The sequence below is a fragment of the Vicia villosa genome, linkage group LG2, assembly GCF_029867415.1.
Source record: "Vicia villosa cultivar HV-30 ecotype Madison, WI linkage group LG2, Vvil1.0, whole genome shotgun sequence".
NCBI lineage: Eukaryota > Viridiplantae > Streptophyta > Magnoliopsida > Fabales > Fabaceae > Vicia > Vicia villosa.
The window spans coordinates 201,065,721-201,126,668 of record NC_081181.1 but is presented as its reverse complement, the minus strand read 5'-3'; the positions used below and the strand labels follow the sequence as shown (position 1 = coordinate 201,126,668).

General features: G+C 34.5%; 2 protein-coding genes and 3 pseudogenes across 2 annotated transcripts; 4 read left to right on the top strand and 1 right to left on the bottom strand.

Annotated features, from left to right (window-relative positions):
• The first annotated feature begins 9,876 nt into the window (after positions 1–9,876).
• Positions 9,877–11,395, top strand: LOC131647944 (peroxidase P7-like). The gene is made up of 3 exons (XM_058917754.1): positions 9,877–10,142; positions 10,233–10,424; positions 10,509–11,395. Exons 1-3 carry the CDS (start codon positions 9,933–9,935, stop codon positions 11,058–11,060), a joined length of 954 nt encoding a protein of 317 aa, XP_058773737.1. The 5' UTR covers positions 9,877–9,932; the 3' UTR covers positions 11,061–11,395.
• Positions 11,396–16,146: 4,751 nt separating this feature from the next.
• Positions 16,147–24,783, top strand: LOC131651078 (peroxidase P7-like; annotated as a pseudogene).
• A 454-nt stretch (positions 24,784–25,237) lies between these two features.
• Positions 25,238–26,572, top strand: LOC131651077 (peroxidase-like; annotated as a pseudogene).
• A 285-nt stretch (positions 26,573–26,857) lies between these two features.
• Positions 26,858–28,040, top strand: LOC131651076 (peroxidase-like; annotated as a pseudogene).
• Positions 28,041–51,981: 23,941 nt separating this feature from the next.
• On the bottom strand, positions 51,982–54,383 carry LOC131647943 (probable serine/threonine-protein kinase PBL23). The gene is made up of 6 exons (XM_058917753.1): positions 54,079–54,383; positions 53,506–53,750; positions 53,274–53,415; positions 52,904–53,162; positions 52,680–52,812; positions 51,982–52,442 (listed from the first exon to the last, which is right to left on the bottom strand). The coding sequence occupies exons 1-6, from the start codon at positions 54,233–54,235 to the stop codon at positions 52,161–52,163; spliced, it is 1,218 nt and encodes a 405-aa protein (XP_058773736.1). The 5' UTR covers positions 54,236–54,383; the 3' UTR covers positions 51,982–52,160.
• Between the last annotated feature and the right edge of the window lie 6,565 nt (positions 54,384–60,948).

Here is a 60,948-nt window from a genome sequence, read left to right as displayed (position 1 = left end):
ATGAGACAACTGTAGTGAGTACCAACAGCACTAATGAACCTCAAAGGTGGTGGAAGTGGAGTGTAGCAATGGATTTGAGGGCCTTTTGGGTGAATGCTCTCACCCCCTTGATGTTACATGATTTGCTAGAATATTCGAGGGCTGATTAAAACTTCTAGGTGCCTTGAGGTTGGAGCTCACCTCAGAAAATTTAAGGTAACCTGTTTAGCTCTGTTGGAAACTTGTGTTAAAGTGAATAATAGTAGCCTAGTTAGGAAAAAGCTTGGTTATGATTGGGAGTTCATTGATAACTATGAACACCCCAATAATGGTAGAATTTGGCTTACTTGGAACCCTAGTGTTTGGAATGTGAAGGCCATTGAAAAAATTGACCAATTGATACACACTAAAGTTTACTCTAATACAAGAACTGTTTCTCACTACCTGACTATTATATATGCCCATAATCAGCTTGCTAATAGAAAGCAGCTCTGGGATGACCTTGATAGAATTAGTGGCTACACTAATGGGCCCTGGATTAGTGTAGGGGAATTTAACATTGTGCTGGAAGTTGGTGATATGATTGGTGGAAATGAGGTTCACCTTACTTAATATGTGAATATGGAGAGGATGATGAGTGATAGTATGCTTTTTGAACATGAGACATTAGGTCCATTTTTCACATGGTCAAATAGACAAACTACAAGTCTCATATGCTCAAAGATTGATATGGCTTTAATCAACCCTGCCTCATTTATAGCTTTCCCTAACACTGTTATTGAGGTGCTTAACCCCCACCTTTCTGACCATTCTCCTTTGAGAATCAAGACGGATAGTACTTAACGAATATGTAACAAAGACAAAGATTTAAATTTTTAAACTGTGTGATTGATCACCCTAAGTTTCTAGATATGCTGAGAGCCAACTGGATCCATTATGAAACAGGTGCTCCTATGTATCATTTGTGGAAGAATTTACAAAGACGGCAGTTTAGCCTTAAGGGTCTTAATTGGCAGATTACTAAGGGGGTCAAAAATCTAAAGTAAGGGTGTTCAAAACCAAACCAACCCAATAGAAAACCGTAAACAAACCAAACCAAACCGAAACCGCAAAAAACTGCATTTGGTTCGAATTAGTTTGGGTCATCTTTTAACAAAACCGCAAGGTTCGGTTCGTCTTGCAGTTTGTATTTTGTAAACCGAACCAAACCGAATCAAACCGCATTATGTTACAACCTAACTTTTACTTATCTCACATCCAACTCAAACTTAAATCTATAATACCTTAACCTTATGATTACGAACAATTTTCTCATTCTTACACATGATTTTAGTTCCGATATTCTCAAATCTCTAATAGCATTATCGCGTCTTCTTTGCCACATACATCTTCCTTCTTTTTCTATAATCTCTGCTCTCTTATATTCTTTCTTTTTCAGCTTCTCATTTTTATACAAATGTTCCCTATTTCAGTTTCGTTTTTATCGCGCATCTTCTCTAATCTCTCAACTCTTTTGTTTTTTCTTTTTCACCTTCACTAATATCTCGTCTCTTCTATTTTTTTGTTTCATTCTAATAATTTTTATAGTGTTCTATACTATTATTTTATGTTTATTATTCCACTTTTGTCTAATTTAATTTTTACAAATTAAATAGAAAGTTGTTGTCAAAATATGACGAGTTTTGTTGTTATTTGATAGTGTATGAATGTCTAAATACAAAGTTATGTTGTCATCTATTTGTATATGTATGGTTCAATAAAATATTTATAAAAAACCGAACCAACCGAACCGAACCGAACCAAACCGCATTAGTTTGGTTTGGTTTGGTTCGGATTTTTTTAAAAAGTCAACCGAACCAAACCAAACCGCACAATTTTTTCTCTTGCGGTTCAGATGATTTTTTTCGTCAAAACCGCCCAAACCGCACCGCGAACACCCCTAATCTAAAGTAAAGTAGGCTGCAGTTGGACAAGGCTCAAACGCTTTTAGCTACTGCTCATCTCAACCCTATTTTTTGTCAAACTGTCAAATACTGGATTGAGGAGGTGATTAAAAACAGTGAGCTTGAGGAAATAATTTTATAACAAAGGGCTAAGAAAGACTGCATTAATCTGGGAGATGGGAATAACGCCTATTTTTATGCAAAGCTCAAAGCAAAAAACAAACAAACTCAGATTAAAAGTTTGGAGAATGAACAAGGGCAAATTCTTATAGATCACAAGGACTTGGAACAGGAGGTGTTGTCTTTTCATACTTAGCTCATTGGTCAAACAACCTCTAGAAGAAGTCATGTGGATATCAATGTTCTTAGAAATGAAGCACAGTTGAGTAGAGAGCAACAAGACAGTCTTACCAACAATGTCACTGAAGAGGAAATCTGGCAGGCTGTGAAGAGCATGGGGGACAACAAAGCCCCTGGTGTAGATGGCTACAATGCCAAATTTTTTAAGGCTAGTTGGAGGTTAATAAAAGTTGATGTTATCAAGGAAGTTCAAGATTTCTTTGTTAACAATAGGTTACATAAAGCTGTTAACTGTGCAGTAGTGACTCTTATTCCCAAAACCAAAGATGCTAAGACCATGAAGGAGATGATACCTATAGCTTGTTGTACAACACTCTACAAAATTATTTCAAAGGTTCTCACTACAAGACTGAGTAAATTCATCAACCATGTTGTGGATGATAGTCAAACTGCTTTCCTACCTGGCAAGACTATTCAAGACAACATCATTTTGGCTTATGAGATATTGAGAGGCTATAATATAAAACATCTTTCCCCCAGGTGCACCTTGAAAATAGACCTCCAGAAGGCCTATGATACTGTGGAGTGGGATGCCTTGGAGAAAATCATGAATGAGATGAGCTTCCCTTCTTAGTTCACCAATTGGATTATGATAGAAGTTAGGAGTGTTCCATACAGATACATGATCAATGGTCAGATGAGTAAAATCTTACAATCCAAAAGGGGGTTGAGGCAAGGTCACCCAATCTCCCTCCTTTTGTTTGTCCTAATCATGGAATACTTGCATAGAAACCTTGAAGTCTTACGAAGAATTCATGAGTACCACTTTCACCCCAAGTGTGCTAAATTAGGGATAACAAACATTTGTTTTGCTGATGATCTGTTACTGTTTTCCAACTTTCTGAGCTATGCTGGAAGGCAACAATTGGTTAAAAGCACTCTTATGTCTATAGTTGGATATAGGATGCAGGTATTCCCTTTGCCTAAAAGCATTATTAAAAGAATTGACTCAATCTGCAAGAATTTCTTGTGGTCTGGAAAAGTGATCGCAACAAAGTGGGTATGTCTGTGATTATAACTGCAAGTGCACAGTCTATCGCGTAGTTTTAAAAGATATCAAACCCAAAGGACTAAGAATCGACCTAATGTAGTTAATCGTTACTACGTAAATCTAAGGCTAATATTTGGTTGATTAGGATCAGACGGGAAAAATAAGGAAATATAATTAAATTAAATCTAGAGGGAATTATACCGGTATGTAATGGTCGGACGTCGGGGGTCTAGTAAACCATTGACGAGAATCGTAATTTAAAATACTTTTCTGTAGAAATCATTAGTTTAAAAACCTTCCTCTCACACTCTCGTGTTTATTGATTATGATCTCATTATTAAACCTAAGTGAGCGCTCTCGCTGTATCAATTAAAGTTTAAAATAATTTTTGAAAATAAATGAAGACTAATTAACCATTTTTAATATGAAGACTCATTAATGGAGCCATAGCAATTATGATAATAGCAATAAAATCATACATTGCACAAACAAGATAAGAGAAAATAATTTGTTATGAATAAAATATTAAGAGTATATATCTTTATATAGCTTTTTTCTAAGCAATGTTTGACGTGAAAAATCATATAAAATAAGAGTGATTTGGCCTAGAAGGGATGGATTTTCAAAACTTTTCAAAAACAAGCTTTCTAGTCGATTAATACCTTAGTGAATTAGATCTTATAATAAAAATTTGAATTTTCAGCATTTCTAATTGATGATTTAATTTGATTCAGAATTGGAGAAGATATGATTCTCGGCATGATTGACCTCGTCTTAATTTGTTGAACCGTTGAGAGGAAAAGTAATATTTAATCGAGTAGACCTCGAGGGTTAATATATCATGTGACGCGAATTTTATATTTCATTTGCACATACTCAATTAGCTATTTAGGGTTAATCGATTATAATCATATTTCTAACCTCTTTTGGTCTGTTTGGGCCTTTGGGTGACTTTGAGCTTTGATCGTTCTTCTTTTTGGCTTGACATATTTCATTTAATTTATATTTATCTCCAACCAAAATGTTAGTAATAATAAATTGAATTTTCCTAAGCACATAAATATCACTTGCAAGAGAATTTAATCAGAGTTTTGATTTTCGTTCTTTATCAAGTGTTTTACGTCCAATTCTCAACCATTTTTTGAGGTCTTTCCCATGAAAAGAGAATGATATCACGTTGTCGAATCACTTGACACAAGGGTTGGCTCAAATTTTTCATGAGTGATAAGACCATCAAAGATATTTCACCTCAAACTTCTAAGAAGAGCCAGGTCTGTTAGGATCAAGGCCATTATTTTGATCAAAAACCATCAAGACCACCAAACATCGTCTTGATCAAAAACATCAAGTCCATTTTTATTTGGTATACACAAAATATCATAATGTTTACATCTTTAAATTTGAAATTAACTCCTTTAAAAATGCAAAATATTCCTGCAAAATTAATTAATTTTCACCTTTGGTACTATTGGTGTGTTAGTGACCTTATGAGGTCTAGATTTATTTTCTTAAGACAGTCTTAATTCATTTAATTTTTCATAACACTAAGATTCCAAATGAAAGAGGTTATTACAGAAATTACATTTGAAAGCGGGACCATTATATTTCCTCCTAACATGAAAGATATTACTAATTAAATCTTTATTAGGTTTATAACCTAAGCTATTTTTATTTTTTTTGGCTTTATACCACCGGTTTAGTCCGGTTCGGGGGCGAGTTCTGGCATCAAGTGGTTCCACCCCCCTCCCGATCGCAGTTGCGGGGGTTCTCCCTACCAAGTCCATCGCCAATCACCACTGGACCAACTAACGATTGGTTAACCTAAGCTATTTTTAATGTAAGCTCTTTGACTAGATAGGATCAAATCTAAGTTCTCTTTACTCTTATTAAGTTTTCCTAGGATTTCATGCAAATCATCTACTTCTTTCTTTAGCGACACACGTGTTTCGCACTTATCCCATTTTAAAAATTGATTTCAAATATCACTTATTTCTTCCCCAAAGATTTTATAAATATTTTCAAGAAAATCAATATAGACTTTAAACTCTAAGAAGCTTCTTTCTAATTTATCATTCCCTTTAATGAACTTGGCACTTAACTTAAACATTTAGTTAAATAGGTTAGAGTTGTTATCTTAGTGTCGTCATCTTCTTTTATGATTTTGAAAAAAAAAAACATGTTCGTCTTTGTCAGGATAAAAAATTGGATAAGAAATTGCTTAAGACTCGATATAAGACTCTCACACTCTCGCGCTCAATATTCTACATTTAAAGTGTGACACAATAATAATAATATAATAGTAAGTTGTGAGATATTGGATCGAACTCTAGTATGGTCAAAGGGTAGCTTCTTGATTCGACAGGATTAAGCATGAAGTCGAAAATTGTTCACATGCTTGTGTCGAAGATGCTAGGGTTGTTAGCATGTTAAATTAAGTTTTAGTGTTTAAACTCTAATTTGTTAAGTTAGCTTGTTTATTAAGTTGGCTTGTGTAATGGGCCTTGTGGAAAAAAACCCATTAGTTAGTATGTTAGGTTTTATTATAAATAGCATACTAGTCTCTCATCATTGAAGCTGAAAATCCTAATTTAGGGTGAGAGAGGTTATTTGTTATTCTTGTAAACTTGTAATCTTTTTTAAGAGAAAGTAAAAGAATAGCAGTTATAGTCAATTCTTATGTTTTTCTTATCTTCTTCTTATCTTCCCTAATTTCTATTATATTTTATTTTTGACATCGTTTTTCACAACATAAGTGATTAAACAAATTTACAAATAAATTCTAATCAGATCTTAAAATTTAGATTGGATCAATATCTAACTCTTATAATTTGATTTGTAAGTTAAAGATAACTCTAACTTATTTATAGAAAATTTCTTCACCCACCTCCTAACCTTCTTGCCCACCCCTGGTGAATTTACCACAATACCCCTTGTTTCGGAAGTTCATTTCCGAAACTGTACTTTTTTTCTTAAAAAAGGTGTTTTCGGAAATGCATCTCCGAAAACGTGTTTTTTTTAATATAAAATATTGATTTCGGAGATGCATCTCTGAAATAAAGTTACTTTTTCAGAAAATGTGGTGTTTCGGAAGTTCATCTCCGAACGCACCCCCCTTGGGGAATTCGGAAATGAACTTCCGAAAATATGTCTGGACAGAAGAAAATGAAAAACAACAACAATTCGCTTTATTTAATCGGGTGAAGATCACAACGATAATATTACATATAATTAAAGTTACATATTGTTGATCACAGGTAGGTGGGGATGAGAGAGTGGTGGGGAGAAAAAAAGGCTTCCAAATTTCAAAAGGTTTTTTTATTCTTTTAATAAAAATACGTACTACTATAAGTAACAAATGACGGAGGAGGTGTAACCGGGGCCGGAACATATGACGGAGGAGGTGGATGTCCGGAGGAAGAAGAACCGGAGGTACGTCCACCGCGAGACAAAGGAGCCAATCAATGTAAGCTATAGTTTATCATTATCATCAGGGGACGTCATTACAAAAAATTGGGAAAAAAATCTTATTATTTTTAATCTTGATTTTTTAGAAATGACGTCCCCAAATGATAATGATAAACTATAGCTTACATTGATTGGCTCCTTTGTCTCGCGGTGGACGTACCTCTGGTTCTTCTTCCTTCGAACATCCACCTCCTCCGTCATATGTTCCGACCCCGGTTACCACTTCCAAAAACTAACATGATAAATCCAATACAAAAACACTGTGCGATACAATCCGAAATCAGAACAAAACAAAACAAAACACGTCAAACAAAACAAAAACATGTTATTCTGCCCGACGAGCGTTACAAAATACACATCAAACAAAATAAAAACACGTTATTCTTCCCGACGAGCGAACTCCTCCGAATGAAGATAATTATACCAATCCTCATCCCACTCAGTATCAGAACCATCAGCGTTGATCACGCCTGAAGGCTGAGCCTGCACGTCCGAGCCATGGACCCCCAGGGGACGAGAAGCAGAACCAGTCAAAAGCTTCTTCTTCTCCTTCACCTCCTTCACCTCCTTCACCTCCTTCACCTCTTTCACCTCCTTCTTTGAAGAACCCTTTCTTCCCTTAGCGCCCTCTTTAAAAGACGCAGTCCTGCGTGCTGGTTGGTTGCCTGACATGTTCCTGTAAACAATTGAAAACGATTAATATGCATAGACAAAATAAAAAACAAAAAAATTTGAACTTCTGATACATTTCGGAAGTTCATTTCCGAAAACTAGGATGGACGTGTTTTCGGAAATGAACTTCCGAAACACCCCTGCGATGGAGTTTTCTGCAACTTCCATGACAGACCCCTAAACCAAACTTCAAACCAAATTAAAATGCTTCTAAACAACCTAAATACTACTAACAACCTAACCATATATCATTTATGCAATTAAAACCCTAAATAACATGCATTTCAATAATAGATCTAAAAATTTCAAAACTTACAAAGTGTTAGGATTGAGGGCTTTTGAATGTTGTTTAGCAGTGTGATTGGAGCCTTGATGCAGCTTTGGAATTCTGTTTGCACAAATTTTCGCCTTTGCCACTTTTTGTTTTGATTTAGGGTAAATGATTGGGGGAGGGGGAGTGTTTTGATAAATCTGCAGAAATCGCAGTATTTCGGGAATAAACTTCCGAAATAAGTCAATTTTTTCAAAAAAAAGATGCTTTCGGAAATGAACTTCCGAAGCAGGGGTATTTTGGAATTTTCGCTGGGGGTGACCCCCATAGGGAGGTGGCCAAAGAAATTTTCTATTTATAAACTCTTTTTCGAACTGTGATTTTTTTTAGTTTTATTTATAATTGGTTGAGCATTTGAACTAAATATCTTGATATTTTGGTTTCTTGCTAATGGGAAAATGGATGTTGATTGTGTTGTTAGTGATGAGCATATCCTTTGGAGATGTGTTGACTAATTAACCCAACTTCAATCAAGTTGCTTTCTAATGCATACAACTAGAGTGATAAACTGGTCAAACTAATAAAATAAAAGACATGATACAATAAAAAATGATATAATATTATCAAATGATTAGTATAGACCTACTTATGTTGAATGGATGATTGGAGCTTTTGCATGCCACGCTCTTTTGCAATACATACATAAATATATATATATATATATATATATATATATATATATATATATATATATATATATATATATATATATATATATATATATATATATATATATATATATATATATATATATATATATATATATATATATATATATATATTATTATTTAATGGAAAGTAAGATATAGAATAATTAGATGGCATAACAAATTCTCAAGCCAACCTATTGGCTACTAGTACCATTATTCAAAATAAGAATAAGGGTCCATCGAACCTCTGACTTGTGTCCACAAAGAGATAATGACGCAATGTGTTGTGGTAAAGAAAAAGTTGAAGAAGAAAATTATAATTAAAGGGCATACTAAATAAGACTTAATGGTTTGAAGCTTATTTAACTGCTCTAGCTCTAGTGATTACTCTTTAAGTCATAACCCAACACAACATCGACCCACTTCACGAAAGAATAAAATGTACACGTGATCAAATTTCGATAAATATTTGTTCTTTTATTTATAAGATCTTTAATTATTTTTTAATTTATTTGACTTTTTTCTGTAATAAATAATTAGAGATAATTTTTAATAAAAGTGTAATTAATACAATTTTAAACTTTAAAATGATAATTAAGAGATAAATTTTTTTCTATCCTTATAAAATTTAAGATAATTTACTCCAAATGACGAGCTCCAACGAAATCTTATCACATAAAATGAAATTTTAAAATCACATATTAATTTAAAATTTTAAGAAATTAAAATTATATAAAAGAAAAAATATATGATTTAATTTTTTGTATATTAAGAATATAGGTATGTCAAGTGTGAGTAAAATATTGGTTATCCCTTTGGAATGATGGTCTCCCTACTAAAATTGGAACTTTAGAAAAATCTATCCTAGAAAGCAATTGTGCCAAAAATTGGAACATAAGACATATCTATAAATTTTACCTTTATCCTTAACAAATAACCTAAAACCCCCATTAACTTAATCTTGCATATGAAAAAAAAACTCCCAATATGTGTATGATGACATGTTTTTTCAATAGATACTAGACACGGTTAAATGGTAGTAAAAAGTTTTGTATTATAAAATGATAATTAAGTAAATAAATAAAACATATTGAATATACCATGAAATACTATTTTTCCCACTTTTAAACATGCATGTCGACCCAGCAACGACTACTTCATATACTTTAATCTTTTTTTAACTTTGGTTAATGTTTCACAAGCTTCCATTTTTTGCAGCTTTTTCCTTTGTTTTATTATTGTATAAGTCAATAAATCAACTCCTATTGGGCAACCATCTTGTTCTTATATATCAAATTTTCTCCACCATTTGTTTCCAAAAATTTAAGCGCGTAATGAGCAGTCAAATTTGAAAATTGTGACAAATTATTATTTTCATATCCTCTATGTCTGACTCTTATCAACTTCTTTTGTATGCATGCAGCATGCACCATCACAATTCCTCTATATATAGCTTAATCTTTCATATGCTTCTTCACAACACCTCCTTAGCTTCTCTCCTTTGTTAGCTTAAAGCTATAAAGATTTGTAGATTTAACTCTATGGCTACATTTACTAAATTATGTGTCACACTCTCTATTATTTCTCTTCTAGCTTGTTGCACCAATGCACAACTTATTAATAACTTCTATGCAACAACTTGCCCTAGCCTCCAAACTACTGTACGCAATACAATGACCAGTGCAATCAGAAATGAATCAAGAATTGGTGCTTCTATACTTCGCTTGTTCTTCCATGATTGCTTTGTAAATGTAAGTCCACTTTATTAAGATTCTACTACTTAGGTTATGTTTTTTTAAATTTAAAAACTATGTTAACATGTGAGGTATTTTTTTTTTTAGGGATGCGATGGATCAATTTTATTAGATGATACTGCGACTTTTACTGGTGAGAAAAATGCAGCACCTAACAAAAATACAGTTAGGGGTTTCGAAGTGATTGATGCCATTAAAACCAGCGTTGAAGCTTCTTGTAATGCCACTGTTTCTTGTGCTGATATTCTAGCTCTTGCAGCAAGAGATGGAGTTTTTCTGGTATGCTTATTTTTTTTACTTCCAGTTTTGATTGATCATCACTTTCTGAATCTCAATAACTCATTGGAATAAATTTATTTTTAGCTTGGAGGACCCTCATGGATAGTACCACTTGGAAGAAGAGATGCTAGAACAGCAAGCCAAAGTGATGCTAACAGTCAAATCCCTGGACCGACATCTGACCTATCAACCCTCACTACAATGTTTCAAAACAAAGGTCTAACATTAAATGATCTTACTGTCCTTTCTGGTGCACACACCATAGGCCAAGGAGAGTGTAGATTTTTCAGAACTCGCATATACAATGAAACCAACATTGACCCAAACTTTGCCACCTTAAGAAAAACAACTTGTCCAGTTTCTGGTGGTGACACCAATTTGGCACCTCTTGATACTCTCACTCCAACTACTTTTGACAACAATTACTATAAAGATCTTGTTGCTAAGAAAGGACTATTTCATTCTGATCAAGTTCTTTTCAATAATGGATCTCAAGATAGTTTGGTTACACGTTATAGTACTAATAGTGCTACTTTTTTCAATGACTTTGCTGCTGCTATGATAAAGTTGAGTAGAATCAGTCCTCTCACTGGGACTAATGGGGAGATCAGAAAGAATTGTAGACTTGTTAATTGATTTTGGATTGGAGGGCATATTAGCAATTGAATAAATAATGGGTAAAGTCATAAAAATTGACAATATCTTGGACACATTTGCACTTATAGTATTGGTGTTTTATTTTATAAGATCATATAGTATTTTGAAAATAACCACACATTTTAGTGTGGAGAAGTACAAAGTTGCAAGGTCAAAATTACATATTAATACATCAGCTATGTTTTTGGATACAATTATCAACTGAAGTGTATTTATTAACTGAACTGTAACATTGTTGTATTGTAATGTACTTATGTTACATATATGTTGTTTGTCTTCCTAATATTAATGAATGAATCAAAGTACTTCTATGCTGGAATCAAATGGTGCATTGTTCCTTTTCTCTCTCTTTTACATCTTTTATAATGTATTTATGTTACATATATATGTTGTTTTAATATATTGTAGCCTGTTATAAATGATTAATGATTTAGGTAATTCAATTAGAAAAAAACATTTTATTCGATTATTTCATTTATATACTCACTTCTTTGTATACTACTATAACTACAAATAGTTGATGACTATTTTATAGTTCATATAACCTAATATTTCAATAAATTCAAATTCAAGCTCATCACAAATGAGTACTATGATTAAGAAACAAAATACTTTTTTGTCAAACTACCATATATTAAGAATGATTATGTCAAGCACATATCCTTTTTTGACATAAAGGACAATCTTCATAATAAATTATAAGTACTTATTAAAACTTAATACATAGAATAGACAAAAAAGTAAATTTAGGAAGTAGGTTTACCTAGTATCACTCTAATGGGGTTGCTATCAGTAATGTGGATCATGTGCTCTTGTTTGTTGAGTTGGAAGAGGACTGTACGTGGCTAGGGAAACTTTTGGGCCCTGGCTCGTAATGGTTTTTATTAGGGAATAGTATATTTTTTGGGGTTCTTAAGCACCATGCGCGCTTCTAAAAATACCCCTTGCTTCTGGAGGTGTATATCCGGATGCACCTTTTTCTAATTAACGTTGGTTTATTTCGGAGGTGTATCTACGAAATATTTCTTGTTATGTATCTCCAGAACCTTTCTTGATATATTCACGCCTGAGTCTCTTCTCCTCCCTCATTCTTCACTTTTCATCTTCAATCTCTCTCAAACCTCCAAAATTTATTTCCACCAAACTTGATTTTTTCATTCGAGTTCGACAGAGAACATCAACTTCAACGATCAAGACACTCCAAAACATTAAAAACTCAATATAATCGGTAAGTTTTTGAGTTTCTGAAATATTTTCGAGTATTTCTCGTAAAAGAGTTAGAATATACTTTTAGGGGTAAAATCCTTAGATAGTCTTAGAAACATAATTTAGAGACAATGTAGGTATTGTTTGTTGTCTTAAACGGACGATCAAGGCTTCAAAAATCAATTTTCATGGTTAGAGACGCCATTGTCGTGACTGTTGAGGTTTTAGAAGGTTTCAGAGGTTCATCTATGGAACAAGTTAATGTTAAGGTATTTCCGTAGATGCATCCCCAGAACAACCCATATGTTGTGTCTACGGAAGTTTTTCATATGTATATATCTGAAAGTAAATTTTGTTTCTTTTTATTCTTTTTGTTTTTTTAATTTATTTGTATCTAATTCAAATTTATTGGTTATACGTTGTAGACTTTATGGCTGACAGAGAGGACCAATTGATACATGGATGGGTTGCACAACATGCATCCGTCCGACGTGCACGGAGCCAGGAAGTTGTAGTAGGAGTCGGTGCATATGTTTCAGTTGTTCCAGGAGAGTCTGCAGTTGAGGCTACACCTAATGCATAACCTAGTCCACAGCCTAGTGCACAACCTTTATCCATTCTTCATCCCGAAGGCGTTGGGATGCTGGTGAGGGTTCATCACATGCCCCGTCCCGCATGCCTCGTCAGGATATTTTATCCCACTTCCTACAGATGATGTTGATCTGGCGCCACCTCCAGAGGGTGATGACCCACCATAGGAGGATGCTGATGACGATGAGGATGCACCTGAAGGTTTTTCGGAGGGGTCCATCCGATATGTCCCTGCTGACAGGTTACGCCGAGCATACTCCAAGACATGTCTGGGATTGAGAGGTAACATTACACAGATTATTTCTTCTTTTTTTTCATTGGAAAATTATTATCTGTAACATTGTTTCTTATTAACATTGTTTTCGTTGGAAATTTTCAGTGGCGTGAGGCCCAGAAGTTTTATAAACATGGGCATGAGATGTTATCTTTGGAGCAGCCACGAGAGGTGTTGTTCCAGGATATCCTTACTGCCTCTGGTCTGAAGGGCTTTTGTGAAATCGGTAACAGCCTCGGTCGAGATCAGTTACATCCTCGTGTTTCTTCTTATTGTCTCTGCTCCTAACGACTTGACCCGTAGGCATATAGGTGAGATCTTTACTAACTATCAGAACAACATGGTATCGGACGAGGCTCCAACGATCAGAGCGGAGAGAGACTGGAGCTGCATTGATGGCACCGTCTCACACCCCTACATGGTGCCCACTGTATAAGGATCACCGTCTAGACCATCTCATTAGGAGATATTTGAATAGCAACATTCTCAGTTGGACCACACTCAAGATGTGCTTCCTCGTTGTTGTCAGATAGTTTACATGGGGCATGCAGACAATGAGGCCGGTTTCTTCTCGGAGGGGTCTAGTGGAAGGCGTGTAGTGGATAACATGATTGCGATGGCACATGGTCCACTTGTGTATCACGGACATCGCGCCAGGACGAGTGGGAAAAAAGGTGGTAGAGGCTAAGGAGGTGGTAGAGACAGAGGAGGTGGCAGAGGCATAGGCAGAGGAGAGGATGGAGAAACAAAAAGGGGCAAGAAAAATCTAGAATTCAATCGGAGAAAATTATAAAGCAACCTTCAATCCAAGGTAAGGGTGAGGTTCTTGCTATATAACTAGGTATATGATGGATGATATGTGGGGGTTAGGCTTATATGAAATTGTCTCTGTGTTTGTGTAATTGGGTTGCAAAACAATTGTTTTATATGTTATTGTCTCCATAAAATTTTACTATCCATGTGAAATTATATTGTTGTTCGTGGAAAATTGGGTTCTGTGATTAATTTGTTGATAAAAGTCTGGAATGAAAAACGAAGGAAAACTGAGTAATTAAAGAAAATTGCGTAACAGAGATGAAGAGGTGTCGGGCGGAAGGGATGTGTGCCGAGGGGCACACCCCTTAAATTGTGTGTGCCAAATGGCACCTAAAGTGTGTCGCGGGGCACATCGTTAGGTAGTGAAGTGATGATTCCAATTGAACAGTAGTATGTATATATATTTTCTTCATATTGCAGACAGTGCAGTATCAGTGGAATTGACAAACAGCGGTATATATATATATATATATATATATATATATATATATATATATATATATATATATATATATGCAAGCTTATGATAAAGATATTGCCATTAGGAATAGTTATATTTTCTAGTTTATAAGTGGATATATTATTAGGAATGATACATATATTAGTTTAGGAGTAATAAGTATACCATTCTATGAACCAAGTATATATAGTAGGAGCAGTTAAATAGCAGACTCGATAAATAGTATAAGAAATTATATTGTCATTTAGTCTATTCGAGTAGAGAGTGATACGAGTTTCAGAATATTTGGAGAGAGAAAGTACATGTGTTTCTCAAAATTAAGAGAGAGAAAACAAGTGTATCTCGATTGAAGGCACAAGTCTTTTTTTAATGTTATATATTTACTATAAAGAAATAAATAATATAATATAATAACTAGAAAAAATATTATTCGTAGTTGAACTTCACCATCAAAACCTGAGAATAACCGCAGATATAGTTGGTAGCTAAATTACGGTAGCTAATCTGACATTTTCTTGTAGTGAAGGGAGAATGATTATTCTTGTTGTGTTATTGATATCCTTAGGACAATTAGCTTAGCATTTAAACTTAATAATATCAAATTGATGTAGAACTTCATTTGATAATGTTTTCACACATAGCACCCTACAAACAAAATAGAACCTTTTTTGGTATATGTAAAATTACAAAAGTTGACATAAATAAAATCAAAGCTTTTTGGATCAAATGCATTTAGGATGATGGTAGTTGAGGGTATTACCCAGTATTTTAGCTCTCAATTCTTTAATTAGTGCTTTTGATGAAGATAAAAGATATGATCAAGCCTTTCCTATAATATAGTATAAGCTTTTTTTAGCATAATTCCTTAACCACACGTATAGAAAAAAAAATTAAAATATTCAAATTTTAAAAAAAAAAACCAAAAAAACCACATTTCAAGTTATTTACCAAAGTGTCTAGGTTTGGGATGCCCAAAAGGTGTATGCGCCAAATGAAATGGCGTAGAAGAAGTTAAAATAGATGAATGCGCTATTTCGTTTGGCTTGCCCTAATTGGACATACATTTGCGCCAAATGAAATGACGCACTAGGTTTTTTTTATTAAGCCAATTGAAATGGCGCATAATGCCATGTTTATTTTTATTTTTATTTTTTTTTATTTTTCTAATTAACATTTAGAGACCTATTTTGACATCCGGTAATAGAAATCGAAACAACGGGTCTATATAAAAAAATCGAAAATAACAAATTTTATTACTTTTAGGGTTTGGATACAATGCCTAATGTCTTCCATCGCCAAGATGCCCATTTGTTCCGCACTGAGGTCTTGTTATCACACGTTGAGGACGGTCGTTGACACCGCCGCGAACCCTAGGACCACCCCTACCCCTTCGTGGTTCTTGTTGTGATTGAGTAGCTGGGCCTGGAATTGTGTTATTCCGATGGTCGTTGTCAATGAATTCGTCAACGCCACCATAATTTCCCAGAAACCGACTGTCGTAAAGTCGGTTACCCAAGCCCTCAAAAATGCTAAATGGTGGTGGGGGAGTAGGTTGGGGTACGACTTCCGGAAAGTAACACCCAGCAGCTCTTGTACTACCTTGATAAAGCCCAAATTGATTGGACGGTGTTGGAAACCCAAAGGGTGTACCGTGGTGAGATGATTCAGCATGTGGACCCTCGTCAGGACTTAGACGGAGCCTTGACATACCAGCCTCAATGTTTTGGCCGAACGACCTTGAGTACCTTGCAAGCCAAGTGGTTGTGAATGGGTCTGGTATTGGCTTGTGTGCTGGTGTTGGCTCTCAGCTGGATTGTTTGGTTGGGACTGCGTTTGGAAGAGATTTTGTTGGCGGTAGTTGCGGTTGGAATGGGACGGAGTCTGGAACAGATTTTGTTGTTGTTGGGTGTACTGATATTGTTCTTCTTGTTGTTGTTCTCGTTGTTGTTGTTCTTGTTGGTGTTCTTGTTGTTGTTGTTGTGGTAGGGTATAGTTGTGAAGGCGGGGGCCTATCAAGTAGAACGGATCCGCCACAAATAAATTAGGGGTGGTAACGGTACGGTACCAACTCATGTACTGTGCGGACGGTTTCATCTCACAATCACTCACGGGGAAGTTGAGGACATATTGGCAACAGTCTTTCCACATCTGGCGCCATTCGGGAGCGTAATCCTTCCAATTTTGATGATTCCACTGATGGTTTACTCGTTTAAGATGCCATACTCCCAAGTCAATTGGAGGATCAGGTATACCTTGATGCATCCCGAACTAGAGTTTGACCCGGTCACTATGATGCATCTCGATGATGTTGTACCTAATGATGCAAGTTTTTGCAGTCCAAATAGCTGCATCTGCGCCTCTTGGTTCATGATCGCATTCCAGATATGGTCTCCAGATAAACTGCATGCATAAGACTTATACATTATTTCGGTCAAATATTTATAAAAAAGACACTTATAAAAGAGGAAAAGATTGGAGATTATACATCCTCGGGTCGTAAGTGATCAATCAGCTGGCGGTACATCGTGATATTTGACCGCGTATTTTTCGTGAAGTCCATCTTTTTCACGCAAAATCTAAAACGCAATTTAAATGTGTCAGTTAAAGTAAACCCTAATCAAATTATTTTGCATTAAAAATATGAATTAAAAAATTACATCATTGCATATGGGGAGGTCCAGTTGGTTCTGTTTACTAGGGCCAGTATAGGCATTCTCTACCACCCCCAAACTTGCACCAATAGAGCGCATCCATAGAATGTACAAGAATCGTTTTTTGCATTCTTGCAAAGGGATTGGTACAACATAGTCAGGACAGCAGACTCCCAACTATATTGAACCACTCTATTAAAATCAATTAACAAACATAAATACATAAAATTTACGGTGTTACCGGTACTGTCTGGAAATAAAACATTTCCAAAGAGCAAGATCAGGTAACACCTGGTTTTCATGAGTATCGTTTCTTTGGAAGAATCGTCGTTCAATTGAAAGTCCCTATAATATATCTTTAAGTTATTGAGGTTTACCCCCTGTCCCCTAGAACCTGTGTCTCCCTCTATCAGATCTATACCCAATTCCTGTTGGCAAAGAGAATTGGCTTGCATTACACAACCATTAATGGCCTTACCGTCTACTGGAAGGCCTAACAACATGTGTACATCCTCCAGGGTTATTGTGCACTCCCCTGTTGGAAGATGGAATGTGTGGGTCTCCGGCCTCTAACGTTCTAACAAGGCCAAAACAAATTTGTGATCTATGGATGACTCTGCGATACTGCCGATGGCCTCGAAACCAACAAATCGTAAATATGGTTTTAAATGTTCATCTGGAGCGACGATGCAGTTATAACATAATAGGCTTGTAACTATAAGTAAAATACTTACATATGTTTCGATGTTTTCCCTGGTTCCTCGGTGGGCATTTCCCATGGTTAAGAGAGACATGCTTCCAGACTGGAAATTTGGAATTTGAAAACAAAATGATTTTGGTGAGAGTAAATGAGTGATGGTGATGAGAAATATGCAGAGGCCAAGCTAGTATATGTAGTGAGAAGGCTGAAACGGTAACATGTTGCATGTTGGACATGTTAACACATTCAATTGTGCTAGGTGTTGCCTGTGCAGAATTGGGTGGCATGCAGCATAGCTTTCGGTGACAGGACATGGTGACATGCATGCAGAGCAGAAGTAGGTGACAGGATAGGGTGGCATGCATGCAATAGTAGAAGTAGGTGACAGGATAGTGTGGCATGCATGCAATAGTAGCAGGAATCATTTCAGATCATAGGAACTTGCTGGAATCGTTTCAGACGCATGCAACAGACATGAATCATTCAGACGCAAGCGTGACAGGTAGGGACCACTAATTGTGGCACATCTACATATGCGCCATATGATTTGGCGCATTCACTAAAGGTGCAATACATATGCGCCATTTGGTATGGCGCCTTCCTGGAAAAATTTCTTCCTATGCGCCATATGGTATGGCGCCTTCTAGGAAACCCTAATTTTTTGAAAATTAGGGTTTCTGTTTTGTCTTGTAATGAAGCTATCCTGATGTCCCATACCGTCTGTGTTAGGGACAGTAAGATAGGCGTGCGTCCATCTATAAATTAGGGTTTCTTATGTGTGAAAAACTACACACGCAAATTAAGGATGAGATCTCGCATTAAGCCAGATGACGCGCATCGGAGATCAGAGCCTCCACCACCCGTGAAGCGGCTCGACTATCAACCGGAGTATCGTAGAAGGAACGGGCATGTCATATTCTCTCCCGTCAAACCTCCCATGCCAGTTATGCTTTAGAATATCCATTCCATGGACCAACTCAAAAGGACTATCCTGAGGTTTTTGGATGGGGAGTACAATCCCGGCGAAGAGATCAGAAGTATCAAGAGGCTTAGAACAAGGGGTGGTGTTGTACTTGAAAGGCAACGTTGGTGGGAGAATATGGAGGATGACATCCAATGCACTCGGATGATGTAGGACAGAGAAGACATTGTTTTAACCGTTGTAATTTCTTAGATGTCGCAGTTTCTTTGATTTGTGTAATTTCTTTACAGTTCAATCAAATGTTCAACGCATATTTCAATGAATTAATAGGCATATTTCCCAGAACTTCATGCGGGAGATCAAGGATAGGCAACTCAGAAAGGCCCTGGTCAATGCTGGTTATGCATTAACCCAACCTACATTCCAGCATTATTGGAGTGAGATTGTACTGACAATTCCAGATGCGGGAACTTGGATAGATAACCTTTCTAGGGAGAAATGGACAAGGGCTTATGACAACGGCGTGCGATGGGGCCACATGAAGACAAATCTGGTAGAATCTATGAATGGAGTTTTCAAAGGCATTCGTAACCTTCCTATCAATGCACTAGTGGAGGCAACCTACTTTAGGATGGCTTCGCTATTCTCAAAGAGAGGCAAGAAGTGGAGTGATGTTAGAGAATCGGTTCAATTATTTAGTGATAGTTGCATGAAATTTATGCAAGAGCAATCGGCAAAAGCAAACACTCATCAAGTAACTGCTTTCGATCGATTCAACCGCACCTTCAGTGTTCGCGAAACAATTGACCACAATGAGGGTTTTCCAAGACAACAATATCGGGTTCTGCTAGACGACCATTGGTGCGACTGTGGAAATTTCAAACTTTCTGTATGCCTTGCTCACATGTCATAGCGGCATGTGCATTTGCGCACTGCGACGCAATATCACTACTGTCTCCAATTTACAAGGCTCAGACATTGCTCAGAGTTTATAGTGTTGCGTTTCCAGTGGTAGCCAAGGAGGATTACTGGCCTGAGTATGATGGGGAGGTAGTTAGGCATAATGACGCAATGTGGCGAAAGAAAAAGGGTCGCCCCAGTAGTACGCGGATTAGAACTGAAATGGACGTCCACGACAAAATGGAAAGAAAATGCAACATTTATCGTCAAGTGGGGCACAATAAAAATAAATGTCCTAGTCATGGTTCGACCTCGTTGCAAATTTAATCTACTTTGTAATTTATTTTTACGACAATGTATCAATTTTGTTTACCACCTCTTGTAACCTTTCTTTAGTCTTTCATCAATAAAGTATGCTTTATTAAAAAACCGAAATCGACAACGCAAACATTTTTTAGGGTTAATAAGAATTTTACGAAATCGGTTTATCGGACGTTTTTACGAAAATAAAAGACCGGAATCAAAAACTTTGCGCGAAAAAACACAAAACAGATTTTTTTTTAAATAAAATACTCCAACACATAGGAGTCATACCAAATGGCGCCTATGTGTTGCATGCTGCCCTAATGCGCCAAATGATTTGGCTTAAATCATTTTGCCCTAATTTGCATTAGTTTGCGCCAAATGGTTTGGCATATAGCAAACTAATGCGCCAAATGATATGGCGCTCACACCCTTTACGGTATCCAAACCTAAACAATTTGGTAAATAAACTGAAAACTTGATTGATTTTGGTATTTCTTTTTAAAACTTAGTTATTTAAAAGAAAATTCCACACGTATAAGCTCTCAATTTCTTTACCTTTTATCACGTGAATGACTTCCAAATAAAAGAAAGAAACATTTAAGAGGTGAGGTGTGGGTTGCGCGAAAAAACACAAAACAGATATTTTTTTAAATAAAATACCCCAACACATAGGAGTCATACCAAATGGCGCCTATGTGTTGCATGCTGCCCTAATGCGCCAAATGATTTGGCTTAAATCATTTTGCCCTAATTTGCATTAGTTTGCGCCAAATGGTTTGGCATATAGCAAACTAATGCGCCAAATGATATGGCGCTCACACCCTTTACGGTATCCAAACCTAAACAATTTGGTAAATAAACTGAAAACTTGATTGATTTTGGTATTTCTTTTTAAAACTTAGTTATTTAAAAGAAAATTCCACACGTATAAGCTCTCAATTTCTTTACCTTTTATCACGTGAATGACTTCCAAATAAAAGAAAGAAACATTTAAGAGGTGAGGTGTGGGTTGCACTCCACCAGTATTTTTCAATATAATATTGGACACCTTAAACAGTACTGATTTTTTCATCTTTCTATCATTTGAAGGGCAAAAGAATCATTTTGATAGGTGTCATTTCCTCATTAATTTATAATATATACTATCAGTTTATAACTTATTTTAATAAACTATTTCTAGCCATTTATAACTTATTTTATTAAACTATTTCTAGTTATGTGTAACTTATCATTTTATATCTCAATTTTATTCCTATAAATTAATTAAAAAGATTAATCAAATATTTTCTATATCATTTCAAATTTATAAACAAATCCAACTGCTAATTTTAGTTATTATTAGAAATTCAATTAGTTAGTTTATAATTTTAACCTTAGTAAAAATTATATGGTACTAGTACATAGTTTTCCCATGATATCTATTTATTGAAAGAAAATAGTGTGGAGAGCACGTAATGCAATGAGATTTGGAGACAAAAGTTAAAACACAAACAAAACGAAATGGAATATTAGGAGAGTGCATGTATGAATTGAAGATAATCCAAATAAGACACGCGTATAGTTTTGGTTTTGTGTGTCATATTAGCATTACATATCTCTTTAATACATGAGTATCATCTATCAACCTTTTTTGGTGTATAAAATAGCAAAAGTTGACATAAATAAAACAAATAAAGTCTTTTAGCTATCAATTCCTTAATCAATGCTTTTGATGAAGATAGAAATAATACTGTAATACACTATAAGTTTTTTTAACTATAGTTCTTTTTTTTTTTAATAAGCAATTGATTGAAAAGTTCGCACTAGGGGTGCAACCCTTACAAAAACAAGGCACTATGGTATGCGGTTGTCGGATAAAGGAAGTTTAAACCATTCATAAATGACTGATTATCCGTGAAAAAATAATAATGAATGTATATTTAATAAAAAAATATTTTAAACAGTAATTCATGTCCCATTAATAATCAATATTTTGATCAATAACTTTATGTTCCCGTGTACAAATATAATTTTTGTTTAAGTATTGTTATCAAAAATATCTGAATCAATATTAAATTTTCGTATATAAAAATATTTAGATCAATAATAGATTTTTTTTTCATATACCAATTTTTTATCAAAAGAAATTTGATCATAAATTCCATTTTTTATATAAAAATTTTTAGATCAATAATAATTTTTTTCATATACAAATATTATTTTTGTTTAGGTATCGTTTAAAAAAATATTTGGATCAATAGTAAATTTTAATATATATTTAAATCAATAAAAGATTTGTTCCCGTATACCATTTTTTATCAAAATATTTAGATCATAAATACCATTTTTTGTATATAAAAATATTTAAATTAATATTAGATTTTTTGTTCCGTATACAAATTTTATTTATGTTTAGTAAAGTATTCAAATATTATAAATATCAGTAGATCAAAAGACTCGGCTCAACCCAACCCTAAGATGTGTCCAACTCTAATTTGATTTGATTAGCAAAACTTAGAATTTTTTAAAATATAAAGACTTGTTATGTTTTAAATAATTACCAAACCAAAATTTAAGAACAAATTAAAGTTGGATATAATGTCTCTTTGCATGACCTTAATTATATTTTTACTAGAAATTCTCCGTATGAAGATTATTTATTCATCATAAATTAGCAAAGTGCTTATGGAACTACAAACATAAATTATTAAATTATTAAATCTGAACCCAAGATGTACATTATTCATGGTCGCGCCTTGTAATTAATTCTCAATAAATTTTCTATATAGTTTGGAAGACCGACATGGACAATTCAAGTTAGAAGGAGAGATGCCAGAACAGCTAATCAAAGTGCAGCAAACAGCAAAATCCTTGGACCAACATCTAACCTATCTATCCTTACATCCATGTTTGCCAACAAAGGTCTAACAATAAATAATCTTATTGTTAGACCTTTGTTGGCAAACATGGATGTAAGGATAGATAAGTTAGATGTTGGTCCAGGGATTTCGTTGTTTGCTGCACTTTGATTAGCTATTCTGGCATTTCTCCTTCCAAGTCAAACTATCCATGACGGTCATTCAAGCTATATAGAAAATTTTTTGAGAATTAATTACAAGGCGCGACGATGAATCAAAATAATAGTAGAAAAAAAAAACACAAACACAGCAGGAAAACTCCATCTCTAGCTGCAAGTGCTAGAATGTCAGCACAAGAGACAGTGGCATTGCAAGAAGCATCATCGTTGGTTTTAATTGTATCTATCACTTCAAAACCTCTAGCTGAGTTTTTGTTAGGTCCAGCATTTTTCTCACATCCCTACCACCATAAACAAAAAAATAAAACTCACATGTTAAGAAAAATTACAGTCCGTGACATTAAAGTAGAATTAAATAATAACTATAATGCATAAATAAATGATATTTGAAGATTATCTTACATTAACAAAGCAGTCATGGAAGCACCAATTCTGGCTTCAGTTTTGATAGCACTGATCATTGTATTACGAACATTTGTTTCAAGACTAGGACAAGTTCTACCATAGAAGTTATATTAACAAGTTGTGCATTGGTGCAACATGCAAAGAGAGAAACTATAGAGAGTATCACAAATAATTTGGTAACGCTGGCAATAATAGAAAAATTACAAAAGCAACGCCTATGTAAGTACAAGTGTACTAAGGGTTCTCCAATTTTTATGATTGATAGATCTTATTATGTTTTTTTTAACCAATAAAATTTGATTAATTCAAAAGACGATATATACACGGCGATCGCTCACGATTCAGCCACAAAAAGCAACGTCTATGCACAAAACAAAACTAAGGACAAACACCTATAACATAAGTGTAGTTATTTGTTTCTTATATTTCTTGGTAGTCCATCTATGGAAATATGGACAAATTATAACATCTGATCGCACATGCACGCACGCACTGTATTATTTCTTTATTTTATTGTTAAATAGTCAATAAGTCTTGGACAACCACCTGGTACTCATTTTTCACCTAATAATTAATACTCTTTTGCATACAAGACATTCATAAAACTATATTAACATGTGAGAATATTATTTTTGTAGGGATGCGATGGATCAATCTTATTCGATGATACTGGTGAGAAAAATGCAGCACCTAACAAAAATACAGTTATGGGGTTTCAAAGTGATTGATGACATTAAAACCAGCGTTGAAGCTTCTTGTAATGCCATTGTTTCTTGTGTTGATATTCTAGCTCTTGCAACAAGAGATGGAGTTTTTCTGGTATGCTTTTTTTTTTTTACTTTCAGTTTTGATTGATCATCACTTTCAAAATCTCAATAACTCATTGAAATTAATTTATTTATAGCTTGGAGGACCTTCATGGATAGTTCCACTCGGAAGAAGAGATGTTATAACAGCAAGCCAAAGTGCAGCCACAGTCAAATCCCTGGACCGACATCTGACCTATCAACCCTCACTACAATGTTTAAAAACAAAGGTCTAACATTAAATGATCTTACTGTCCTTTCTGGTGCACACACCAAAGGCCAAGGAAAGTGTAGATTTTTTAGAACTCGCATATACAATGAAACCAACATTGACCCAAACTTTGCCACCTTAAGAAAAACAATTGATCCAGATTCTGGTGGTGACACCCATGTAGCACCTCTTTATACTCTCACTCCAACTACTTTTGACAACAATTACTATAAAGATCTTGTTGCTAAGAAAGGACTATTCCATTCTGATCAAGTTCTTTTTAATAATGGATCTCAAGATAGTTTGGTCACGAGTTATAGTACTAATAGTCCTACTTTTTTCAATGACTTTGTTGCTGCTATGATAAAGTTGAGTAGAATAAGTCCTCTCACATGGACTAATGGGGAGATCAGAAAGAATTGCAGAATTGTTAATTGATTTTGGATTGGAGGGCATATTAGCAATTGAATAATTTATGTGTCACTGGTAAAGTCATAAAAGTTAGAAAGATCTTGGACACATTTTCAATTATAGTATTGGTGTTTTATTTTATAAGGTAAAATAGTGTAGTGAAAATAACCACACGTTTTAGTGTGGAGAAGTGGAAAATTGCAAGGTCAAAATTACATATCAATACAACAGCTATGTTTTTAGATACAGTTATAAACTGAAGTGTATTTATCAACTGAACTGTAACATTGATGTATTGTAATGTACTTGTGTTACATATATGTTGTTTGTCTTCCTAACACTAATGAATGAAGCAAAGTACTTTTATGTCGGAATCAAATGAATCATTGTTCCTTTTCTCTTTCTTTTACTTACTTACATCTTTTATAATGTATTTGTGTTACATATATATGTTGTTTTAATATATTGTAGCGTGTTATACATGATTAATAATTTAGGTAATTATGTTAAAATTAATGTGTTGTAACCACCACTATCTTTAGTAAGCATTATGAAAGAAGTGTAACTATCACATTATAATGATTGTCTTTATTTAGATTTATGGTAGAGTTGTATCATTAAGATTGAGAGAACCAAAGATTCCTCATCTTGATTCTAAACCTATTTGTATTCTCAATCAGTTTCCTTCAAGCCTATATAAAGGCTTTGTAATGCAAAGTTGATAGCAAGAAGTGTGTGGTGAATTCAATAAAAACGTAGTTTTTCAATGGAATATGGACAAATTTTAACATCCGATTGCACATGCACGCACGCACTGTATTGTTTCATTATTTTATTGTTAAATAGTCATTAAGTCTTGGACAACCACCTTGTACTCATTTTTCACCTAATAATTGATACTCTTTTGTATACAAGACATTCATAAAACTATATTAACATGTGAGAATATTATTTTTGTAAGAATGCGATGGATCAATCTTATTAGATGATACTAGGATTTTTACTGGTTAGAAAAATGCAGCACCAAACAAAAATACAGTTAGGGGTTTCAAATTGATTGATGCCATTAAAACCAGCGTTGAAGCTTCTTGTAATGCCAATGTTTCTTGTGTTGATATTCTAGATCTTGCAACAAGAGATGGAGTTTTTCTGGTATGCTTATTGTTTTTACTTTCAGTTTTGATTGATCATCACTTTCAGAATCTCAATAACTCGTTGAAATTAAATTTTTTATAGCTTGGAGGACCTTCATGGATAGTACCACTCATAAGAAGAGATGCTATAACAGCAAGCCAAAGTGCAGCCACAGTCAAATCCCTGGACCGGCATCTGACTTATCAACCCTCACTACAATGTGTAAAAATAAAGGTCTAACATTAAATGATCTTACTGTCCTTTCAGGTGCACAGACCATAGGACAAGGAAAGTGTAGATTTTTCAGAACTCGCTTATACAACGAAACCAACATTGACCCAAACTTTGCCACCTTAAGAAAAACAACTTGTCCAGATTCTGGTGGTGACACCCATTTAGCACCTCTTGATACTCTCACTCCAACTACTTTTGACAACAATTACTTAAAGATCTTGTTACTAAAAAAGGACTATCCCATTCTGATCAAGTTCTTTTCAATAATGGATCTCAAGATAGTTTGGTCACGAGTTATAATACTAATAGTGCTACTTTTTTCAATGACTTTGTTGCTGCTACGATAAAGTTGAGTAGAATCAGTCCTCTCACTGGGACTAATGGGGATATCAGAAAGAATTGCAGACCTGTTAATTGGTTTTGGATTGGAGGGCATATTAGCAATTGAATAATTTATGTGTCACTAGTAAAGTCATAAAAGTTAGCAAGATCTTGGACACATTTGCAATTATAGTATTAGTGTTTTACTTATAAGGTACAATAATATAGTTAAAATAACCACGAATTTTAGTGTGGAGAAGTGGAAAATTGCAAGGTCAAAATTACATATTAATACATCAGCTATGTTTTTAGATACAGTTATAAACTGAAGTGTATTTATTAACTGAACTGTAACATTGTTGTGTTGTAATGTACTTGTGTTACATATATGTTGTTTGTCTTCCTAATACTAATGAATGAAGCAAAGTATTTTTATATCGGAATCAAATGAATCATTGTTCCTTTTCTCTTTATTTTACTTTCCTACTTCTTTTATAATGTATTTATGTTACATATATATGTTGTTTTAATATAATGTAGTGTGTTATACATGATTAATAATTTATGTAATTATGCTAAAATTATGAACATAATATAACATCCAATCGCACATGCACGCACGCACTGTATTGTTTTTTATTTTATTATTAAATAGTCAATAAGTCTTGGACAACCACCGTGTACTCATTTTTCACCTAATAATTCATACTACTTGTATATACAAGACATTCATAAAACTATATTAACATGTGAGAATATTATTTTTGTAGGGATGCAATGGATCAATCTTATTAGATGATAGTGAGACTTTTACTGGTGAGAAAAATGCAGCACCTAACAAAAATACAGCTAGGGGTTTCAAAGTGATTGATGCCATTAAAACCAGTGTTGAAGCTTCTTGTAATGCCACTGTTTCTTGTGCTTATATTCTATCTCTTGCAGCAAGAGATGGAGTTTTCTAGTATGCTTATTTTTTTTACTTTCAGTTTTGATTGATCATCACTTTCTGAATCTCAATAACTCATTAAAATTGATTTATTTATAGCTTGGAGGACTTTCATGGATAGTACCACTCTGAAGAAGAGGTTTTAGAATAGCAAGCTAAAGTACAGCCAATAGTCAAATCCCTGGACCGACGTTTGACCTATCAACCCCCACTACAATGTTTAAAAATAAATGTCTAACATTAAACGATCTTACTGTCCTTTCAGGTGCACACACCATGGGCCAAGGAAAGTGTAGATTTTTCAGAACTCGCGTATACAATGAAACCAACATTGACCAAAACTTTGCCACCTTAAGAAAAACAACTTGTCCAGTTCTGGTGGTGCGCCAATTTAGCACCTCTTGATACTCTCACTCCAACTACTTTTGACAACAATTACTATAAAGATCTGTTTTCTAAGAAAGGACTATTATTTTCTGATCGAGTTCTTTTCAATAATGGATCTCAAGATAGTTTGGTCACGAGTTATAGTACTAATTGTGCTACTTTTTTCAATGACTTTGTTGCTGCTATGATAAAGTTGAGTAGACTCAGTCCTCTCACTGGGACTAATGGGAAGATCAGAAAGAATTCCAGACTTGTTAATTGATTTTGGATTGGAGGGCATATTAGCAATTGAATAAATTATGTGTCACTAGTAAAGTCATAAAAGTTGGCAAGATGTTGGACACATTTGTAATTCTAGTATTGGTGTTTTATTTTATAAGGTAAAATAGTATAGTGAAAATAACCACACATTTTAGTGTGAAGAAGTGGGAAATTGCAAGGTCAAAATTAAATATTAATACATCAGCTATGTTTTTAGATACAGTTATCAACTGGAATTTGGTTATCCACTGAACTGTTACATTGTTGTATTCTATTGTACTTGTGTTACATATATGTTGTTTGTCTTCCTAATACTAATGAATGAATCAAAGTACTTTTATGTTGGAATCAAATGGTGCATTGTTCCTTTTCTATTTATTTTACTTGCTTAGATCTTTTATAATGTATTTATGTTACATATATATGTTATTTTAATGGGTTAATAGGCATTTACACCCCTGTAATGCTAGCGAATTTTGTTTTTCCCCCTCCGTTGCCAAAGGCAGGTTTTGGCAACTGTTTTTTCAAAAAAATCGTTGCCAAAACCTGTCTTTGACAACGGAGGGGGAAAAAGCAAAATTCGCTAATATTACAGGGGTGTAAATGCCTATTAACCCTATTTTAATATACTATAGCTTGTTATACATGATTAATGATTTAGGTAATTATGTTAAAATTATTGTGTTGTAACCACCACTATCTTTAGTAAGCAATAAGAAAGAAGTGTAACCATCACATTATAATGATTGTCTTTATTTAGATTTATGGTAGAGTTTTATCATTAGGATTGAGAGAACCAAAGAGTCCTTATCTTGATTATCAACCTATTTGTATTCTCTATCAGTTTCCTTCAAGCCTATATAAAGGCTTTGTAATGCTAAGTTGATATCAAGAAGTGTGTGGTGAATTCAATAAAAACAGAGTTTTTCAATGGTATCCACCTGTAGAAGTATAGTGCAAAAAGTGACGAAAAATAGTTTTTCGCTGCAGAATCTCGCAACACTATAATTTATCACATACCACCTCTAGAATACCACCAACAAATTCAATTTGAAAAAAAAAACATTTTATTCAATTATTACATTTATATACTCACTTCTTTGTATACTACTAACTACATATAGTTTATAACTATTTTATAGTTCATATAACCTAATATTTCAACAAATCCAATTTCAAGCTCAACACAAATGAGTACTATGATTAAGAAACAAAATACTTTTTGTCAAACTACCATATATTAAGAATGATTATGTCAAACACATCCTTTTTAGACATAAAGGACATTGTTCATAATAAATTATAAGTAATTTTTTTTCATAAGCAACTCTTGTATTAGAAATTGAGGTTAGAAGGGGTAACAACTCAACAATGGTTCTTCATACGAACATGTCCCCCCTTCTGAAAATCGAGCCCCTTCTTTTGAGCTTCGAACAAGCCATTTGTTTTCCCTTCTGAACTCGTGACTCACCTCTTTCGTTACACGACACAAAATGATGCATGACATACATTAACGCAACAACAACAACTCGTTTACGGTTCCCCTTCTAACCATAAACAACATGAAAAATAGCATTAATGCAGTTCCCCCTTCTGAAGTACCACCACAATACAACAATCGCGATTATGTGCATGTCACAGAATTTTTCACCAAACACACAACATTTATGATTGTTTTATTATTATAATCACATATAATATTTAATCAATTAGTTTCACGAACATACATCCCAGTGTAATCATAATAATTCAACACATATTCACAATCAATTATTCACATTCACAACACATATTATATAACAATCAAACCATCATCTATACGTCAATTAACATCCAAATTCACCAATAAAATCGATCACAATAATTAAGATTATTTCATCATCATTAACCATCACATAATATTACACCTTAAGGAAATCAATTAATCCACGCCCTTAAATGTACATTTAGTCTCTTAGGATGCCACCAAGAGATAATACTATGTGTTAGCTTTCCAACACTTCAAATCGCGTCTCAAATGGAGTCAAGGAACTCAAGTTATAATGAAAACTGTAACACCCCAATTCTACCCAGGCATATAGGTACAAATATCAGAGTATAAAAATTAAATTCATAAAAACAATTAGGGCGTTACACTTAAGTAACCACATAACCAAACATAACATACTCGCAAAAGATGCGTAACACAAATAATCAAGAGGACGGATACACATAAACACCTGAATGTATTCATACTTGTATAAATGCATCGGTAAACAAAATATCCACAACATCCTTCCAAAATACATCGCATGAGAAGGTATCCAAAATACATAATACGAATACATAAAAAGGATCAAATATACATCAAAAGGATCCCATAAGCATTATCTACAAAATAAGTGTTCGATCCCCCCCCCCTTAGGTGTTACGTATCACGAGCGGACGACACCAAAACGGACGACTACAAAGAGAGCACCTACACTTGCGGATCACCTGCACATTACCCACGAGTAGGTAACATTAAGGCAGAAGGGTGAGAATACAATTCATAATGAAAGCATGATCAATATAGTAATTCCAACAATATCATTAAGAGTCATATAACAAGATAATCCAATAAGTCAACCACAATCAATATATAAATAATGCGGTACATGGATGATAACATAAATTATAAAGACCGAAGATGATGAATGAGACTCGACTATGCGTATGCATGTGGTACCAAATTCGGAGTAAAACTCCTCCTTGTCATTATGACAAATACACCTTGCCGAGCATTATGCTGGGACTTCTTTCCCTAAGGAAAATACACCTTTGTCGAGCAGTAAGCTACGACTAACCGTCATCGAGCATCTAGCCCCCACTGATGACCTCTTGCCACTCGGGCAAATACACCTTTTTACCGAGCATTAAGCTCCCACTGGTAATAATTGCCAATTCAGGCCACCTGTTAATAGCATTCCGCCATTAACGTAATGAAATGTCATGCTGTGCATACAAACGACTCAATTACATAACAACAACAACAACAATATAACTCGGTCACATATCTACATCACACCGGTTATATTATTCTATACGGATACATCATCAAAATTGCCACTCAGGCGTTCATATTCACACAGCACACGTATACCGTCAAAACATACTTGATTAGCAAATATCATTTCACAAAATACATTTATGAAAAATCATTCAACCACCAACACACTCCTCTTTATCATAAAGCATACTCAAGGGTTCTCATAATACTTCAAACGGCGCGTAGAAACGACCTACGGTTCAAAAGATACAACAAAACAAAGTTTGGAAAAACAAAATTCCACACAGTCCGCTTGAGCTCCGCTCAGCGGACCCAGACAGGGAATCACCAAACAAAAATACAGAACCTCCGCTCAGCGGACCCAGACAGAGAATTCCTGCAAAAGAACCTCCGCTCAGCGGACCCCCTCCGCTCAGCGGACCTGCGTAAACCCAGAAAAACCAGTTCTGCAACAGACCGTCTCAGCCCCCTCTAAACCATTCAAAACCCATTTAAACCTTCATCCCAACACCAATACAACACAAACATGCTATATATACACCTAATCCATGATTATCATATGGTTGGATCATCACATATCATCTTTGACCTAAATTTCTTCATAAGCAAGAAAACATGGAGAAATGAAAAACAAACATGATCCATGGGAATATCTATCATCATAGCACACATACACACCATAAAATCTAGTTTATATCTTCAAAACTCACAAAACACACAATTTGCCATTGTTGAACAAGCTTGGAAAAGAGGAAGAACAAGAACAAAGCATACAAAACTACAAGAACCATACAATCAAGATAAACTATATTCATCCCCCTTACCTTGGTTGGATTCTTGGCTCTAGCTTGGTTTGGATTCTACAACTCTCTTCTTCTCTTTGTTTTTCTCTTCTTTCTCTTCTCTTCCCCAAGTTCTCTTTCTTTCTTACTATCTCAAAATATCTCTTTTTCTCTCTTTATCAAAATATCTCTTTCTATTTCTCTACTTCTCATTTTCCCCCACTCAACTTTCATAAATTCTAATTTTGGCCCAAATGTCACTAAACCTTAATTCTAACCAAATAACACCCAAAACATAATAATTACACACATAGAAAGTAATAAGTAAAATATTAACATAATTAATATTTACCGACTGACTCGACTCGAAAACGGTAAAATTAGGAAAATGTAGCAAACATCACAATTAATCAGAGAAACACATTTATGGGCGTTACAAAAACAATATCTTAACTAAATCAGCCTAATTGGACATTTCGACCATCACCGTAGCTCACACCCGTAAGCTCTTTTGCGGTGCCCTAAACTGCTGCAGAATGCCGAATTCTGCGTTTTTCCACTCTCTGAGGCCTGATGAACCTCCGATTTCAATTCGGTAAAAAGCCAAACGCTCAGAATTCAAAACACAATAATTATATAACAATTGTATAGCAACCAATACAAATTATGCAAACCCAACATCAAATAATCATATCCCTTTTAATAAATTCAATGTTAGGTTTTAAAGATTCAAGCACACAATAATGGCAACCAACAAAGTTCAGAAATCATTCAACGCAACATGTATCAAAATATCATATTACAGTGCACGAACTTCTTATAATAACATGGCATATAACATATTTTCCTCATAAACATACTAAAACTCAAGAACATCCAACCATGGTAAAAGTTTTAGAGGAGAGTGAGGATCTCTCTCTACCTTTCATCAATCACACCAATATTCAAAGTATCCTCCTCTTACGTAGTTTTTCCAGCAATTTCTCTTCAACAATGGTGAACTCTCCTTTTCTTCCTAAGGTCTTTGCCTCTTGCCTCTTTTCTCCAAAAAATTCTAACTTCACATACTGAGAAGTTTCACGTTACATTAATCCATCTTTTAATCCCAAAAACCCAATTCTCCTTAATTGATTATCCCCAATATGCCCTACTAACTCTAATTCTATTTATTTTATAATTTAATATAATAACTCAATATTCTACCAAACAGTACTATTTTCTATTATTTTTCTAAAAATCTTATTTTCCAACTAAATCTCATTGTATTATTTTATTTTAATTTATTTATTTAATCAGTCTCCTACTAATTTAATTAAATAAACTAATTAAAGTTCTAACAATCCCCAGCTACCACATGACATACATATATCCATAATTAAAATAAATAACATAAATCACTTAGTAATTAATTAAAAGGAAACTAATTCAATTAAATAAATTGAATTCGGGGTGTTACAACTCTCCCACACATATAAATTTTTGCTCTCGAAAATTACCTGAACGAAACATCTTCGGATAAGATTCTCCTCATCCGACTCTTCAGCTCACACGTCAGGTGTCCACCAGCAGGTCCCCCCCCCCCCCCCAACAACCTTCACCAAGACTGTAACATCCCGAAAATTCTTATTTAATTAATTTAATTAAGATTTAAATTAATTATTCGAAATTAGCATTTTATCGAAATTAATTGGAAATAATAAAATGTTAGTCGTTGGGCCATTGGTGGAGTTAGTAATGTGGGGGTGTTAATGTGAAGGAGCCCATTACTAAATTATGTTATGTTTTCATAAAACAAGAAAATAAGAGGAATTTGAGAAAGAGAGGAGAAAAACCTAATAGGGAGAGATGGAGAAGTCATGGACAAAAGCATTTTCGCAACCCTTTGGCAGCCTTCACAAATCATGCCATAACTTTCTGCTCGTAACTCCAAATCAGGTAATTCTTGAAGATTCGGATTCTACACGAAATTTCCTTCGATTTGATATATTAATTCGTGTCAGGGAGGTTCTCGATGAGGGAGATAAGCGAGTTTGAAGATTGGAGATTCTTGCTGAAAGTGAAGAAAAGAGGCTTACGGGTTTGATGGAGAAGAAGGGGAAAAGTCCACATTCTTGGCTAAGGTAAGGGGGGACTCTTCCGGTTAATTTCTATTATGTGATTATAAGTAATAGGATGGATTAACATGTGATTCGATTCGATTGGATATATTGGGAATTGGTATCGTTAGGTCCGTCATGAATTGAGATAATTGATGAAATTGTATGATTGATGGTTATAATGTGTTATTTTTGAAGTATGATGAATGATTTTAGTGTTAGATGATCACTAAAACGTGTTATATTTGTATTATGTTATGTTAATTGATGAGGTTTTGGTATGGGACTGTTTTGGTGCGATTTGGATGAGATTGGGAGAAGAAATATGTTAAAATCGCAGAAAAATTCTGCATCTGCGAAGTGTGCGTCGACCTAAGTGTCAGATGCGTCGACCTGAATGTCAGCATTGCATCGACCTATAGTGTCAGCGTGCGCATACCCGAGGGGGACAGGAAATCCAATGCGTCAACCTGAAGGGGGTTTTGCGTCGACGCATAACATCCAATTTTTGACAAATTATCCGGAGGTCATAACTTTCAGACCGTACATCCGTTTTGAGCGCCGTTTCGAGCGCTGCGAAGCTAATTCAAAGCTTTAGATGATGAATTGGTGAAATGGGCAGTGTTCCTATTTTATTATGAATGTTGATTCAATTTAATTGATGGATTTGTAGCATTGTGTACATATATGTGTGAATGTAACAATGTGTTGTATGGTGATGTAACCACTTTGAATTCGTTGTATCTGGGAGGTGTTTTGACATGATTATATGTGATACGATTGAATAATGATGATACTAGAATTGAATATATATTGATATTATTATGTGTGATATAATCATGGATGGTGTTGGAATCGAATATATCATTCGGTGTTGCTTTTGGTGAGTTATTGGTGATATACATTGTGCATATGTGGAATTGTGTAAACATGACAATGTTTTAGTGTGATGGTGAATGAACCGTTATTATTATTAATGTGATGATTATATGTTGTATGTTTACATGTATGATTAAATGTAACATTGTGTGCATATTTTCTTGAATGTGACAATGTGTTGATGCGGGATAGATTTGTTGTGACTATTATCATGATTGTTGTGATAATATGACGGTGATGATTGAATGATATATTTGATGTAAATATATGTGAATAATTGAATGATTGTCCAGCGTGTACATACTTATTCGGTGATGAAAATGGTGAGTTATGATGAGACGATGCGGTACATCGGATCGGTGATGTTTTTAAGTATGGTATATGTGTACATTCATTCATATGCATTCGGTGATGGATCCCGGTGATGTTTGGATCAAATGGTGGACATAATTCCCATTGTGCGGAATTTGTGTCGGTTAGGCCGTATCTCGATGAGGCGTAGATTGGTCAGGTGGATTAATTCCACGGTTTATTGGTACGACATGCATAGTGTCAGTTAGTCATATGCATCCTTGTCATAACATGATTGAATGAATTTCAGTGTTATGTTTGGTGTTGTATTTGTTGTGATTGTTGTATTTGTTGTGATTGATGAATGATAATTGAATATCTGAATATATGATAAATTGGGTGAATGATATATTATGATGTTTTGTTGCTTATGAATGCATAACATTGATTAATTGAGAATGAGACTCACCCTTACTTGTTGATATTTTTCAGATTGAGGAGTAGCGGCATTAGTGCTCGGTGAGGATGACTCGTATGTTGGGTCGTGTCGGTCATGCTCTGATCTTGTAACACTGGGGAACGATAGTTTTAGAGTTTTATGAGATTACTTTATTTTATTTGGTGTTGAATTATATTTCCATTGGTTGTATTGACGATGTTTTCTTATTCCGCTATGATAAACATGATTATATTTTGGTAAATCGTTTCCTAATGAAGCATGACTTTTGACCATAGTTGGTTTATTTATTTTAAATAATTGTGGCACCATGTGTTTATGTTTTTACTCTGATTATTTATTTATTTTCCGCGGGGTTTAGAAGGGTGTTACAAAGACGATATCCTTGCCTCTAAAGTGTTTAACCTCTCGACCCTTTACTCTCAAGGGAGATGCCTCAACAATCAAGATCTCTCTAACATGCACATCATCCACTTGAATCACATGAGACGGATCAGGAATGTATTTTCGCAAGTGAGACACATGAAAGACATCATGAAGATTCGAAAGAAACAACGTTAAGGCAATTTTGTAGGCCACTTTTCTCATTCTCTTTGAAATCTAATAAGGACCAATGAAACGCGACGCGAGCTTTCGAGATTTCAAAGCGCGGCCAACACATGTCACAGGAGTGACACTCAGGAACACATGATCTCTGTTTTAGAACTCAAGTGATTTTCTCTTCTTATCATGATAACTCTTTTGACAACTTTGCAAAGCTTTCATTTTCTCTTGAATCATTTTGATCTTCTCAGTAGTATGCTAAACGATCTCAAGTCCAAGCACTACACTCTCACTGGAATCATACCAATAAAAAGGAGTCATACACCTCCTTCCATACAAAGCCTCATACGGTGCCATTCCAATACTAGAATGGAAATTGTTATTGTAAGCAAACTCAATAAACAGTAAGTAATTGTCCCAGCTACCTCCCTGCTCCAAAACACAAGCCCTCGGCGAATCCTCCAAAGACTGGATAGTCCTCTCTGTCTGACCGTCCATTCGTGGATGAATAGCAGAACTCAACTTTAGTTTAGTACTCATGGCTTCCTGCTAACTCTACCATAAACTCAATGTGATTCTTGGATCTCTATCAGAAATAATACTCGAAGGAATACCATGCAAAGTAAGGATCTTCTCAATATACACTTCAGCTAAATTCTGCAATGAATGACTGATCTTTATTGGAATCAAATGAGTTGATTTAGTCAATCTATCCACTACCACCCAAACTGAATTATTTCCTTTAGAAGTCGTAGGCAAACTCGTCACAAAATCCATGGAAATGACATCCTACTTCCATTCCAGAATATCCAACGGTTGCATTAAACCAAACGGTTTGTCCTTCTTCATTCCTATCAATCAAAATAATTTCTTCAAGTCTTGATACACTTTAGTACCACCAGGATGGCTATTCAAACTACTTATGTGTTCTTCTGTCATACACCAAATTTTGCCCTACGTTCGCCTCATGGCTTCATTGTCAACAATTTGACTTTTACTCATCTAATCATATTAGATTCATTCATGCATAGCTCTTTTTTCAAGTCTAATAAAAAAAGTCAATATGTTGACTAACAGTTTTTTCTTATCATTCATAAGAGGTCAAAAGTTCGATTTTCCTCACAACCATTCATAGTCATCCATTCATAATTTCGCATAAAACAACAAATCTATTCATTCTCCATTTATGTAAAATAAAAAAAAAATAAAAAACTAATTTGGCATAAAACAACAAATCTATTTTTGATCCATCTATGTCCCAAAAAAAAAAACCTATCTATTATGCATGTCCATGTCCATAAAAATCTATTTTTGCATTAACTCATATCCAAGTTACTTCTGTATATTCGAACTTGATTTAATAATTGAATTTGAGGATTTCACATTTTAAATCTTGAATTTTTGTTAATCACTAAATTTACATTATTCATTTTAATCTTACACTTTAATATTAATAATAATAATAATTGAATTTATTGTACTTCTAATAATTGTTTGTTTGTCTAAATAATCGTACATAGAATAAAACAAGAGTTGGATTTGATTTACATTCTTTTGGCACCATACATACATATGCGTTTTTTTACAGACCCACACTTTCATTGGAAAGAAGACGCAAAACAGATTTAATCTTCCATCATCACCCGTTCAGGTACATCATCATCATCAGCTACTTTTGGTTTGGGCCTGACCGGGACTTGGAGCTTTGGCCCATTCTATTCTCATCATCATTTGAGAATTCCCTTTTCCACCTTGTAGTGGGTAAAAAAAAAACCTTAAAATCCCAAAATATTTTTCAGATATGCATCTCCGAACGCACAATAAAAGAGGTGTTTTCGGAGATGCATCTCCGAAAATACCCTTTGTACTTTTGAAAGGTGTTTCGGATATGCAACTTCGAAATCACCCCTAACAGTGATTTTTTTTTAAAAAATTCATCAAAATTTTGATTCTGAATTAGATTAAAACAATAATAAAAATGGGAACGGGAAATGTTAAGAAATATCAAACGATAATAAGTATAAAATGTTGCTCTAAAAATAGTAAAATATAAGACATGAATTGTTCTGGAATAAAAAAAGCATATCCTACTGCGTATGCCTAATCCTCACCCCTGGCCCCTCCTTTGCCTCTTGTATCCCACCGTAGTCGTTGTCTCTCTAACCACCCTCTCCATGATGTTCACCGCCTCAGGTTCGCCCCTCTCAGTGATCCCTAAGTCCAAAGCCTCTTGTCCAATCGCCTGTATCCGTAGACATATCGGAAAAACATGAGTGGCATGGTCATCCTTATCCTGCTGGTTCTCCAAAATATCCTCATGAGCTGGCTTAGATTGACGTCCAGGAGCATTTGGTGTCATGATAAGGTGTGACATTATGTAGAACCATTCCATGTATCCCTATATACAATGCCAACTGTTGGATGCCTGCATCAACCGATAGTCATGTGGCACCATATTGCTGCTCCCAATCCTCAAAGATGTCATCGAGATCCTAACAAATAATGGTGTCGGGAGCAGCTTGAGATGGAGATCAGGGTATGGCCTGGACATAGCCAAACTGTCGCATGCATCGCTTCGACAAATAGCTGACCATATGGCTGTCCCACATGCCAGCCACTTGGAGTCCAAATAGATGGAGTCGAATGGGATAATCTCTTTGTGATCCTCAAACGGCGTCCATAGGATGTCATCATGAATAGTTCAATCAAGATAAAACCGGAACGGCAGCACAACCTGATTCCCTCTATGGGGGAGATACGTGGAAGCCCTTAGCATCTCCTCCGTATAGTCAAGATCAAGAGCATATCCATGAATGAGTGGAAGTGAGAAATGATCCATGCCTGAAAAACGAATAAGATACATGTAAGAAAAAATTATTAATAGTAAAATAAATTTAATAGTGGGAACGAAAGGTACTGTCAACAGAGTGCAAGAGCCTGTAAGGTGTCTCGTCCTCCATTTAGAGGCTTCATTCAGCTTTTGGTATAGGTATACCAAATAGCTGGCCCCTAAGTTCCACTCCCTCACCGCATCCAAATCCATGAAGTATCGGAGGTATGTTACATCCAAGTAGTTAGCACTTTTGTCCACAAAAAGGAACGTGCCAACCAAGAACATGAAGTAACACCTCAAAGCACACTAATGGTGATACTGAACAAATAAGTCACTGCCCTCATTCTCGGAATCAACTGCCACAATGAGATGGTTGTTATAAATGTCCTTCAAGAATGAGAACTTCGCATGTGCCCCATTAGTCGAGGAACATTGCTCAACTGTCATTTCTGGTTGAGCATCCAAATACTCAACCATCCACTCGATGACAACATCACGAGTGATGCGGGAGTGGTTAAGGAAACTCCCTCAAATAGGAAGGTGTAGCAGGCAGGCGGCGTCATCCAAATTGATTGTCATCTCTCCAATCGAAAAGTGGAAAGACGATGTCTCCTTGTGCCAACTCTCAACGAATGCCCCCTGCATTCCGTGGCTAATGGTGTTGTAACCGAAACAATAAAGTCCGGAAAGTCCGGAGGCAATAATGGCCTCCCTAAACCAATTCACAATAGGATGATGTAGAGTGAATATTTTGTGAGTATGGGTCACAGACTTTAGTAGCGTATATTTCAGTAAAATAAAAATTAATATCAAGAGGGAGGTGTAATAAAAAAAGTAAAACTAAAATAAAGTTTAAAACTTCGTCTCGACAAGATATGAAGATTGAAAACTTTGTCTCGACAAGATATGAGATACTTAAATACAAACAAAATCTGATTTTTAACCTTAGATGCCCCAAGAATGTTATGAATGTATGAACTCTTTTTTTATTTTTGTGTATGATATGATATGAGACAGACTCGAATCTCTGTGGGGAATATAGCGCCACGAGAGACAAACTATAAATGGAATGAGTAAAAGACTTAATGAAAGAAACAGTTGGGTAAAAGGTGATAATCGTCAGAGATATTCAGAAAAACATTGAATAAACTCTGGAAAGCTACATGAACGATCATCGAAGGCATCCAGGATGTTGAGGCATTTTAGGAAACATGTGATGGTTGTTCTTTATTTTATGAAGAAAATTTGCAGCTGCTATTTGAAGGATAGAAAAACACTTAGAAAGGGGGGGTTTGAATAAGTGTAGGTTTAAAAACTTGACAGATAAAAATAAATTGCACAGTTATTTTTATCCTGGTTCGTTGTTAACTAAACTACTCCAGTCCACCCCCGCAGAGATGATTTACCTCAACTGGGGATTTAATCCACTAATCGCACGGATTACAATGGTTTTCCACTTAGTCAGCAACTAAGTCTTCCAGAGTCTTCTGATCACACACTGATCACTCCAGGAACAACTGCTTAGATACCTTCTAAGACTTTTCTAGAGTCTACTGATCCACACAATCACTCTAGTTACAATCTGCTTAGTTCACTCCTAAGACTTCCTAGAGTATTCTGATCCACACGATCACTCTAGTTCCTTACAACTTAATGTAATCAATTCTAAGAGTTTACAATTGCTTCTTAAAAGCGATAATCACAAACTGTGATATTTCTCTTAATCGTTTAAGCTTAATCTCACTAATATATTACAACAGCAATGTAGTGAGCTTTGATGAAGATGAAGATTCTGAGTTTAGATTTGAACAGCGTTTCAGCAAGTTTGATATGAGTTGTTTTGGTGCAGAATCGTTAACCTTGCTTCTCATCAGAACTTCATATTTATAGGCGTTGGAGAAGATGACCGTTGAATGCATTTAATGCTTTGCGTGTTCCGTACAGCATCGCATTTAATGTTATACGCTTTTGTCAACTACCTCGAGCCTTGTTCACGCTGTGTCTACTGACGTAGCCTTTAGTAGCTTTTAACGTTCCTTTTGTCAGTCAGCGTAGCTTGCCACTTGTACTTTCTTCTGATCTGATGTTTGTGAATACAACGTTTGAATATCATCAGAGTCAAACAGCTTGGTGCACAGCATCTTCTGATCTTCTGACCTTGAAGTGCTTCTGAGCGTGATACCATCAGAACTTCAGTGCTTCTGTTCTCTTGTTCTTCTGATGCTTCCATAGACCCATGTTCTGATTTTGCTTCGACCATCTTCTGATGTCTTGCCAGACCATGTTCTGATGTTGCATGCTGAACCCTTTGAGACAAAGCTTCTGAGCGCTGAATTATGCGTACTCTTTATATATTTCCTGAAAGGGAAATTGCATTGGATTAGAGTACCATATTATCTTAAGCAAAATTCATATTATTGTTATCATCAAAACTAAGATAATTGATCAGAACAAATCTTGTTCTAACAATCTCCCCCTTTTTGATGATGACAAAAACATATATAAATGATATGAATTTGCGATCAGAAAGAACAAACGGCAAAAGACAAATTACACAGCTATAACATAAGCATATGAATATGTCTCCCCCTGAGATTAACAATCTCCCCCTGAGATAAATAATCTCCCCCTGAAATAAATACTCGAAGAACTTTAATAAAAGACTTCCCTGATTATTTCGGTAGAGACGATCATATAAGCTTCTGTCTTTAGAGAATTCATAGCTTCTGACTTCTGCTTCCATAGGACAGCTTCAGAACTAGAATTTCCTTAGATCCCTAGAACACTCACAGCTTCTGATTCCTGCTTCCATCTAGGACAGCTTCAGAACTTGAATTTCTTTGATCTTCTGAACATTCACAGCTTCTGATTTCTGCTTCCATTCAGGACAGCTTCAGAACTTGAATTTCTTTGATCTTCTGAACATTCACAGCTTCTGATTTCTGCTTCCATTTAGGACAGCTTCAGAACTTGAGTTTTCTGGATCTTTAGAACATTCACAGCTTTGAATTTCTGCTTCCCTCGGATAGCTTCAGAGCTTGAATTTCTACCAACATCACTTCATGCTAGATTTGTATCAGAACATTGTTGAATGTACCAGAGCATCATCAGAGCATCTCTACATCCTGAAATGTTACAGAACAAAAACTAAACGACAAAAGTCAGCATGAACGAGTCAGAACATAAAATGTATATTCTAACACATTATATGTATCAGAGCTATAACATTATATGTATCAGAGCCATATAGGCTAAAATGATGTATCAGAGCAAATAGAATTTTGTCAAAGTAAAGTGCTTCTGATTCATTCTTCTTTCTTGCTTCTGATCTCTGAAGCTTGACAGCACTCGGCTTGCTTCAGTTTCCATGGTTTTGCTTCTGTGTTTGCTTTGAAGATTCTCTTCACTTCTCTATACCTGCAAAACACTTAAACCATATAGAACTTGCAGTTCTTGTTAGTAAATGCAACTGATTAAATCAAATCATTTATCATTTATCTTTCTCCCCCTTTTTGTCATATCATCAAAAAGCAAAAAAGATTCAGAGACAAACAAAACGAAACACATGGAGGAAGAAGATGATTTCATTGAAGTTCAAACAGCAGGTACAGAAGTACATGAAGATAGGAAAGATCAGATGCACAAAGACAGATGCAACAAGAAGAAAGAAACAACACAGACTCAATCTAAGATGGCCCTAGTCTTGACAAGATCTTGGTCAGCATCTCTTGAACCATAGTGTTGTGTCCTTCTTGCCTCACCATGAAAGCGCTATACTCAGCATTGAGTGAGCTTTGCTCATCCTGTCTCCTCTGAATTTCTTCCAGGGTCCTTGCAAGACGAGAAGATTCACCAGAAGAAGTTTCAACGCTTTCAACCACAGGAATAGCAACTTGATCTGTAGCTTCCATGGATAGATCATTTGCAGGGATTTCCTCAACAGGATCTGATTCAGCAACATGATCTTCAGCATCTGCTTCTTGCATAGAAGCATCTCCATATTCTGCAGCAGGAATTTCCGAGTCTCCATTCTCAAGTGCCTGAAGAATGGCAGCTAGATTCCTTGGAGCAGAAGGACCTTCAACTTCTGGTGGGTCAACAACTTCTGGAATGACCAAGTTTGGATCTTCCTTAGACGGGTTTTCCCTCAGATAGTCAAAGAGAGTCTTGAAGTCTCCTAGCAGAACAGGATATTGAGGTATCCAAACCACAATCTCCCTGCAAGGATTGGCTTCCATTTCAGCAGCCAGTCTTAATACTTCCAATTCATCCACAAAGGGCTTCTCCTCAGCAGCAACACAATTTCTGAGAGGATGGTAGTATATACCATTATCTTCCTCCAGAAGGTAACCAGGGTAACCAGGGGCAGCAGCCACTAGTCTTTTCTGTACTCCCATTGCTTCTACTTGAAAATCCTTGCGAAATCTTCTCCAGAGATTTCTTGTAGAAACATCATCCAGACCATTTAGAAATGCATCCTTCAGAAGGTCTAGACTGCTAATCACCTCATGTCTGAAAAGTTCCAGGTAGGTATAGGGTTCAGGTTCAGGCGGATTGAAGGTGAATTTGTAGTCAGGATAGAGAAGACAGTAAGGTTTAGACTCTCTGGTAGGTAAGGGATGGAATATGGAAGGTGGAGGTACGGTGGATGAGGAAGAAGGAATATCTGAGAGAATAATTGATGAGGGTGGAACATCAGAAGGGATGGATTGAGAAGAGGGTGAAGTATTTGTAAAGGGAATTGGTGAGAAGGGTTTATCAGAAGGAGTTGGGGGAAGAATACTTAAAGGTGTGGGGTTTAGAATGGGAGAGGAGAAGGATGATGGAGAAGGATTTGGTAAGGTGAAGTTTACTTTTGGTTCAGGAGGAGGTGATTGGAAAGATGGTTTAGGGACAGAAGGAGGTGGAGTAAAAACCTTTCTGGAGATTTGTACAGAAGAAGAAGAAGATCTGGTTCTGCGAAAGGAATCTCTGATCCTTTTATCTCTTCGTTCTTCAGAGTCCACCTTGTCAGGATCATAGGTGACCCTCAACTTCTTGGCTTTCTCAGCCTCATCTTCTTGGGCTTTTCTTTTTAGCCTAGCCTTTAGTTCCTTCTGATCCTTCTTCAGAAGATCAGCCTTGGACGGAAGTATTCTGCCACGGATCCAAGCAGGATCAATATCTGATTGCTTCCTAACACAATCTTCCAGGTAAGACTTGACAACCTGATGCAGTTCTTCTTGAAACAGGGAGGCAAAACCTTCAGCAACAACTCTTCTTGAGAGAATGTCAGGAAAACTTTGGCACACAGAAGGTACATTTTTAATGAGTTCTAATCTGAACAAATCCACACCATTAAAAATGGGACCTTGAACTACTCCAAGCAAATGGGATGCATTGAGTTTTCTGATGGAGTCCAGCACTTTGCTTTCAGTAATAATGTCTGAAATCATTCTTCCAAACGGAATAGTAGTTCTTGGAAGATGAGGGTACTTCGCCCTTTCCTCTTCTCTTGATTCAAGGATTGAAGTCTTCAGATTCTCAAACAGAATGTGAGAGATGTTGATCTCAGTCTTTTTGCCAATGCAGAAAAGAGTGTGCTTGTGATCTGGACTGATGTAGGAGGAGGAGAGCATCCTTTTTCTGTGGTGAAGAGAACCCAGAATAATCTCAGCCCATACTCTATAAAATGGCCTCAAGGTGCCTGTGTTATTTGAGTCAATCCCAGAAGACTTAGAGATTTGTTTTTCAACTATTGACCAATCAACAGATGTATATCGAAAACCAGACCAACCTTCTTCATCATTCAGATTGTATAGCTTCCTGATCAGTTTTTCAGAGATAACCACTTCATGCCCTAGCACGAATGAAATAATGGTCGTTGGGGTAACCGTTGCATGTACCCAGAAATCCTTCACAAGATCAGGATAAATTGGACCAACCAATCTATTAAGATACTTGGACCATCCTTGCTCGAGGATTCTTGCATCACACTTAAAGCCATTCGCTTTAAGATTGTTGAAGTCCACAGCAGTTTCACATAAAACCTCCAAGTCCTTCGTGGGTATCAAGCAAGTTTTCAAAGGAGCATCTTTATAATTTCGTAGACGGATTTGTGAAGAAGTAGGTCTCTCTTTTGAGGAAGATGAACAAGAGGAAGAGTTCATGATGATAATGCTTTGAGATCAAATCAGAGAACTAGGGTTTGAAGAGAGATGCAACGAAGTGAATGCACAAAATAGAGAGAAAGAGAGAAAAAAGAGGGAATGAAGATGAAGCGGGTTATTTAAAAGATTTAAAAAAGAAATCATTATGCATTTAATGAGAAATGACATTAGGAGAGAGAACACAGTAAATGAAATGATTTTAATACAGTTACCTAGGTCGGCGTCTTTTCAACTGCACGCTTTGTACAAACCGTACAGACACGTGTTCACCATCAGATAATAGATGACAGCTGTAAATTTCAGAATAGACTCTACGCCTTCAGATTCAGATCACTGCTTTTGATCTGATCAAGTTTCTCTTCTGGAAACATTCCTTCTGAGGTGTGTTGATATAAATCTGAATGATCTTCTGATCCATTACTTCTGATATGCACAGCTTCTGGAGGTTCACTTCTTTGCTCTGTAGCTTCTGATACGACAGAATTGTATATGCAGAAATTCTTAAGCTGCTTTGTTTCATCAGAAACAAGTTTATCATCAAACCAGATATTTATTGATTCGTCCACAATCAATGTTTCAATATTGTATATTCTCTAGCATTTAGAGCATTTAGAATACTCAAGAACGAAACATCAATGCTTTAGAGATAAACAAAACAGATGGTTCCAAGACTAATAAACTTTCTTTTCTGATCTCCTACGAACATAGTTTCATCAACAGATTTAAGAGCCAGAGCTTGGAAGACAGTCTTTCTTCTCTTCAAGTGTTGAGACCAACTTGAGTCCAGGTGACATGTCATGTTGATTTTTATCTTCCTTGTCGCCAAGAGAATCTGCAAAAGAAATAGTCTTTTTCTTTGGTACCCACATTTTCTTGGGTCCTTTCTTGTTAGTTCTCCTCAAGTTCTGATTGAACTTAGGTTTAACATTGTAAGCAATAGGAGGAACAGCATGATAATTCTTAATGTGAGTTTCATGATATTTCCTAGGTTGTGTCACATGCTTTTTGGTGTGTGTTATGTGAAAGCTTTGAGCATGTGAAGTGTGCCTAATATCATGGGAGTGGCCATACTTGAACTGATCATACAATGGCTTGTATGTGAATTTCATTTCATCAACAGGTTCAAGTTTGTATGGGTTTCACCCTCAAAACCAATGCCAACTCTTTTGTTTCCAGACACAGCATATATCATAGAAGCTAGCTGACTTCTGCCAATACTTCTAGATAAGAACTTCCTGAAACTTAAATCATATTCTTTCAGAATATGGTTTAGACTAGGAGTGGATTTTTCTGAATCAGAAGGGGATCCAACATTATTGGATAATTTTAAAAGTTTTTCTTTTAATTCAGAATTTTCCAACTCAAGCTTCTTTGTTTCAAATTCAAATAGCTTTTTCAGCTTTTTGTATTTGAGACTAATCTGAGACTTGAGTTCCAGAAGTTCAGTTAGACCGGAAACTAACTCATCTCTAGTAAGTTCAGAAAATACCTCTTCAGAATCTGATTCTGATGTAGATTCTGATTCGTCATCTTCTGTCGCCATCAGCGCACAGTTAGCCTGCTCATCTTCAGAGTCTGAATCATCTTCTGACTCATCCCAGGTTGCCATAAGACCTTTCTTCTTATGAAACTTCTTCTTGGGATTTTCATTCTGAAGATTTGGACATTCGTTCTTGTAGTGTCCAGGCTCATTGCATTCATAGCACATGACCTTCTTCGTGTCAAATCTTCTGTCATCAGAAGATTCTCCACGTTCAAATTTCTTTGAACTTCTGAAGCCTCTGAACTTCCTTTGCTTGGTCTTCCAGAGTTGATTTAGCCTTCTGGAGATCAGGGACAGTTCATCTTCTTCTTCAGATTCTGATTCTTCAGGATCTTCTTCTCTAGCCTGAAAAGCGTTAGTGCATTTCTTGATATTAGATTTTAATGCAATAGACTTACCTTTCTTTTGAGGCTCATTTGCATCCAGCTCTATTTCATGACTTCTCAAGGCACTGATGAGCTCTTCCAGAGAAACTTCATTCAGATTCTTTGCAATCTTGAATGCAGTCACCATAGGACCCCATCTTCTGGGTAAGCTTCTGATGATCTTCTTTACGTGATCAGCCTTGGTGTATCCCTTGTCAAGAACTCTCAATCCAGCAGTAAGAGTTTGAAATCTTGAAAACATCTTTTCAATGTCTTCATCATCCTCCATCTTGAAGGCTTCATACTTCTGGATTAAAGCTAGAGCTTTAGTCTCCTTGACTTGAGCATTTCCTTCATGAGTCATTTTCAAGGACTCATATATGTCATAAGCCGTTTCCCTGTTAGATATCTTCTCATATTCAGCATGAGAGATAGCATTCAGCAAAACAGTTCTGCATTTATGATGATTCCTGAAAAGCTTTTTCTGATCATCATTCATTTCTTGCCTTGTCAGCTTTACGCCTCTGGCATTTACTGGATGTTTGTAACCATCCATCAGAAGATCCCATAGATCACCATCTAGACCAAGAAAGTAACTTTCCAGTTTATCTTTCCAGTATTCAAAGTTTTCACCATCAAATACCGGCGGTCTAGTATAACCATTGTTACCGTTGTATTGCTCAGCAGAGCCAGATGTAGATGCTGGTGTAGACTTTTCACTTTCATCAACCATCTTTTACTGAAGCGTTTTTCTCTTCCTGAATCTTTTCTAAACACGGTTAAGTGCTTGCACCTTAGAACCGGCGCTCTGATACCAATTGAAGGATAGAAAAACACTTAGAAAGGGGGGGTTTGAATAAGTGTAGGTTTAAAAACTTGACAGATAAAAATAAATTGCACAGTTATTTTTATCCTGGTTCGTTGTTAACTAAACTACTCCAGTCCACCCCCGCAGAGATGATTTACCTCAACTGAGGATTTAATCCACTAATCGCACGGATTACAATGGTTTTCCACTTAGTCAGCAACTAAGTCTTCCAGAGTCTTCTGATCACACACTGATCACTCCAGGAACAACTGCTTAGATACCCTCTAAGACTTTTCTAGAGTCTACTGATCCACACGATCACTCTAGTTACAATCTGCTTAGTTCACTCCTAAGACTTCCTAGAGTATTCTGATCCACACGATCACTCTAGTTCCTTACAACTTAATGTAATCAATTCTAAGAGTTTACAATTGCTTCTTAAAAGCGATAATCACAAACTGTGATATTTCTCTTAATCGTTTAAGCTTAATCTCACTAATATATTACAACAGCAATGTAGTGAGCTTTGATGAAGATGAAGATTCTGAGTTTAGATTTGAACAGCGTTTCAGCAAGTTTGATATGAGTTGTTTTGGTGCAGAATCGTTAACCTTGCTTCTCATCAGAACTTCATATTTATAGGCGTTGGAGAAGATGACCGTTGAATGCATTTAATGCTTTGCGTGTTCCGTACAGCATCGCATTTAATGTTATACGCTTTTGTCAACTACCTCGAGCCTTGTTCACGCTGTGTCTACTGACGTAGCCTTTAGTAGCTTTTAACGTTCCTTTTGTCAGTCAGCGTAGCTTGCCACTTGTACTTTCTTCTGATCTGATGTTTGTGAATACAACGTTTGAATATCATCAGAGTCAAACAGCTTGGTGCACAGCATCTTCTGATCTTCTGACCTTGAAGTGCTTCTGAGCGTGATACCATCAGAACTTCAGTGCTTCTGTTCTCTTGTTCTTCTGATGCTTCCATAGACCCATGTTCTGATTTTGCTTCGACCATCTTCTGATGTCTTACCAGACCATGTTCTGATGTTGCATGCTGAACCCTTTGAGACAAAGCTTCTGAGCGCTGAATTATGCGTACTCTTTATATATTTCCTGAAAGGGAAATTGCATTGGATTAGAGTACCATATTATCTTAAGCAAAATTCATATTATTGTTATCATCAAAACTAAGATAATTGATCAGAACAAATCTTGTTCTAACACTATTTTGGATATTTTAAATGAAGAAACCAAAGCCCATCTGATCTGATATCTGCTCGACATCTGGTATCTGCATACCAGAATTTGAGAATGAAATTCTCATCTTCATCTGGTAAGTCTTCTTCCAATTCTTCCCTTGAATTAACTTTCAAGGCAGTGTTCTTAGATTTCTTCTCTTGAGTCTCGTGCTTCTCTAGTCTTTCAAGCTCAATCTCGTGCTCTTGAAGTTTACCGAACAATGTTGCGGAAGACATATTGGATATACTCTTTTTTTCTCATATCCTCGTCACTTTTGGTTGTTATTCCCTAGTCAAAGATATAAGTACTTTAAGATTAAGTTCATCATTAGAAAAAGTCTTACCGAGAGTCATCCAGTGGTTTGTCAAATGCACAAAACTTTTGCAAGTCAAGAATTGAATATTCGGGCAACATTCTCAACAATTCATATTCCTGACATAAAGTGTTCAATCTTGATCTTTTCACGTCTACAGTTCTTTCATGGGTGAATTCTAGTGAATCCCATCTTTCTTTTTCCATTTTTCATTGAGAGACATGGAAGAATTCATTTATGCTTAAGGCCGCTTGAAGTAAGTTTTTTGCTTTCTTGTCATTGAGAACTTTTTTCTTATCATCTTCAATCCATGACCTTTTGATATTGGATGTACCAACGCCATTAACAACATTTGTGGGAACAAACGGACAATTCTGTACAACACCCCAGACTTTGTCTCCTTGTGCTTCAAGATGTGCTTGAATGAGGATCTTCCAAAAATTATAATATTTACCACATAACAAAGAAGGCTTACTGTTACTACAATCGCCTCTAAAACTAGATTTGTGGAAGCCATTCTTTAAATCTTAGGAACAAGTTACCTATAACCTGTTACGATGCCAAATGTAAGTATAGGAAGTAATCTAAGAAGGGTGAATTAGGTTATCTAGTATATTTGAATTGTTCTCGATTATGAGTGATACAAATGTTGTTCTTATTTTTCCGGGTTGTTATAAATGTTAAAGTGATGAAAATAAAAGATGAAAAATAAAGAACACCAAGAAATATTCTGGTTTCCCTTTCCAAACAAGGGTACTCCACCCCTCACACCCCACGAGAGATTTTTCTATGTTAGAAGCATTACAGTTGATCCATCAAACTCTCTTAACTTTCTAACACCATCATAAAAGCACATAACCACCTTCTAATTTTACACTTGAATAGAAAGAACACTACTTTCTAATACAACAAAATGATCATTAAACAATTTGTGATCAAAAACAGAATTTAAATAAGATATGAATTTTTTGCACTTAAATCATTATGTAGAAGTCGATCTTCCCTTCCAATTTTTACAATTCACAATGTATGAGACTTTAAGTGCTCTGAACTAAATATGAAACTTGCATTGATACTTTAAAAATTATGCAGTAAGTTTCACAAAGTTTAGCCTCAGCACACTTAATGACGAAAATGAGAAAGATTTGAAATTTGAATTGATTGGAAGAGATGAATTTAAATTTCAGAATCCATAGCTATTTATATTTGAAAGGCACCTTTTGGAAGTAGTATAAAATCATGAAGCATTGTCATGGTTCATGAATGAAGTTTAGAAAGTGTTGGATTCAAAATGAGTTTTGAAAGTATGATGGTGGTTCAGTGGTAACCGATTACTATAATGTTGTAACTGGTTACAACTGTAAAATTTGAAAAATAAAACAAACATTTTGAGTTTGTAACTGGTTACAAGTTTTATGTAACCGGTTACAACTATTTGAAAATGTAAAAAAAAAAAAATAGTTTGTAATAGCTTAAGTAAATGTTTTAAAAGATCCTAAATGTTTAGAAATGAAATATGGATGATTTGTTCTGAGCTTATAAAGTGATATACATGATGTAATTGTAATATGTACCTCTTGCTCAAGATCAAATCATCCTCGTCCAGTGTCTTTGAAAATTGAGTACCAAGCGTTGACATAATCAATTTCTTGAGTCTTTGAGATTTTAACTTTCTTCGATAATGCATTTGAGCTATAGGTTCTTTGTCTTCATCAAAACATAAGATAATGGCGGAAGTTTGTCTTCACAACCGTATGGTTAATGAATTTGTTGAAGGAGTTGGGCAGCGATGAGGGTGACGATGTAACGCTCTTGGTTGATAACATTTCCGCAATAAATCTTGTTAAGAACCCAATTGCACATGGGAGAAGTAAGCATATTGAGATGAGGTTTCACTATATGATAGAACTTGTTAGTAAAGGAAGGTTGAGATTGGGATATTGTAGAAGTGAAGACCAAATGACCTATTTGCTTACCAAAGGAGTCACGGTTGAAGTGTTCAAGAGATTGAAGAAGAACATAGACATGAAAAACTTGGAGCACTTGAATTAAGGCGGTGTGTTGTGAAAATTCAATAATTAAAGTGTTGTAAACGATTACTGCATTTTGGTACCTAGTTAAAGGTTATAGTGTTTTTGACAGTTTTAACAGATGTAATCGATTACTATATTTTGGTAACCAGTTACCGCTAGGTTGAGTTTTAATTGTTAAAATAGTTGTAACCGATTACAGATTTGGCGTACTACCAACAATTAGTTTTAGTTTTTCAGTTATACCAAATTTGTTACTTGTGTTGTGTCCGAATCAATTGTAATTTGTATAAATACCCAAAAGGTAATATATCTTAATCAATGAGATAATGTGCATTCTCACCCTCAATTATACTCTCTAATTTCTCCTTTCCTCTCTCTCCTTTCATCTCCATACTCTGTTGCTTAATTTTTACCAACATTGTGGTTCAAAATTATAACACAAGCTATAAAAGCAAGTCACAATCATGCAACCCACAATTTTCTTTTTTCTTCCAAGCTCTCCAACTTCCCTTTTCCTACTCCCTCTCGAGCTAACCAACAATCACCCGACCAACTATTCATCTTAATTTACAGAAGACGATCAGAATATGAAATATTAACCATCTTTTACCAACTTGAACCATTTAAAACCATCATTTTCCCCTCCAAAAGGACACCATATGATTTAACATTACAAAGAAACCATAGACTACCAAACATACGCATGTCTGGTGTTTATCCTAAATATAGACTACCAAACATATGATGTGTAATGTTAATCATACATTACATATTTGCATTATCTGGTTGTTGGGCAGGGCCAGGTGACAACTTGGGTGAATTGAAACTAGAGCAGCTGCCTACTTTTGAGTTGGATCGGTGAGTCTTCACCAATGGAACCAAAGACTGCACTACATCTGCCATGAGAGGTCTGTAATCTGCTTCTGGTTGCACACACATTGTCGCAATCGCTGCTACTTGAATGACATCTTTCATTGAATATTGTCCCTCCAATGCTGGATCCATAATCTTTACAACTTTTTCTCTATCAGTCAAAAGGGGCAAAGCCTAAACACAAACAAGAGTTTGTTAAGCAGTTTTGGCTTGTTTCCATAAGCTCTCTAGTTTAGCCTATAAAACCAGCTCATAACTCATCAAAAGAATTTGGCTTTATTTTATCTTTTGTTACAAAAATAGTTTATACTGTATATAAAAGGACTTATATAATAAGCGTTTAGATAAGTTGTTTATCCAATTAGAACCATAATAACTTACAGATTTAAGATGAAGAATTATAAAACATACCCAAGTAACGAGTACGCCTTCTCCAGGAGGTCTCTTCATATCAACAGGCACTCGGCCGGTAAGAAGCTCCAAAAGTACGACACCGTAACTATACACATCTGATTTTGTTGTTAAATGTCCTGTTAGTGCATATCTGCACAATCAAAGATTTTTCATCAGAGGAAATTTCTCATTAAGTGTAAACAAAACAGTGTAAAAGCAGATTATGAGTAATGAATGGTTACTCGGGGGCAACGTATCCTTGGGTGCCTAGAACGCGAGTTGAAACATGTCCACCGACTCTATCAGGTCCAAGCTTTGCCAATCCAAAATCAGAAACTTTAGCATGAAATTTTTTGTCCAAGAGGATGTTGCTGCTCTTAAAATCTCTGTGAATCACCGGAGGACTGACATGTTCATGAAGATATTCCAAACCCTTGGCAGCTTCAAGTGCGATTCTTAATCGAGTTTCCCAATCCAAATTAACAGATGTGACACTAGAATCTAGAAAAAAACCAAGTCGTCAAACTCAACTTCAACGTAAAAAAATATCGGACAAAAAAAAGACCATGACCGAAGGGTGCAAATGCAGCTCGTGCGCACGTTATTACTTACTGTTATTGCTGACGGGATAAAGATGTTCTTGTAAGCCACCATTCGCCATAAATTCATACACCAACAGCTTATGATTATGATCAGAGCAGTATCCAAGCAATGCAAGCAAATATGGTGAATGCAACCGACTTAGCAATTCCACCTACAACGATATGTAATCAACCAATTCAACTCAACTCTCAAAACAAAACGCCTTCCTAAGCTACTGATCGATACCGAAAAATGTACAAACCTCGACTTTAAACTCTTCTTCTCCTTGCTTTCCGGCTTGATCCATAAACTTAATCCCAACCTTCCTTCCATCATTGAGCACTCCACGGTAAACTAGTCCAAATCCACCATGACCCACCACATTCGACTTGCTGAATCCCCCAGTAGCAGAATGCAGCTGCTTAAAAGTGAACACCTTAAGTCCTTCCTCAGCAACAACTTGCAGATTTGAAAAATCACTTTTCTCATTAACGTTAGCATCTTCAACTAATATAAAACCAAACAAACCTTATCAGTAAGTGGACCATCAATTTCATCATAAAAAGGTAAAAGAAACATTTTTGGCAAAAAACCCACAAGACCAAATCAACACAAACATAAAACCTCAAAGCAAAACAAAAATAGAAAAGCACAAAAAAACACACTAGCCCATTTTTCAGTTAGCCTGTATCTCAATAACCCTTCTTCCATTTTTTCATTCAGAGTACGAAAAATCAAAACTTTTCACCTCCCACCCCCAAATACCACAACCCCATTTTCTAACATCTTCACATAAACCAAACAGAAACTAAACAGAAACAAAACAAAACAAAACCTTTATGACTGTTACGTCGGCGCTTGGAAACCTCGTTACGGATGTAACAATAGTAAGCAAGAGCAACAAAAGAAGCGAAAACAGCTAAGGAAGCAAGTAGCACAATAGCTACAAGTGCAATCTTGGCTTTCCTTCTGTAATCTTCATCTTCCACCATTTTTGTAGAAGCAAAAACTCCAACACCGGAAAATGGTTAAAGGGTGATGTCAAAACCGAGGAGGAGTTGTGTACTGTTTTGTAGCTTGGGAGTTCGAGGACTGTAGTTTGACTCACTCTCACTGTTTTGTTTACTCACTCTGCTTTTTCTCTGTGGCGCGTACAATAAGAACAAAACAATGATAGTAGTAATGTTTTTCTTCGCATTTTCACCCCTCAAGTTTGTTAGTTTTTTAAATGAAAGACTCTCTTTGTAATATTTATTTATGTTATTTCCCCTTCATTTTCTTTTATTGTTTTACTAAGCGCTTAATTTTCCCTAAATCGTATTATTTATTGGGTCATGCTAACATCTTAAGGATATTATAATTAGAAAAAGTTAAATATAATTAAATACAATAAAATTATATTTAACGTTTCGATACATTGAATGCACAAATTCTAAGAAAAAATTTCTATAAATATCTCATTAACTTGTGTCCTTGGGGCACATGTTAGTTTTTCCCTTATTTATTTTAATTTAAAAATTAACTAAATGAAATGACAAAGTTTCACACGAGTACGTTTTTTGTCATGATGTGATCTGCTTGTAATAAAAGCAGTTAGCTTGATTGGAGTACTTACCTCCTTTGAAACATATTACCCCAATCACAAGGCTTAAGCAAAATCTACTTATCTACTTCAATTGCAAAGAACCCTACTATTTTATTTTACATTTTTGGCAAGGGGAGTGGAGTGGAGTGCATGTGAGTTGGGTTGGGTTGAATTTGTTTTAAGAAATTCAATAAGTTGAGTTTAATGTGCAATCAGCAATTGGTTGGATTAGGTTAGATTCTTGGTCATTTATGGTTGGAATTTGCAACACTTAAATTAGATGAAAAAACATCATATAGTACCATCTAATTTAATTTATCCATATACTATAACACTTAATAATAATAAGAAATTTTACGAAAGATATTATTTTCAAAGAATTCATAAATTAAAAATAAACAAAAACAAATAGACAATAACTCGTAGTCTTGAATTATATAAAATAACTAGTAAGAAACCCGTGCTATCGCACGGGTCCCGTTTGGTTTCATATTACACGTTTATCAGACCATCATTTATAAAGTATCAATTCATTCTTCAATTGATTTACATTCACATAGTTATTAATATAGGCTAATGATATGCACTTGCTTTTTAAGCATTGATTCGTACTTATAATAAACCGTATAACTGATTCTCTAACTTCAATTAGATTAAATAGTAGCAAAATATAGATTTAAAAGATGGACATTAAAATTTAGAGTCTACCGCTGGTATCTCATAAATGCGTTCACATATACCTGTGAATTCAGATGAGTTAACAAATCATAGTTGAATCCGAGTTAATTCTAAAAATTTATTAAACCTATTTTAGATATTAGCCCATTTTCCAAATTTAATAGGTATGACATCTCCCCGTCAAATTTCAGTTTTAAAACTTTCTTATTATATCATATTTACATTTTTTTTTTACAACCTACTATGACAGCTCTCAAATCTAAAACCTTCTTATTAGATCGTATTTACATTATTTACAAACATAAAATGTATGACAACACCTCCATCAAAATATAATAAACTTGGTAAAATATGTTCATGCAAATTAAACATAGAGATTAAAATCAAACCTATAATATAATCTTCAATAACAATCTTCAAAATAATAAAAAAAACTTAATCATATAATTGTATAAATGGTTAAATTTATAATCTTCTAAAATAAAAAGTTATGAAAATTTTATAATCTGCTTTTTATTCTCATTTATACAAATAATTGTATAAATAGTTAAATTTATTATTTTCATAAAATTATTTTTAACTTATTCCCGTTTATAAAAATAATTGTAGCTTATTCAATTTATAAAATTGACTATATTAATCAATTTTTATCTTTTATCATTATTTTTTATGATTACCATTTATCATTAAATTTTCATGACTACTGTTTAACATATTTTTATCATGATTACAATTATGAAGTTAATTTGAAAAGATTCTTATAAATTTTAATTATTTCATAAGTTTACAAAAAATTATAAAATCTCAATTGATTTTGTTTTGTTTTATTAACCTTTCTATAAAAATCTAAATAATTTCAAAATATATTTTATCTCAAATAACGATCTAAATAATTACAAAATAATTTTTATTCTTATATTTTTATAATGATAAATTAAATATTTAATCTTTGAATAAAAAAAGTTATAACTTGTAGTAAAAAGAGTAATCGTAGTTTTTACTTTAGTTCTTATGTTTACTATTTTTTAAAAATACATGATTTTTATTAATATTTCATAAAAATACATGATTTTTAATATTTTTTAGTAACTAAATGTTATTTAAACTATAATAATACTTACTTTCAATTTTAAACAAATAAGAAACTCATTTTTTAAATAAAATTTGTTTAAGAATTATAGTAAGCATTATTACATTAAGTGAAAAAGAATACTCTTAAATTACTTTTATAGTAAAAATATTTTAAATTGAAAAACTAAATTATTCATATATTTTTAAAATTTTGCAAGTACACTTCTCTCATGACATTTGGCCTGCTTTAATAAATTAAATTTTATATAGAAAAGAGAAAAAAGAAAAATGTTTTTATTCTAAAAATATCGAATAATTATAAGTAAATAAATAAATTAAATAATAATTTAACATTTATTAGTGTAGATATCAGTAGGTAAATAAAAAAAATCAGATCTAAGAATATCAAAAAATTAATTGCAATATTAAATAAATGTCAAATTATATATTTATTAATTTTTTATAAAAATTCAAAAATTTATGTATAAATTTACTAATTCAAAAAAACTAAAACCCAACTTTGATATTGAAATAAAATTAAGAAATAAATAATATTTATGATGAATTATTAAATTTTCAATTTAGAAATAACGATTTCATTCAAATTTGACCTTTATGATTGTAATTAGCATTTAACTACCTTTAAGAAAATTAAAAATATGAATAGAAACCAAAGCAAATTGGGTTCCCACTTTTGGCAGAAAAAAAAATGAATTTTAATAGTTATAATAGATTGTTATAATAGATTTTTATTTTTATTGTTTCAAAAATGTTTTATAATTAATAAAGGAAAAATTAAAGTTAGAGAAAACAAATAATTTTCGGAAAAAAAGTTGTAAGATTTAAAAATAAAGATTTTAAAAACTATTAATTAAATAAAATAAGTATTGTATAAATGTGCTAATATACACATAAATCAATCAAGTGATGAGATCTAATTATAAACATTTGATATTATAACAAAATTAAATAATTTGGTTATATAAATTATTATCAATGATTTGGTTATAGAAATTATATATCAATGGGTGATACTCCTATATTTTATTAAAATTGAGCAGATACATCAGAAGAAAAAACACATTAAAACACATGTATTATAGAACACACATTCTTGGTCTGTAAAAGAAGTGATATACGTTATATAACACAAAATGTGATGGAGCCTACAGAAAAATTTAAAAGAAAAAAAATTAAAATAAGATAGTTTGGAGGAAGTCATTTTATGACTGCCATGAGAAACCCATTCAAAGAAATATATTTGCATTCAGATAATAACTAATATTAATATTAGACAGCTCTTTCTAAAATTTCAAGGGAGTAATTCTCTTTCTAAAATTTCAAGCTCTATTATAGAGGGAGTACTTCTCTTTCTAAAATTTCAAGCCTCTTTCTAAAATTTCAAGCTCTATTATACAGGGATTATACTGGGAGTAACTTTCAAGCTCTATTATAGAGGGAGTAATATTTCTAGCTCTATTATAGAGGGAGTAATTCTCTTTCTAAAATGCTCTGACTCTCCCTCCTGGCTCTCCCATTAAGGTGGATCAGTTCCTGAATTAAAGAAGAAAAAAATACAACAAATTAATCAACAATACAAAAATTTAATCATCAATGAAATCCTACAAAATACCGATTAAGGATGTAACTTATGCAAACAATGAACCTTTTCTTTTCCCATATGTCTTAACTGCAATGCAATACAATAAAAAAAGTCAGAACTAATAGGTAAATAGAACATTAATTTGTATCAATCGAAATTGATTGAATAAATATTTCGATTGAATAAATAACCTGTGTTATCAAACGCCTCCAAGCCATGTGACCTTAATAATACACTAAGTGTCGAATCTGTTGTGTTTAATCTATGATTAACAGATGAAATAGAACTATTGATAGATCTGAAAGCGTGAGCCATGCCAATGCTTAAAAACTGCCAGAACAAAACATATTTTATACGAACTGCAAGTTAAGATCGAAACTTGCAACAACAAAAAAATGGAATGACAAAAAAAAACTCCCATCTTGAAGAATTGAAAATCACATGATTTAGTATATATAATGGAATAAAAGCTTAGAAAGCTGAAAGGCCAAGGATTTATTGCATTGTTCGGTAGTGGAGATTTTGCTTTTCCAAAAACCCTAATGGTAGACTATCGATTCCAATGAAAGTGGAGATTTTGTTTTTCCAAAAACGGTAGACCATCATTTATCGTTTCAACTTTCAAATTAATAATGGAATAAAAAAAATATAAAATATATCAAATTATTGGGTGCTGCCACATCATCACCCGTAATAAATGTCAAATCAATAATATTGAGTTATTTTGCTAAAAGTCTTTTCTACCCATAGAATAAGAAAAGTTTTAGTAGTTTTATCAGAGGAGTTATTGTGTAATTTCCAGGTACTTTTGCTTTTATATATTAATAATAGATTAATTAAATATTGGTCTAGCAGCAATATTAATATTAAGATGTAATAACACTTTATAATAATAAAGAATTTCAGAAATATCATTTTTATAAAATTCCATAAATTTAAAATAACGTTGTGTCATAATGAGGAGCATTTTTTAGGTCAAGAGCAACACATAAGTGAGACATCACATATTCATCCAAAATCTTAAGATAATTGTGATATATACCACATCTCTTATAAACTCAACATTTTCTCAATTCCTAGTTGATGTCGGACTTTGCACAACTTTCATACTTGAAACACAACAATCTGCTCCACAAGTGTGAGTCCTCCATATCACTAGCTTTGATTCACACAATGATCCACCTCCACCCCTCTACCGAGTCAACCACGACTCTAATACCACTTGTTGAAGAAATTCGGGGAGCGAGGTCCGAAGTGGCAATGGACCAAATGTTCATGGTTACAATAGAATTTAAGGTTTTCATATTCTCATTACCTTAAGGTTTTGGATGAATATGTGGTGTCTTTTTATTTTTGTGTTGCTCTTTATCCAATATGAATACTCCTCGTGATGATCCAACAAATGAAACAAACAGTTGTCTTAAATTTATATAAAATATTTAATTCAATATTAATCTAACAACAATATTATTAATATTATTAGTAATGAATATTTATGGCAAAAAATAGTTTTATATTCAATGTAATAATTTTGTTTTTCTAAATAATAATAAAATAATAACTCAATAATATCATATCATGGAATAAGTCAAAGAATTCACACGTTTAGAAAGTTAAACTCAATATCCCAAATTAAAATGATATGCGAGTTTTATGGGTTGAATTGAATCTTCTGATAAATGAACAATGAACAGAGTTAAATAATTAATAGATTAATATAAATTAAAAAGATATGCGGATTTTATGGATTGAATTGAATCTTCTGATAAATCAACAATTTGAATAAGTAATAGATTAATATGATTTCATTATGCGGGTTTAATGTGAGAATTTAACTTGTCACCTTCTGAGTTTATCTTGCCATCTCCTAAAACAAATGAAAAGACTATTATAACCTCACTCAAAGTTTCTATATTTTGTCAAATTCTAAAAAAAATTATAGTTCAAATTTTTTTTAAAAATTCCAGAAATTTTAAAATTTCTTGTACCTTCTTCTTTCAGTGATTTTTTTTTATCTTTTTTCCATTTTTTTAAGTGAAGACCAGGGGGGAGGGTCCATTGGAGGTAGGTTGACTGATAGTGAAGAAGCTCGGGTCAGGGCTGCTAAGGTAGAGGCTTCTCGACTACAGGTTGATTTGATAGTTGTATTTTTTTTTTGTATATTTTGTGACTCACTCTACTTATCACGGTACTTTCATTGCATAATCATTAGGCAATTACATGTTTCGATTCAAAGATGAACACAACATAAGACAGTACCACAATCATAAATTAAAAATACCTAAACATGAAAACCTAGGTACTACTAGATGATTTTGGACGTTTCGGTATCCTGATTATGACATTGACAATTCTTAAAATCTTCACATCAAACTCGATTGGTCCCTTCTTGACATTTTCATTGGTCTTCAACTCAATCCAGTTGTATTCAATCCTTCCATTACTATCAATCCAATCTTCACGAAACTTGGTCTTTTTCACCCTTTCGCTAACAGTATCAGGCAGTAATTTATTCAACTTGTCTGTCAAATTGGAGAGAGATGTGACGCCATCCATAAGCTTGAATTCACCAGGACGATTGTCTTCGTTGAAATACACTTCTACCTTAATCAAAAAAATGAGAAATATGCATTTTTTTTAGATGTCTTTCTCTATAACATATGTCCTTATTTATACAACTTTGAATTCATTATAGACCACACAAAATTGTCGATAAAATCACAATCTTACAAAACTGTTAACAAAATTCTGATCGTTAAAAATTTTGA

Excerpts from the sequence above, each read along its gene's own strand:
- LOC131647944 (XM_058917754.1), top strand. The coding sequence starts at position 9,933 with ATGGCTACATTTACTAAATTATGTGTCACACTCTCTATTATTTCTCTT. Across the intron at positions 10,143-10,232 it reads TCCATGATTGCTTTGTAAAT|GGATGCGATGGATCAATTTT; the intron begins GTAAGTCCACTT and ends TTTTTTTTTTAG. Across the intron at positions 10,425-10,508 it reads CAAGAGATGGAGTTTTTCTG|CTTGGAGGACCCTCATGGAT; the intron begins GTATGCTTATTT and ends ATTTATTTTTAG.
- LOC131647943 (XM_058917753.1), bottom strand. The coding sequence starts at position 54,235 with ATGGTGGAAGATGAAGATTACAGAAGGAAAGCCAAGATTGCACTTGTA. Across the intron at positions 53,416-53,505 it reads AAGAAGAGTTTAAAGTCGAG|GTGGAATTGCTAAGTCGGTT; the intron begins GTTTGTACATTT and ends ATATCGTTGTAG. Across the intron at positions 52,813-52,903 it reads CAAGGATACGTTGCCCCCGA|ATATGCACTAACAGGACATT; the intron begins GTAACCATTCAT and ends TTGATTGTGCAG.